This window comes from Aspergillus caelatus (genome assembly GCF_009193585.1).
Source record: "Aspergillus caelatus strain CBS 763.97 unplaced genomic scaffold BDV27scaffold_23, whole genome shotgun sequence".
Classification (NCBI taxonomy): Eukaryota; Fungi; Ascomycota; class Eurotiomycetes; order Eurotiales; family Aspergillaceae; genus Aspergillus; species Aspergillus caelatus.
Genome location: NW_022475286.1, coordinates 110929 through 179060, shown reverse-complemented (window position 1 = coordinate 179060; position 68132 = coordinate 110929). Strand labels below are relative to the sequence as shown.

At 51.3% G+C, this 68132-nt stretch overlaps 15 protein-coding genes across 15 annotated transcripts in view; 10 read left to right on the top strand and 5 right to left on the bottom strand.

The window, feature by feature from the left end:
* BDV27DRAFT_168129 (ankyrin repeat domain-containing protein) overlaps positions 1-359 on the top strand; it is a gene marked incomplete at both ends in the record, with an annotated part of 602 nt that extends 243 nt beyond the window's left edge. The window contains one exon of the mRNA XM_032074689.1: positions 1-359. This exon is cut by the window's left edge and continues 70 nt beyond it. Coding sequence (XP_031931464.1) covers positions 1-359 — 359 coding nt within the window.
* Positions 360-3754: 3395 nt separating this feature from the next.
* Positions 3755-24644, top strand: BDV27DRAFT_154089 (uncharacterized protein; the record flags this gene model as incomplete). Its single annotated transcript, XM_032071906.1, has 5 exons — positions 3755-4273; positions 4335-5415; positions 5473-7691; positions 7759-15585; positions 15645-24644. 5 exons carry the CDS (start codon positions 3755-3757, stop codon positions 24642-24644), a joined length of 20646 nt encoding a protein of 6881 aa, XP_031931463.1.
* Positions 24645-28616: 3972 nt separating this feature from the next.
* BDV27DRAFT_122444 (RTA1 domain-containing protein) lies at positions 28617-30452 on the bottom strand. The gene is made up of 4 exons (XM_032065631.1): positions 30254-30452; positions 29634-30012; positions 29324-29567; positions 28617-29260 (listed from the first exon to the last, which is right to left on the bottom strand). Exons 1-4 carry the CDS (start codon positions 30273-30275, stop codon positions 28841-28843), a joined length of 1065 nt encoding a protein of 354 aa, XP_031931462.1. The 5' UTR covers positions 30276-30452; the 3' UTR covers positions 28617-28840.
* Positions 30453-31925: 1473 nt separating this feature from the next.
* BDV27DRAFT_122441 (acyl transferase domain-containing protein) lies at positions 31926-37534 on the top strand. The gene is made up of 5 exons (XM_032065630.1): positions 31926-36119; positions 36194-36682; positions 36749-36864; positions 36917-37315; positions 37374-37534. Exons 1-5 carry the CDS (start codon positions 31934-31936, stop codon positions 37452-37454), a joined length of 5271 nt encoding a protein of 1756 aa, XP_031931461.1. The 5' UTR covers positions 31926-31933; the 3' UTR covers positions 37455-37534.
* A 442-nt stretch (positions 37535-37976) lies between these two features.
* Positions 37977-44602, top strand: BDV27DRAFT_168126 (uncharacterized protein; the record flags this gene model as incomplete). Its single annotated transcript, XM_032074688.1, has 12 exons — positions 37977-38603; positions 39416-39947; positions 40018-40247; positions 40305-40584; positions 40636-41684; positions 41762-41924; positions 42583-42706; positions 42901-42951; positions 43014-43697; positions 43762-43845; positions 43917-44297; positions 44359-44602. The coding sequence occupies 12 exons, from the start codon at positions 37977-37979 to the stop codon at positions 44600-44602; spliced, it is 4449 nt and encodes a 1482-aa protein (XP_031931460.1).
* Positions 44603-45951: 1349 nt separating this feature from the next.
* On the top strand, positions 45952-48084 carry BDV27DRAFT_168125 (extracellular metalloproteinase; the record flags this gene model as incomplete). The annotated part of the gene is made up of 5 exons (XM_032074687.1): positions 45952-46308; positions 46359-46753; positions 46811-47361; positions 47421-47835; positions 47898-48084. 5 exons carry the CDS (start codon positions 45952-45954, stop codon positions 48082-48084), a joined length of 1905 nt encoding a protein of 634 aa, XP_031931459.1.
* A 456-nt stretch (positions 48085-48540) lies between these two features.
* Positions 48541-52537, top strand: BDV27DRAFT_168123 (FAD/NAD(P)-binding domain-containing protein; the record flags this gene model as incomplete). Its single annotated transcript, XM_032074686.1, has 10 exons — positions 48541-48724; positions 48791-48931; positions 49027-49143; positions 49199-49292; positions 49362-49620; positions 49686-49822; positions 49871-50370; positions 50420-50929; positions 50978-51739; positions 51788-52537. 10 exons carry the CDS (start codon positions 48541-48543, stop codon positions 52456-52458), a joined length of 3375 nt encoding a protein of 1124 aa, XP_031931458.1. The 3' UTR covers positions 52459-52537.
* A 992-nt stretch (positions 52538-53529) lies between these two features.
* BDV27DRAFT_154082 (amino acid permease/ SLC12A domain-containing protein) lies at positions 53530-55241 on the bottom strand (the record flags this gene model as incomplete). The annotated part of the gene is made up of 2 exons (XM_032071905.1): positions 53530-53555; positions 53621-55241. 2 exons carry the CDS (start codon positions 55239-55241, stop codon positions 53530-53532), a joined length of 1647 nt encoding a protein of 548 aa, XP_031931457.1.
* A 1334-nt stretch (positions 55242-56575) lies between these two features.
* On the top strand, positions 56576-58023 carry BDV27DRAFT_168120 (uncharacterized protein; the record flags this gene model as incomplete). Its single annotated transcript, XM_032074685.1, has 1 exon — positions 56576-58023. One exon carries the CDS (start codon positions 56576-56578, stop codon positions 57935-57937), a length of 1362 nt encoding a protein of 453 aa, XP_031931456.1. The 3' UTR covers positions 57938-58023.
* Positions 58024-58563: 540 nt separating this feature from the next.
* Positions 58564-58893, top strand: BDV27DRAFT_154080 (uncharacterized protein; the record flags this gene model as incomplete). Its single annotated transcript, XM_032071904.1, has 2 exons — positions 58564-58739; positions 58791-58893. 2 exons carry the CDS (start codon positions 58564-58566, stop codon positions 58891-58893), a joined length of 279 nt encoding a protein of 92 aa, XP_031931455.1.
* Positions 58894-59016: 123 nt separating this feature from the next.
* BDV27DRAFT_142046 (uncharacterized protein) lies at positions 59017-60126 on the top strand (the record flags this gene model as incomplete). The annotated part of the gene is made up of 1 exon (XM_032069903.1): positions 59017-60126. The coding sequence occupies one exon, from the start codon at positions 59017-59019 to the stop codon at positions 60124-60126; it is 1110 nt and encodes a 369-aa protein (XP_031931454.1).
* A 472-nt stretch (positions 60127-60598) lies between these two features.
* On the top strand, positions 60599-62419 carry BDV27DRAFT_45307 (uncharacterized protein). Its single transcript, XM_032076677.1, has one exon. The coding sequence runs from the start codon at positions 60727-60729 to the stop codon at positions 62230-62232; it is 1506 nt and encodes a 501-aa protein (XP_031931453.1). The 5' UTR covers positions 60599-60726; the 3' UTR covers positions 62233-62419.
* A 186-nt stretch (positions 62420-62605) lies between these two features.
* Positions 62606-63998, bottom strand: BDV27DRAFT_142044 (CorA family magnesium transporter; the record flags this gene model as incomplete). The annotated part of the gene is made up of 2 exons (XM_032069902.1): positions 62606-63725; positions 63976-63998. The coding sequence occupies 2 exons, from the start codon at positions 63996-63998 to the stop codon at positions 62606-62608; spliced, it is 1143 nt and encodes a 380-aa protein (XP_031931452.1).
* Positions 63999-65012: 1014 nt separating this feature from the next.
* On the bottom strand, positions 65013-66163 carry BDV27DRAFT_154076 (uncharacterized protein; the record flags this gene model as incomplete). Its single annotated transcript, XM_032071903.1, has 4 exons — positions 65013-65182; positions 65239-65401; positions 65577-65853; positions 65931-66163. 4 exons carry the CDS (start codon positions 66161-66163, stop codon positions 65013-65015), a joined length of 843 nt encoding a protein of 280 aa, XP_031931451.1.
* A 33-nt stretch (positions 66164-66196) lies between these two features.
* On the bottom strand, positions 66197-67358 carry BDV27DRAFT_45297 (uncharacterized protein). The gene is made up of 2 exons (XM_032076676.1): positions 66583-67358; positions 66197-66436 (listed from the first exon to the last, which is right to left on the bottom strand). The coding sequence occupies exon 1, from the start codon at positions 67311-67313 to the stop codon at positions 66675-66677; it is 639 nt and encodes a 212-aa protein (XP_031931450.1). The 5' UTR covers positions 67314-67358; the 3' UTR covers positions 66197-66436; positions 66583-66674.
* Between the last annotated feature and the right edge of the window lie 774 nt (positions 67359-68132).

The following is a 68132-nucleotide window of genomic DNA, read 5'->3' as shown; positions in this document are numbered from 1 at the left end:
ACCAACCCCGTGATGGCATTCCCACGCCGCCTCCCTCGCAGCCTCAGTCGAATCCGAGAACTCCTCAAGAACCCAGTCACGGCACCGAGCGTGTGGTCTCCTTGCTGCTCCTGCAACGCGGAGTCAATGTGAACGTCCAGGACTCACGCGGTCAAACACCACTACACATTGCCGCTCAGTGCGGGCACCTGGGCGTGGTGCGCTTGCTACTTACAACCGAACAAATCGATGTCAATGCTCGCGACCACCATGGGTCGACACCACTGCATGTCGCAAGCGAAAAAGGGCATGTTGAAGTGGTGCAGTTGCTAGTGGCTCACGGGGCGCGCTTAGATGCCCGGTCGGGTCGCACCGGATAAACGGAAACCTGGTCGAATCCTGGTCTATATCTGCATCTACTGCATATCCCGGTGTTTTTTTTTTTTTTTTTTTTTTTTTCCCTTTTTTTTTTTTTTTTGGTGTTATGGGGTGGTATCGATAATTTCGGAGAAGCGATTTCCTATCAGTCGTTCCTTACCTTTTCCTTTGTCAGATTTTCTTTGTCATCTTTTCTTATTATTTTTTATTCGGTCTTTCCTCCTTATATATCCTGTGGCGTTGTTCTTCTTTTGCATGACTTGACGACTCTTCTGGAAGAGGGAAAAGTCGACTCGGGGAAAACCCGGTGTTTGTTTCGCGATACGCGTCTTGTCACGCGGTTTCCAGGCGTTGGTATTGTTTTTAACAGCGCAAGCATACCTATATCCAGTCCGATAGACATTTAAATTGTTTAATTCTCACTCTTTTCCTTTTTCTGTCTTGTTTTTTTTTATTTTATTTTTTTGTTCTTTTTTCCACCGTGATATAGATGCTGGTGTGGGCACCGTATGGCCTTTAGTACCGCGTAGCTTTACGCCGTATGTATGTACATACAGTGCGGCATGACGTGCACTGGATAGAGTCGAGGAAAAACTTTTTGAAGACAAAGTAAAATACACCAGAAAATGAGCAGTAAAAATGTCTGATAAGTGAAGTAATGTGCCCTACCTTCCGTCTACTCAGTATCCACCCTACAGAGTACATTGGTGTGGTAATTGAATTGGTGACGCGCCGCGTCGTAGAGGCTCCCATCCCTAGTATACAACTTTGCAACTCTTTGTATGAGCTTCTCTTTAATTCTCAATTTCTACCTGGTCATTTGCAGAGATGTATTCAGATTATCAGATTATCAGCTCTGGTTGTCCCTTTAATGCCTTGGGTTCTTGCGTCGTGATGACACTGACTTGGACAGTATTGTGATGTGCTAGTAGAGATATATATATATGCCAAGGGAGGCACAGCGTGAACTTTGGCTTCGGCGGTAAACAGCCTAATTCTTGAAAGCAATTGCCATTTGCTCCCATTTTCAATATTTTACCAAGACCGCCAAGTCCCTTTGCTCTCGCCTTAAAGGTCAAAACCGTCGTCTTTACAGAGTAAACAGCCTCCCTCTCTGCTCGTTCTGGGAAACATGTTGCAGTGAGATTATTGATTTCTATTGGTCAAAATATTCATACTCTATACCACTATAGGTTAGAGGCGGCCATAACCGAGGGCGGTGACACGTTTAACCAATTAAAGGACTATATAGAACAAGCATTTGCCTCAAGCGATTTAGCGGATCATCAGAAAACGCCAAGCGGGGTTTAACCTGGGGTTCAACCCTGTCAAGAGAGCTCATCACCCAGAACCATAGCGGTGAATTGATTGAAAGCGGTCAGCTATTATGCCAGGCAGTATCTGTATCATTGACGGACCTCCTGGCACAACCCACTGCCATAACATGGGACGACATAATGATTCGGACTATGCAAACTAGACACAGTTACTCTATACAAATGACAGGCCTTCTTTTAGCTGACTTGCCACAGACACCCCTAGCGAGAACCAACTATGATGGTTGTCGGAATTATACAGCGCCCACGGTCGCATGGTCCTCGTTCATTTACATCGATAACCTTATCCTAAATCCTAAACACGTGAACCTCTACGGATATGGCCTGAATCTGCTTCGACGGTTAGGTTAAAGGAAAGGATGTGTCAGGGAGGACAATCGTGTGGTTCTTGACAACGCGTATGATGCGCATTGCGACCCAGCGATCGGAAATGGGGGAAGATGGCATGGCTCAAACAAGTTCGGGGTGAAAAATGACGCTTCGCAGTGACTTTGGCAGACGGCCAGATGCTCGATCGCGTGGTTGACACCGGCGACGAGAGGGACGTTTTAGAGCTAGTATCACCGTCGGCAGGAAGTCCGTGCGAAAGGCGAATTCAATAGCATTCAACGCAGTTTCAAGGTCCACACATGACCCAGCGAGACGACGGAGGACCCATCGTAAATGATCGGCCTCTTGTCGTCTATATATAACCATTCTACTCCATAATACTGCATTGAATTATACTCGACTGGGGTCCCGCCCCTCCTTCGGCATTTAGCTACTTTTTAGATCACCTTACACCAACCATTGGCAGAAGTCCGACCTGTCTCAAAATAGCAATCATGGAATCAAACTTCGAACAGGCGTGGATTTTATTGGGCGACCGTGTCCTCGCCCCCAATTTCAACATAGTAAGATGGTATTCATGAGTCGCGCTAAACTGATGAAGGAAATGTTGGTTCTGAAGCGTCAAAGCTAATGCAACGAAGGTGCTCAGCCGCGACATTCCCTCTTGAAAGTTGAAACTCTAGCGGCGGAGAAATGGGGGCGGTGACTGCGGGTCCTTCTGCAGGCATCGTTATCATAACTCCGTACTTATCGGGTAAGAACGACTCCTAAGGTGTCTTTTGGACCACCATTCCCGACTCGCGCATAGATCTTGCATATGTCACGAGAGATGGAACCTTGTTATTGGATTGCCTTTCTTTTTCTTATCTGGAGCTTATTCTACATATTTCCTCCTGGGCGGAGGACGTGGTTTAGGATGACTTGCTAATTACCGGAACTTGACCTGCCAGAATCGGATAATTCTCACCTCATAGCGTCGAGGCTCTGGGATTAATTCGGGCTAAGTCCCCTCCTTGATGTCATCGTGGTTCGTTCATGTTTCTATATACGGTCAATTTGTGCAGTAAGCCCGGATGGATCCACGCTACCGCGACGCTACTGCAAGATAAGATGCGTGTAAGAACACAAGCAGCCTCAGGCAACTCTGGCCCCCAGGCTGACCGCACGAATCCTTTTGGGGGCTATCACCACCTGCGCCGCACCTTCAAGACTGGTTACAAGGTTGCGACATGTTACAGACTGCTCAAAAAAACGTGGCTAACACGAGGTCGGCAGGGGGGCCGTCAGCCCTAATGGGGAGAGCCGCCCCCACGCACCAAGGCGGATGGCAGGGCACCCAGTCTGACATCCATTGCTCATGGAATGTACGACTGCAGCTCGATGTCGGATGAGAAGCGTGTTGATTGGTGGACGCATCTGGAGTTCCTCAATAGCATGGTGCAGTCGCCGTCACCCGTCGAGGATTAATATCTACCCAGATCTTCCCATCTTCTGGCCGATGTACTTACTGTAACTACTAAACGTGCCTGGTCTATACAAAAGCTCAGCTCTGATCTTCCGTGAAGCAATCAGACTTTATCATTCTTTCTCTCCTTCCACTACGTCCGTCATTGTTTTGCCAACTTCTCCCTCACCTGTTGTCTCTTCCTCTACCCTTTTAATTGCAACCCCATCAACTTCCACTTACCTTTTAGCCCTTTATACTCGATCACCAAAGAACACTAATCACAATGGGTGACGCCGGAGACTACACCGCATTCCAGGCCATCACGGCCCAAATCCCTATGGGATCCAAGGGGAGTTCCTTCTTTTTCCCCACCCTTACTGACGGAGTTATCTTAGATAAAGAGCAGACCGACCAGGCGCAAATCCCCCTGGACCTGGGCACCGTCTCCCAGGGAAAGGCCCTCGCTGCATTCTGCGAACGACATGGACTGTCGGTCCTGAGCGTGCTGAATGTCGCTTGGGCCATGGTTCTCTCCGCGTATGCCGACACCGAGATGGTCGGATTTCTCTTTGCTCGATTCGTCGCCGGTGTGCCCCATGTGGGCGTCTACCAGGCGGAGATCGACGGGGGCAAGTCCGTGCTGAAGACGCTCGTCGACGCGGAAGAGAACCTGCAGGCCAGTGTTTCGTCATCCGCCCTGATGACACCGGCCGAATTCCAGGAATTGTCCGCCCGAGCGGGTGGTCCAGCTTTCAACAGCGTTGTGATGCTGTATGATGAAGAATCCCCGGAGCGGGAACAGGTACGGACTCCTGGCGCGATTATTTTGCTCGATCGTGATGTCACTGACAAGGAGCACCAAGCCGGGCAATTACCTTGCCATTCACGCCCGGTACCTACAGGATCGGTTTGTCGTCGACCTGCAATGTCCGACTTCCTTGATCCCTGCCTCGCAGGCAAAGCACTGCGCGGCGACTCTCAGCCACGTACTCGGTGAGATCATCAAAGCCCCCCGAACCCCCCTCTCCGAGGTAAGTTTAATGAGCCAGGATGGAATGCACCAAATCTGGGAATGGAACAAGCGGATGCCCGAGGTGGTCTCTCGCTGCCTGCATCACCTCATCGACGAGCGGGCCTGCAAAGAGCCCGAGGCACTGGCTATCCAAGGCCCAGATGGGTGCATGACATACGGCGAGCTGCAGGCGCTCACAGATCGCCTGGCCCACTATCTGGTAGATCGGGGTGTGGGCCCTGAAGTGGCCGTGCCCCTGTTCTTCGAGAAGTCCAAATGGGCCATTGTCACCATGATCGCCGTCGTTAAAGCGGGCGGCGCCATTGTGAATCTGGACGCCAAACAGCCTCGGTCCCGTTTGATGGAAATCATGGAGCAGTTGCAGGCTCCCTTGATCCTCACCTCCCAGCAATATGCACCGCTCTGGCAGGACAACTGCAATGTCTTCTCTGTTCACCAGGAAAGTGTAATGGCACTTCCGGCACAGAAAGCATCCCCAGCGGTCGCTGTCACACCCAGAAACATCCTGTACATTATTTTTACCTCCGGTAGTACCGGAACCCCTAAGGGCTGTGTGGTGGAACACGAGTCCTTCCTGACGGCTGCAATCCAGCACGTCACCGCGGGCGAGATCGACCCGACCAGCAGAATCCTACAGATGACACCGTACACGTTTGATGTTAGCATGCTCGAAATCTTCACCACTCTCACTACCGGTGCTTGTGTCTGCTTCCCCAGCGATGAGCTGGCACAGCATGGCATCGCTCATATCATCAACGCGCTGCGCATCACATGGACCTTCATGACTCCTTCGGTGGTGCGCTTGGTCGATCCCGCTGATGTGCCTACTCTGAAGACTCTGGCTCTTGGAGGTGAAGCGTTGAGCCAGGTCGATGTCACGACCTGGGCGGGCAAGTTGCATCTAATCAATGGTAGGTCCCCATGCTTTGCTAACCTGGGCCGAATCAATTGCTAACCAATGTCATTAGGATATGGCCCCAGTGAATGTTCCGTCGCAGCAACGATCAACCCCCACCTCACTCCGGACGCTGACCCGGCAAACATCGGGCGCGGCTATGGCGCGGTGTGCTGGGTCGTTCACCCGGATGACCACAACCGTCTTGTCCCGATCGGGGCAGTGGGTGAGCTGCTCATCCAAGGTCCGATTGTTGCAAGAGGCTACCTTAACGAGCCCGCGAAGACCGAGGCTGTATTCCTGGACGAGGCGCCTGTGTTCCTGCAAAACATGACCTCCAAGCCAGCCCCGTTCCGACTGTACAAGACCGGCGACCTCGTCAGAAACAACAGCGATGGCACGATCAGCTTTATTGGACGGAAGGACCGCCAGGTGAAACTTCGAGGCCAACGTTTGGAATTGGGCGAGATCGAGCAACGTCTCTCCGTGGACTCCATGGTGCGCCATGCTCGCGTCGTACTTCCCAAGGCAGGACCTTGCAAGGGAAACCTGGTGGCCGTCCTCTCGCTCCATGCCTTCCCCTATGAGGGGCCACGAGACGCCGACGTACATGAGCTTCTGATCGACCAAAGAAAGCAAGCACGCAGATTCATTCCTGAGATTTCCACTCGTCTCGCCGCCCAGGTTCCTGGTTATATGGTACCCACCTTCTGGGTGGTGGTGGCCGCCCTTCCATTTACGACATCCGGGAAGGTCAATGGTGTTGCCTTGAATCAATGGGTTCGTGATATGGACGAAGATACTTACAACGAAGTTGCCGGTATCATGGAAGAAGAAGAGGAAGCCAACGAGACAGTGCAATTATCCGACACGGAGCTTCTTCTGCAAGAAATATGGGCGGAGGAGCTGGGCCTTCCACTGCCGAAGCTGAAGCATAACCGGTCCTTCATTGCTTTGGGTGGTGATTCTATTACGGCCATGAAAGTGGTGGCGCGGTGCCGCCGGGAGCAGTTGAAGGTCTCGGTGCTAGATGTGGTTCGGGCCAAGAGCCTGATTGATTTGGCTTCTAAGACCGTCCGCTCATCCCAGGTGTCTGTGGAGGAGGGTACCGTTAATACCCCGGCTTCCACACCCGCCGAGCGAACTGCCGCCGTCGACGACGCGCTTCTATCCAAAGCTGGACTCTCCAGCAAGGACGACGTGGAAGATATCTATGGCTGTTCCCCTGTCCAGGATGGAATCCTTCTGAGCCAGGTCAAATTCCCCGGCACATATGAAATTCGACGTGTCCTTAAGGTACTATCCATTATGGATGCGACTACCACGATTTTGGGTCTTCAGCGTGCCTGGCAGGGCGTTGTTGATCGCCACCAATCTCTTAGAAGCATCTTCGTCGACGCCGGTGGTATCTTCCAGCAGATCGTACTCAAGAACGTCACTGCCAGTGTTCATTGCTGCGAGTACATGTGCTCGGATGACGAAGTGGAAGTAACAAATTTCCTGAAGTCTCTGCCCTCGCCAATCTACAACCCCTCAGAACCCCAGCACCATCTCACCATCTGTCGTACCCGCGGCGACAACGTCTACATGATGGTGGAGCTCAACCATGCGATCGTGGATGGTGGGTCTACTGAGGTAGTCTTGCAGGAGATGTCACTGGCGTTTGACGGCAAATCATTCACAGAGCCTGCCTCGTTGTACAGTGACTACATCCACTACATCTCTTCTCCGGAGCACTCTCAAGGCGAGTCCATGAGCCACTGGACCAGCTACCTTGCAGGAGTTCAGCCAACCATTGTCCCCATGTATCCTCGTGATGGAAGCTCCAAGCAGATCCAGTCTGTGAAAGTTCCCTTCGCCGGAATGAAGGATCTGGTGAAGTTTTCCGTAGCCCATGGAGTCACTATTGCTAATGTGATACAAACCGCATGGGCTTTGGTTCTCCGCGCGTACACGGGATCTGACGATGTCTGCTTTGGCTATGTGGCCTCTGGCCGTGATGTACCTGTGAAAGGCATAGAAAACGCCGTGGGAGCCTTCATTAACATGCTGGTTTGCCGGGTGCGGTTGGATCAGCATCAGGCTGCTCTGGACGCGGTCGACACCATGCAGAACGACTATTTTACCGCTTTGGCCCACCAGCATTGTTCCCTGGCACAAATTCAGCATGGTCTGGACCTGTCCGGTATGCCTTTGTTCAACAGCATCATCTCACTCCAGAAAGGTGTTCCGGACCAGCAATTTGGAGATGCGCTTTCTTTCCGGGCAGTTAAAGAAGATGACCCGACAGATGTGAGTGAAACGCTGCAGCCTACTCCGAACCCCAGAGCAAGGCACTAACAGATGTTTCTCTTGATAGTTCGATCTCGCCGTTGCTATTGACATAACTACTGACGATGTTGAGATTTCTATCGGCTACTGGTCCTCTTTGCTGACACAGGGCGATGCCATGAATCTTGCCAATACATTTAGCGCCGCGATCTACGGAATTGTAGCCCAGGCCGGAACCAAGCCCACCGATATTGACCTATTTAATGAACAGGACCGAGCCCAGATCTTTGAGTGGAATAAGGTTGAGCCAATTGCGGAGTCGGGTTGTGTGCATGAATACTTCTACGATCAAGTCAAGAAGCAACCCGATGCGCAGGCAGTTTGCGCTTGGGATGGCGAGTACACCTATTCCCAGCTCGACCTGCTATCTGAAAAGCTAGCCCATCACTTAGCAAAGCTGGGGGCTGGACCGGAGGTGCTGATTCCCCATTGCTTTGAGAAGTCCAAATTGGCAACGGTGACTATGGTGGCGATCATGAAGTCTGGGAGTGCTGGTGTTGGTCTGAGTTCTGCGCATCCACTATCCCGCATTCAAGATATTCTAGATGGATGTCAGGCTCGTGTTGCAGTTGTTTCAGCGCAGCACGCTAAACTGCTTGAAGGCCTCGTGGAACATATTGTTGTCGTGGACGAAAGCTTCCTCGACGAACTCCCTGCTCCCACCGACAACTGCACACTCCCTCAGGCGCAACCATCTAACCCAGCCTTCGTGTCGTTCACGTCCGGCAGCACAGGAAAGCCCAAGGGTATCGTCCTCGAGCATCGCTCCCTCATCACTAGCATTCAAGCTCACGGGTCCGAATGGGGTGTCGGACCTGGCTCGCGTGTCCTGCAGTTTTCTGCCTACGCGTTCGATGCCAGTGTCTCTGACACGTTCACTACGCTGACTCGTGGTGGTACGGTCTGTATTCCATGTGAGAAAGACCGCGTCGACGATTTGGCCGGCGCAATCAACAAACTCGGGGTCAACTGGGCTTTCCTGACACCCCGGGTTCTCGGCCTGCTCACCCCAGAAACCGTTCCTACGCTGAAGACAGTCGTCCTGGGAGGTGAAGCGATCTCACGCGAAGATATTTCCCCGTGGACCGATGCTCTGGAGCTGCGCATTGTCTATGGGCCTACAGAATGTACCATTTACAGCATGGGAACGGACCCCCTCACCGCGGACAGCGACCCTGCCGGACTAGGACATGCCGTTGGAACCCGCCTCTGGGTGACAGATCCCGAGAACACTAACAAGCTCCTCCCTGTTGGTTGCATTGGTGAACTGGTCATTGAGGGCCCTCTTGTCACTCGGGGATACCTGAATGAGCCCGAAAAGACAAAGGCAGCTTTCTTCGAAGATCCCGCCTGGTTGCCTAAGCCCGAGAATGGACAACCACGCCGGTTCTACAAAACCAGTGATCTGGTCCGCTACTACCCGGATGGCCAGCTTCGTTTCATTGGCCGGAAGGATACCCAGATCAAGGTCCGAGGCCAGCGTGTTGAGCTGGGCGAGATAGAGCATGCCATCCTGGAGAATCTGCCGGGTGCCGCGCATGTCACCGTGGACTCGGTCGTTCTGCCTCCTCAAACATTGGTAGCTTTCCTCAAGATGGAGAACGCACTCCCTACGGAAAATGAACTCTTTGTCCCACTATCACCCGAGTTCACGGCGGAACTGCGGGCCCTTGAGAAGGTCCTGTCAGAGACACTGCCCGTGTACATGCTTCCCAGCCTGTTCATCCCGATCTCTCACATCCCAATGACCATTTCGGGCAAGGTTGATCGGATCGCGCTCCGCCGCGCCATCCCCGGCCTTTCCCATGAGCAGATGGAGATGTACGCCTTAGCCAACCAGGACAAGGCCGCCCCCCAGACCAAGGAAGAGGAGCAGCTGCAGACTTTGTGGGCGGCTGTTTTAGGAAAAGACCCTAGCCTTGTGGGCCGCAACGATAACTTTTTCCGACTTGGGGGCGACTCAATTGGTGCCATGAAACTGGTCGTCGCAACACGGGAAGCAAACCTCCTGCTCACTGTCGCTGACATATTCCGGTATCCAGAGTTGTCTCAGATGGCCCAACGCGTTGAATTAGCCAAGGCTGACGCACAAGAGAATTTTTATGAACCATTCTCGATGTTAAAGAATGTCACCAATACTGACGAGTTGCTGGATGAAGCTGCAGGCCATTGCTCTATTGCACGCAGCGACATCCAGGATGTATATCCTTGTACCCCTCTCCAGGAGGGTGTGTTCTCAATGTCAAACACCCATACTGGTGCCTATGTCGCGCAGTCTGCATTCCGGTTGCCAGCTGGCTTTGATATCCAGCGATTCAAAGATGCGTGGCAAACATTGGCTGATGCCCACTCCATCCTACGCACCCGGATTGTCACTATCGGCTCTACATCGTATCAGGTTGTGTTAACGGAAGACGCTGCTAAACTCAAATGGCAGCAAGACTCTTCCTTGGAGAAGTATCTCCAGCGCGACCATGCCATTTCCGTGACCAACGGTTCCCCATTAACTCGCTATGCGATCGTTGAAGGTAGCGAGTCTTCTATCTTCGTTTGGACTGCTCACCACGCCATGTATGACGGATGGACTGTTCCACTCTTGTTTGAACAGCTGGAACAGGCCTATACAGGAGGTGTCGCTCCCTCTACAGCGCCGTCATATGCCCAATTCGTGGAATACATTCAAGAAACCGACCACGAGGCATCACAGGAATTCTGGCGCTCGATGGCTCCTCAAGAGCCACCCTCCTCTTTCCCTCGGTTACCATATGCGACCTACCAACCCAGAGCGAAGAAAACCTGCCACCGTGATGTTGAGGTTGCCTTAGAGCCTGGATCTAGCCTGACCATGGCTATCCTCTTGCGAGCAGCCTGGGCAATTGTTATGGCACGGTACACAGACTCTGAGGACATTCTTTACGGATTGACCCTTTCGGGACGTGACGCCCTCGTCCCCCACATCGAGAGCATTGTTGGTCCCACCATCACAACCGTTCCAATGAATGTCCACCTGGACTCCGAGGCCTCCCTTCAAAGCTTCCTTGAGAGCCAACACGAGCAGAATGTCGAGATGATGAACTTCCAGCATGTTGGATTGCGAAACATTCGCCAGATCAGCCCCCAGGTTTTGGCAGCAACTGACTTCACCAACCTCTTCGTCGTGCAGCCTAAGGCAGACGGGAGACGGGCGTTTGCTGAGCTCGAAACTGTGCCTACAGATATGACGGAATTCGATCCTTATGCTTTGGTCGTTGAATGTAACCTCGGGGATGGCAGCGTTCACTTGGAAGCCCGCGTTGATGATGATGTTCTGTCGGTGGATCTGACGGAGAAGCTTCTGGGTCATTTTGAACATGTCTTGCGACAGATCATTCGCCCATCTGCCGATGTCAAGCTAGGGGATATCGATCTCTTCAGCAAAGAGGATGAGCAGCAGATCTGGGAATGGAACGCTGCGGCACCGACCGCGGTCAATGAGTGTGTCCACGAGAAAATCTCCCAGCAAGCCACTCTTAACCCCGAAAATATGGCCATTGAGGCGTGGGACGGAAATCTGACTTACCATGAGCTCGATGAGCTGTCCTCAAGATTGGCTTATCATCTGTCTACCAAATACTCTGTCAAGCCCGAGACCCTGCTGCCCCTGTGCTTCGACAAGTCCGTCTGGACAGTGGTGACCATGGTCGCCGTTGTTAAGGCAGGAGGAGCCTGCGTCATGTTAAACCCTGACCACCCAGTAACCCGTCTTCAGACCCTAATTGAAGACACAGGCTCTCACCTTGTCCTTACCTCGCCACAACACCAGGGCCTCTTCGGGTCCGTCTCGGCTTCTGTTGTCCCGATCACAAAGACCCTAATCCAAGAGTTGGCACCTGTCTCGATATCCCAGCTCGGGTCGCTTCAGGTCCAGCCTACCAATCCAGTTTTCATGATCTTCACGTCTGGAAGTACTGGAAAACCAAAAGGGATCATCGTTCAGCACAATTCTGTTTGCACCGTGGCCACCCAGCACGGTGAAGGTCTAGGCTTTGGTGGACCAGGTTCGCGGGTGCTGCAGTTTGCTTCGTACACCTTCGATGTTAGCATGGGCGAAACGTTTTTCACACTGATGAAGGGAGGTACACTCTGCATTCCCACTGAGCACGATCGAATCAACAATCTTGCCGGGGTGATCAACTCCATGCAAATCACATGGACGTTCATGACCCCGACAGTCGCTGCCCTGTTGGACCCCAAAGAGGTTCCCCATCTGAAGACACTCGTTCTAGGTGGTGAAGCCGTATCGCAAAGCCTGGTCGATCGCTGGGCAAGCCAAGTAAACATGATCGACTCTTACGGACCAGCAGAATGTACCATTTGGGCATCCCATGCAAACCCGAGTGCTACTGTCTCGCCTGCAAACATCGGCAGTGGTACCGCCTGCCGGTACTGGGTCGTGGAGACTTCTGACTATAATCGCCTTGCCCCTGTCGGCTGTGTGGGTGAGCTGCTCATTGAAGGGCCGAATGTCGCGCGAGGCTATCTGAACGAGCCGGAAAAGACGAGAGATGCATTCGTTGAGAGCCCAGCATGGATGCACGGAAAGGAGGCACCTCAGTACAAGTTCTATCGCACTGGTGATCTCGTTCGTTACAACCCCGATGGAACTCTGAACATTGCCGGCCGCAAAGACAGCCAGGTCAAGTTCCACGGCCAGCGTATCGAGTTGGGTGAGATTGAGTTCCACCTCCGTGCTCAAAGAGCGGTCGAGGCCGGAATGGTGACTCTTCCCAAGACCGGCCCTTGCAAAGGCAAGCTCGTTGCGGTGGTGGCGCTTTCGGATCTTCAACCATTGGCCCTTGAAGGTGATTGCGTCGAGCTCGTTTCCGATGATGCGAAGTCCACTGCTCAGCCACTTATCCTAGAGATTGAGGAGGAACTTTCGAGCGTACTGCCTAGCTACATGGTTCCATCTGTCTGGATTGTCTTGGACTCCATCCCCTTGACTGCATCGCGGAAGATAAACCGCGTACCCATCACACGTTGGGTCACCGGTATAACAGAAGACACCTACCGCAGGATTGTCAATATCTCCTCCGCCAGTGTCAATCTGCCAACAACCGCCTTAGAGAAGCAGCTGGCACAGGTGTGGAGTCAAGTCTTAAACATCCCTGAGAAGTCTATTGGCTTAAACCGATCATTCATGAGCTTGGGCGGAGATTCAATCACTGCTATGCAGGTTGTCTCTCGCTGCAGAGCCACTGGAATCAAGCTTACCGTTCAAGATATTCTGCTTCCGAAGTCGTTGGCGGCAGTGGTCAGTCGTGCAAGCTCAATCGGCGACCGCGCTGTAACTAGACAAGAAACGTACGATGTGCCCTTCAGCCTATCGCCCATCCAGAACGTGTATTTCAACGATGTTGTGCGCCAGGCGAGCCAGCATCATTACAACCAGAGCGTTTTGTTGCGCTTGACCCGCCCATTCCCGACGGCCGCAGTTTCATCTGCCATCGAACAAATTGTGGCCAGGAACTCCATGTTGCGTGCGAAGTTTATCAGAAGCGACAACGGGGAGTGGTCACAGATGGTGCAGAGCCAATCCAATGGCTCCTTCAAGATTGGTTACCATTCTGCAGCCAACCGCCAGCAGATGCTCGACGTGATTAACGCCTCCCAACGCAACGTCGACATCGAGAAGGGGCCGATCTTTGTTGTGGATCACTTTAATCTCTGTGACGAGGAGAAAGGAGAGGCACAACTCCTCTCTCTCATCGCACACCATCTGGTCGTTGATGCTGTCTCATGGCATGTCATTGTTGCTCAGCTGGAAGCCTCCCTGTTGTCGCAGAGTAGCAGCCCTCATGATCCGATGCCATTCCACAACTGGGCACAAGAGCAATGCCACTTCGGAGAGCAATTGGTTCCAAAGTCGGTATTGCCAAACGACATCCCCCCCGCCAACCTCCTATACTGGGGGATGCAAGAATTACCCACATGGAAGAATGTCGAGGAAGCTCGTTTCACCATTGATGACAACACCACCTCACTCCTGCTTGGAGCGGCAAACACAGCACTGCGAACCGAACCCATCGACATCCTCCTGGCGGCCATCCAGCAATCCTTCAACCAGACCTTCACAGACCGTGCAGTGCCTGCGATCTTCAGCGAAGGCCATGGCAGAGAACCATGGGATACCTCTATCGACCTGTCGGAAACGGTCGGATGGTTTACCACCTTCTATCCAGTTCACAGGCGTATGAGGAAGGATGAAAGTATCAAGGATAGCATCAAGCGAACAAAGGATGTTCGTCGTTCCTTCACCGATAACGGATTCTCATACTTCAGCTGCCGCCATTACAGCGCCGAAGGTCGCAAGGCTTTCAATGATCACAGGGCCATGGAGATTTGCTTCAACTATCTAGGACAAGCACAACAACTGGAGCGAAGTGATGCCCTGTTGAAAGAAGAGCCTCTTCGTGCGGACGAGGAGATTCAGAACATTGGTGAGGGTATGGGTCGTTTGGCGGTCTTTGATATCTCTGCCGCTATTGCCTTCGGTCAGCTGGGTGTCTCGTTCTTCTTCAATCGCGATATGGGCCGTCAGGAACAGATTCGTGATTGGGTTAACCGATGCGAGAAGGTCATTCAATCTGCCGTTCAAGATCTAGTGGCCAGCTCGATGGAGCATACTCTCAGTGACTTCCCCCTCATGAGGATTAGTTACCCTGCCTTGTCTAATTTCACAAACACTGTCCTGCCGACACTGGGAATTTCTCCTGACAACGTGGAAGATTTGTACCCATGTTCGCCAATCCAGGAGGGCATCCTTCTTAGTCAGACCCGACAGCCTGGCACGTATGAGGTTCGTCAGCTTTTTGAAGTTGTACCTAGATCGGATGTTGGTGCTGTGGACCTCCCACGCCTGCTAAAAGCATGGCAGCAAACCGTGGACCGTCATTCCATCCTGCGAACGGTCTTCATCGGTTCGTTGTCTGGAGATGGAGTCTATGACCAGCTTGTACTGCGATCATACCAAGCAACGGTTCACCACCTCACTTTCTCCGGAGTGGACGTTGTCTCGCTTTTCCAAGACCAACAATCCCCGGATTACACCAAGCCTGTGCCTGGTCATCGCCTGACCATCTGCGAAAGCCCCGAATCGATCTATTGCCAAATCGAACTGAGCCACACCCTGGTCGATGGCACATCGCTGGCACTCCTAGTCCGTGATTTTGTCTCTGCGTATGAGAATACGCTGCCCGCTGGGCCTGGTCCCCTCTACAGCGAATACATTCGCTACCTAGACAGTCTGTCCAAATCTGCATCCCTCAAGTACTGGACCGACCGTTTGGCTGGGGCTCAGCCTTGCCATTTCCCCAACATGCGCATCGGCAACGGAGACAGCGCGTCTGAGACCAAGACTTTCAAAGATATGCTCATTCATATTGATGAAGATGGAAAACTGCAAAAGTTCTGCGAGTCACAAAGTATTACTATGAGTAATCTTGTTCAGGCTGCTTGGGGAATGGTCCTCCGGGCCTACACATCGAAGGAAGATGTCATGTTTGGTTACATGGCTTCGGGCCGTGACGTGCCCCTTGATGGGATATACGATGCAGTGGGCCCATTCATCAACCTTCTTGTCTGCAGACTGCACCTCGTCGATGACTTGTCAGTCTACAAGTTGCTGAAGGATATTCAACTGAGCTACATGAACAACCTTCCTCATCAACAGACTTCACTCGCGGCGATCCAGCATGGGCTGGGCAACAAGGATGTCGCCTTATTCAATACCGTCCTGTCATTGCAAAGACAGCCCAGCCGAGGCCCAGCTCCTCAGGTTGATTTCCATATCGTGGACCAAGCCGATCCCACAGAGGTATTTTTATTAATCCCAGAACTGAAACTCATCTCGGATCTTACTAACTTGCACGATAGTATGACATCAGTCTGTGTATCACCACACACGATGTGCCTGGTGTCGAGATCCATATGACATATCTCACCGCCATTCTCAGCGAGTCTCAAGCAGGCGAACTGATGCAAGCTTTCACTAATGTACTCGCGACTCTTGCCGATACCCCTGAAATGAGTTTGTCGAGCGTGGATGTCATCTCACATTCGCGCGGCGAAGAACTTCAGAGATTGAAGGATGTCAGCCGGACCTTGAACGGTCGTACATTCGACCTAGCATCCATTCAAAATCGACTTACGATGGCCTTGCCAGACACGGAGGAGGCTGTTGTTGAGGTGATAAGCTTGGATCAGCTGGGCGGACGCCAATTCATGGCCGTCTTCCACGCTGAGGCCAATAACGCTGAGGCACAGGTGTCTCTGATGTCTGTCACCGACGGACATTGGGCTAAATTTACAGATCTGAAAGAAACACTTGGACGCGACCTGCCTGAGGAGTTGATTCCAACGCTTTACCTTCCTGTCAACGGTCTCCCATTGGAACGGGCTGCCCTGCAGAAGCTTGTTGACGGCCTGAATGAACAGCACCTGAAGCAGTATCAACTCGTGACAGTCGAGGAATGTGCAGCGTTGACCGCAAATGAGAGAATCATGCTTGCTCTCTGGGTTGAGGTTCTTGAGCTCTCGGATAGCAGCATAGTTAACCCCTCTGCCAGCTTCTTCCGGCTCGGTGGTGACTCTATCGGAGCTATGAGACTTGTGGCCGCCGCTCGAAACCAGGGTTTGGCTCTCACCATCAATTCAGTCTTCCAGAAGCCTACCTTGTCTGCAATGGCCAAGGAACTTAGCCTGCTTGACCAAAGTGAGGAGCACCAGCTAGAGCCATTCTCCCTGCTACCACCGCAGCTTGATCCGGAGCAGCTCGCTACTGAGGCTGCCTCGCTGTGTGGTATTTCACGCACCGCTATAGAAGATATTTACCCTTGCACACCCCTCCAGGAAGGTCTCATGGTTTTGAACCGCCAGAATGCAGCGTCATACACTGCTCAATCAATCTTTACCCTTCCAGACACATTGGATCTCTCGCGATTCAAGGAAGCCTGGGAAAAGGTCGCAGAGCGAAGCACCATCTTGCGTACTCGCATGGTTAACGCGTCTGATGGCTTGTTCCAAGTTGTCCTGAAGCAGACCATGACCTGGGAGTCTGCTGATGATTTGGATGCATACCTGAAGAATGATTCCTCGAACCCAATAGATTATGGCCAGCCAATGGCACGCTATGCAATCGTATCTGCCCCAACGCAGAAATACTTTGTCTGGACTGCCCACCACTCAATCTATGATGGAATGACCATCCCTATCATTACAAAGCAGGTCTCTGCTGAATACAACAACGAAATGGCTCTGCCAGAGGTTCCCTATAACCGGTTTATCCAATACATCAAGGAAATCACTCCTGAATCTGCCACTGAGTTCTGGACTTCTCAGTTCGCCGAGCCCTCTGTGACATATCCTATCCTGCAGGATCGTACCTACCAACCATACCCGAACCAGGCCATGACCGGCTCAGTGCATTTGTCAAGGGAGCCGTCTGACATTACCTTCACCACCATTCTGAAAGCAGCTTGGGCCTTTGTTCTTGCTGGCTTGACGGAAACCGAGAAGGTGACTTTCGGGCTCACGGTCTCTGGTCGCAATGCGTCTCTCCCGGGTATCAACCAGGTTGTTGGTCCGACCATTGCGACAGTTCCCGTGAGCATCGCGGTAGATGGTAGCCAAACCCCGCTTGACTTCCTCCAAAGTATCCAACAGAACTTTCTGGATATGGTGCCCTTTGAGCATACCGGCCTTCAGAACATTCGTCTTATGAGTGAACAGGCCAAAGAAGCCGTTGAATTCCAGAATCTTCTCGTCATTCAACCAAAGGCGGCACCTGTTGAAGCCTCTGATTTCTTGGGACTCACTCGTGTGCCAACCGGCCACCGCGATGACCAAGACCCTTATGCGCTGATCATAGAGTGCAACCTTCTCGACGATGGTGTGGACATCAAAGCTCAGTTTGACGATAATGTCATTTCTAGTGAGGAAATTAAGCGGATAATCAGTCGCTATAGCCGTGCCATTGAGCGTCTCAGCTCTATTCAAGAAGCAGGTGGCGACGATAATATCAGCACGCTCCAGGAGATTGGAACCATCAGTGAGGAAGATCTACAGCAGATTCTTGAATGGAACAAGGAACGCCCGGAAACTATCCAATCCTGTGTTCACTACCAATTCGAGGAACAGGTTCGCAGGCAACCCGACGCCCCCGCCATCTCCTCGTATGATGCCGAGCTTACCTACAGTCAACTTAACCTGTTGGCTGAGAAGTTGGCTCACGAGCTTATTTCGCGTGGAGTCAAACAAGAGATGATTATCCCTCTCTGTTTCAACAAATGCTCATGGACCATTATCGCAATGTTGGCGGTTATGAAGGCTGGCGGTGTTTGCTGCATGTTCAACCCTGAGCATCCCAGGGACCGAATCCAGCTTTTGCTTGACGATCTCGATGCTTCCCTGGTCGTGTGTGACCAGGCATCATCGGCAATGCTCTCTTCATTACTCCCTCCATCGGGAGTGCTCCCAATTGGCCCCGACTATCTGGACAGCCTCCCCTGCCCGAACGAGCCTGTTGGTGCCATTGCCCAGCCTTCCAATGCCGTGTTTATTGTATACACCTCTGGCAGTACCGGAAAACCGAAGGGAAGTATTTTGGAACATCGCTCCCTTGTAACCGGTCTGATTGCGCATCTCAGCGAAATGTCAGTCGGTCCTGGTACCCGCGCTTTCCAGTTTGCCTCCTACACCTTCGATGTCTCCTTTGACGAAATTATTGGGTCGTTGATGCTCGGAGGGTGTGTGTGTGTTCCCTCAGAGTATGAGAGGATGAATGCCCTTACGGATGCCATGGCCAAGTACCGTGTTACCTGGACGGAACTTACCACTACTGTTGCCAGCCTCTTGGTACCTAGTCGTATTCCCACCCTCAATACCCTGGTTCTCAGTGGGGAACCACTCACTAAAGAGGTCGTCAATTTATGGTCTGATCATGTTCAGATAATCAACAGCTACGGACCCAGTGAATGCTGTGTCTGCACCACCTGCAATTCCCAGACCAGTACCATCAAGGACCCTACTAACATTGGCCGAGGATTGGGATGCACTCTGTGGGTCGTAGACCCAGATAATATTGACCGGCTCTTGCCTATTGGCTCCACTGGAGAGCTCCTCATTGAGGGCCCAATCGTTGCCAGAGGATATCTGAACGAGCCCGAGAAGACGGCAGCCGCATTTATCGACCCCCCCAAATGGTGGATTCCTCACGACAAAGGCAACGGTCGCATGTACCGCTCGGGTGATCTGGTCAGATACAACCGCGACGGCAGCTTCAAATTCATCGGCCGCAAAGACACCCAGGTGAAGCTTCACGGGCAGCGCATTGAGATGGGCGAAATCGAACATCGTATTCGAACTGTATACGACAACAGCTCATACCAAGTGGCGGTTGAAGTTCTGACACCGAAGTCTCGTGGCAGTCTTAAGATCCTCACTGCGTTTATCTGTGTACCTGAGGCTGCATCTGCGGATGTCGACTCGCTGCTCGTTCCCCTCTCTGGCCCTCTTCGACGAAGCTTCCAGGCCTTGCAAGCCCGCCTGCGGGAGGTTCTACCCAAGCACATGGTGCCACAGCTCTTTATCCCCGTCTCACACATGCCCTTATCGCCATCTCGCAAGCTGGATCGAAAGGTATTGAGGACGGTTGGCAACGGTCTTTCGCCAGAGACACTAGCCTCCTATGCCCTTTCCCAGGCGGAGAAAAAAGCGCCCTCAACAGAAACAGAGAAGGCTCTCGCACAGCTCTGGGCTCGTGTCCTCGGCACCGACAGCATCGGTGTAGACGACCACTTCTTCCACCTCGGCGGAGACTCTATTGCTGCGATGAAGCTTGTCGCCGCGGGCAGCAAGGCAGGGCTTTCCATCAGTGTCGCTGACGTGACTAATTATCCTAAATTGAAGAAGATGGCAGAGAATCTCGACCGCTCCTCAAGGAAGGAGATGAACGATGCGCCACCAGAGCCTTTCAGTCTGTTGCCCGGCGACCAAGTCAAAGATATTCTGACCCAAGCGACCACTCAATGTGCGGTGGATGCCAGTGTGATCGAGGATATCTACCCTTGCAACCCTTCGCAGGAAGCATTAATGGCGCTGACCGCCAAAGATGAGACCGCTTATGTCTCGCGACAGGTCTTCCGTCTTCCTATTGATATCGACCTAGAGAAATACCAACAAGCCTGGGAGTCTTTGGCCCAGCTCCAGCCGATCATGCGTACTCGGATCATCTACACAGCTGATTCCAAGTCCTTCCAGGTTGTTATCTCTGAGCCGCTTGTTTGGCGATGTGAGGACTCTGTGGAAGAGTACGTGAGGGCCGATAAGCTCTCGCCTATGGTCCATGGCCAACCCTTGATGCGCAACGCTGTTGTTCCTGGTGACCAGAACGACCCACGCCCGTTCCTGATTCATACCTCTCATCATGCTACCTACGATGGTTGGAGCCAGGGATCCATGTTCGAGCAAGTCGGGATCATCTACCGGGAAGGCTTGTCCGCTCTTCCGCCGGTCGTTCCATACAGTAAATTTATCCAGCATCTCACTACCAGCGACCGTGAGGCTGCCGAGGACTTCTGGCGCTCCCAGATTGAGGGAAATCTCCCTGCTCAATTCCCGAACTCCTCCCACTCTGCTAAATCTCTCCGACCCAACCAGACGCGGTCCCTGCAAATTCGCCTTCCGCAGAGGGACAACCTTACTTTCACTACACCCACCGTGTTGAAATCGGCCTGGTCTCTTCTCCTCAGCCGTTACACTACGTCTGATGATGTCGTGTTCGGCCATGTTCTCTCCGGCCGTAGTACTTCGCTTCATGGTGCTGCGGACATAATGGGCCCGATGATCGCAACAGTACCTATCCGAGTCCGCTTAGATGGAGCCCAGACAATTGAGGAGCTCATGGGCGGCATTCAACAGCAGGCTCTCGATATGACACCCTTCGAACAGTTCGGCTTGCAGAATATCCGCCGAATCCAGCCCAATGGCTCGGCCATTGCCGATTTCGGTCATCTGTTTGTTATCCAACCTATTCTGGAGGATTCAGAGAACGATCTGGACCTGGAACTAGTCTCCTCGGTGCAGTTTGAGTTCGACACTTATCCACTAATTGTGGAGTGCCACCTTGGTGACTCAGAACTCGATGTTCGTGTCAGATACGACGATATGCTAATTCCTGAACAACAAATGGGATGGTTGCTGCAGCATTATGAGAGGCTGATCCTCCAGCTCTTCCGCCTGCCTCAGAACACCCTCATGATGGATATCACTATGGCTGGTCAAGCTGACGTGGACCAGCTTCTCGACTGGATGGGTGCCCCTATTGAACCCGTTAATGCTCGTGTGCATGAGCTATTCAGTGTCCAGTCACGGTTCCACCCGCAGCGCCAAGCAGTAGATGCCTGGGATGGCAGTCTGACCTACCAAGAACTGGATCATCTATCGTCTCGATTTAGCGATGTATTAGTGAAGCTTGGGGTGACGGCAGGGTGCCCTGTAGGCTGGTGCTTTGATAAATCCAAGTGGGCCATTGTCTCACAGCTCGCCGTCCTGAAGGCTGGCGGAGCATGCGTGAATCTGAATCCAGTGGACTCTGTCTCCCGTCTGTCGGAAATTGTCCATGACACTGGCATTGACCATGTAATTGCGGCACCACAATATGCTGACCTGGCTGCCGCTATCGGATCCAGCCATGTTGTTATCGCCGATGCAACCACCGCTTCTGAGCTCGCAGCTACCAGTGCTGACGTGCCACGAGCTCGGACAGCCGTTGAACCCTCATCGCCCGCATACCTTGCCTTTACCTCTGACAGTACTGCTAAGCCCAAGGTCATGGCGATCGACCACAGGGCCATCTGCACCAGTATCCGAAACCATGGCCCCGCAGTGAAGATTACATCCAAATCCCGCGTTTTGCAATCCGCCGCCTACACATCCGATGTCAGCTACGCGGAGATCTTCACAACCCTTCTCAGTGGTGGCACAGTGTGTGTTATCTCTGAACATGATCAGACTAAGGACCTGGCTTCTGCTATTAACCGGGTAGGAGCAAACTGGGCCTGTCTGACCCCGACCGTCGCCAACAGCCTGCGCCCGACTGACGTTCCCAAGCTGAAGACGTTAGTTCTGAGTGGAGAGTGCCCAACTCAGGGTAGCCTTAAGGTCTGGGCGGGCAAGGTCGATACCCTTCTCAACGCTTATGGCTCAAGCGAAACATCAGTCTGGTGCTCCGTATCACAATTCACCCATCCTAAGGACTCATTTGCCAACATCGGATTCCCGGTTGGTTGTCGGTTGTGGGTTACTGAGCCGGAAGATGTCAACAAGCTCGCACCTTTGGGCTGCTTGGGTGAACTGGTCATTGAAGGACCCATCCTGTCGGAGGGTTACTTGGGCCATCCTCAAGCCAGTGAGGCGGCATTCATCGATCGTCCCGACTGGATGCAACACACATATCCTGCTGATGGCTTTACTCGTGTCTACCGGACCGGCGACATGGTCAAGTTCAATGTCAATGGTAGCATCGAGTACCTGGGACGCAAAGACACTCAACTGAAGATGTACGGCCAGCGTATCGACCCCCGTGCGATCGAGCACACAATCAAGTCTCACATTCCTTCTACATACGATGTTTTGGTAGACACTACATTGGTCTCATCTCGCAACAGGAATATGCTGGTTGCATATCTCTACGATGAGTCCATACAGTCTCCAGATGTCGAAATCGACAGCCTGACTGATACCATGACTACCAACTTGCAGCAGGAGCTCACCACAGTCCAGTCTGCACTTCAAACCTCCGTTCCCCACTACTTGTTGCCCATCCTCTTCATTCCCCTTAAGACCATGCCCACCGACTCCTTTGGCAAAGCGGACCGGAATATGCTTAGTCGCATGGTCGATTCTCTCTCCGACGTCCAATTGCAGACCTACTCGCTGGCCACCGCCGGTAAGAGGCCCCCCAAGACGGAGATGGAACTCAAACTGGCCAGTCTCTGGGCGGAAGTGCTTATGATCGATCGTGAGTCGATCGGGGCAGACGACAGCTTCTTCGCTCTGGGCGGTGATTCTATCGTCGCCATGAAACTGGTCAGCCTCGCTCGTGCCTCCAAGGTCTTCCTGAGTGTTGCTGATATCTTCAATCATCCTTCTCTTGTTGACATCGCCGCTCTGGCTACAGCCAATGCACCTGCCACCCCTGGGGATGGTACTCCTGTCTTGTCTCCGTGCAAAGGATCATCAACCTGCGATTCCAGCCTCCTGGACACAATTGCTGCGAAGGCTGGAGTCGAAGAGGGCCACATTGAAGAGATTTGCCCCACTACCAGCATGCAGGAAATCGCGCTGATCGGTGCTATGACGCGTCCTCGATGGATGCTCAACTACTTCTACTTCGAGAGCTCCGACCCAGTGGATGTGGACCGTCTCCGACAAGGCTGCTTCGAGCTGGTACGGCAGTTCAGTATTCTTCGTACCGTTTTCACAGAACATGATTCCCGATTCTGGCAGGTCGTCCTCCGGCGACTTGATCCGGTCTTCCTGGTTATTCCCACCGATGACCTCGAAGAAACAACCCAGAGAGTGTACGAGGAAGGAAAGGCCGGCGATCTTCAAATCGAGAAGCCCTTTGTTCAATTCGTTCTGGCGCAGCAGCGACGCGGCCACGCACATCGCCTTATCATGCGCATTTCACACGCACAATACGATGGTGTCTCACTTCCTACCATTTGGGAGGCCTTGCAGAATGCTTATGCCGGCCAACCCCTATCCCCCAGCCCGTCCTTCTCGACCTTCACCTCGTTCTGTCCCACATCTGATGACTCTGCTGCCATTGAACACTGGAAGTCCCTCCTAGCGGGATCGACGATGACAAACTTTGTGGAGCGCCACAAGCCGGGCCTTCGAGACGTCTCTGATGAGGTTATCACCGTTCGACGCCGGGTACCGAATACGAAACTCACGAGTGAGGGCATCACCTTTGCAACCGTGGCAAAGTCCGCCTGGGCCCTAGTCCTGGCTCGCATGGCAGCTCGGCCGGACGTTGTATTCGGCCACACTATCTCGGGCCGCAACTTGGCAATAGACAACATCGACCAGATTGTCGGTCCGTGTCTTAATGTGGTCCCCGTCCGCGCTCAGTTCCAGGACCACTGGACTGTAATGGACCTTCTTCGCACTATCCAGAACCAGCAGGTGGCCAACATGCCATTTGAGTCGCTCGGATTCCGCCCAATTGTCGAGCAATGCACTGATTGGCCGCGGTGGATGCGCTTCAGTAGTGTCATCCAGCACCAGAATATTGAACCGGATCGGGCTATGATGATGGGTGATGGCTCCTATGAGCCTGGCTTCATCGGCTCGGAACTAGACCTTATGGATGTATCGATCCTATCAACCCCCGCAGGTGATCACGTTGACATCGACCTCATTACAGCGACATCAGTCATGTCCGCAATCCAGGCGGAGGACTTGCTTGACCAACTCTGCTTGACAATCCGATCCTTCTCGTCAAGCCCCTCCACTACCTTCTTGCCATCGGTGGAGGAACTTCAAGCCGGTCGGCCTTTGATTCCCATGGTTAAGGAATCCTCCGTACCAGATGTCATCATTGCCGCGCCGCCTGCGGACTATTCCGAGCCCAAGGTGACTGCTTTACGAGAGGCCGTGCACCAAGCGTGGACAGACACTCTGCCATCGACAAATAACTCAGTTGTGTCTCCAACAGAATGTTATTTTGCAGTGGGCGGTGAACTTATGGGTTTGTCACAAGTGCTGCTGCGATTGCAAGAGCACGCACCTCAGCTTCGCCTGGAGGACCTCCTTCATCATTCCTCGATGGAACAGATGGTGAATCTCCTATACACTCACGCTCTTTGAACGATGTAATGGTTGCTTTCCTTGTTTCCCTGTGGCTCTAAAAGCTTTCATCTCTGTCTGATTTTGTCTCTTCTTTTGTAATTATCTCATTTGTCTCTATGTTTGTGTTCTGTCTCGTGTACTTTTCTCTATCTACTTTGTGATTCCCATGACCTTCTGGAAAGGCTAGACAATAGATTTCTTTTCATTTCAACTCGTGCAGTGCTCCATGAACGTAGTACCATTTCTCTCCATGTACATGTATTGAGCTGGTATTCGTAGGTTATTCTATTGTTACCGGTGTATCTGGTGCTAAGATGTAGTATACTAATCACCTGACATGGCCTTGGTTATTTATTATTTATTTATTTTATTTATTTTTGAATGCTCTTTTTAGCAAAATTGAGGTTTAATTTCAATAGGGCTACGCTACGCTACTGTTGGATTCATGCCACCAGTCTACCAATTCCATCGAGTAACGATGCCCTACTTCCAGGAAGGGTAAACGTGGTTGGGGTCTAAGGTTAGTCCATTGCTTAGACCGTATGTTTGCTAAGTGGACAGAGTTTAAAATATATATTAAGACATGAAACGCCCACTACAGTCTATACATATCACGAGAGAAAAGCAGGGGTCTTATTTAAAGCTTACTACTCCGTACATACTAGACCTTGAATCTATATTTATTCATCCTCGTAGAGTGTTCTTGTTAAGAAAAACGACCGGTGTGGTATGGTATATAAAATTGCTCGGTTCTCTCTACTACACCGTATATTTGTGGGATTTATTAGCCGGGCGGTACAATTTCTGAACTAATTAATAGTTCTCTACCAGGGTCGTGCTCTTTACGGTTTCCACCGCGAGAGGAAAAGCTCGAGGACGAGGCGAATCGAGCAGGGAATTGTCTTTAGTGAGAGGCCCGTGCCCGGTGGGACCCTAAGATCAGGTATCGTTCCCGTTTCTGCCTTGTTTCTGCCTCGTTTCTGCCTCGTGAAGCGGGAAGAACTTTGGTGGACGGTCAATCATGGGCGGCGGAGTTGGTACGTTGGGGGTCCTATCAGATCGGATTTAGCGAGCACCGAGTGGGATTCATGCTGACAGTAAGAAGGGATGATCTCGTGTATGTGTCCTGTTCCTAATCCGCTGGGTGAGTACTCGTCGTGCTTAACCCTAATCCAGGTATAAACCTATGTTTTCGCATGGGAAAGACTTGCGACAGCCAGCTTCTAGTCCAGTCGTGTTGGAATGATGGCCTTATGAGTCAGGCAGCTGGGGAAAACGAGGGTGATATCATGCAATCCTGATCTCGGAAGATCCACTAGACAAGAATGCCAAGCCACCAACTATAGTGCTTCTGTTAAGAGGGGCTTGGTTATGGATCCCGATCCTTAGCTCGGTACCTGGACCCTTAGTGCTTACTGTTCGGGAATTTCTACTTGAGTGACTCTATTTTTGGGTGTGCTCAACAAGGAAACAGGACTGGTCGGGCACTTCGGCCGCTGCATGGGCCATAAGGTCTCCTTGCTCGATTGGCTCGTAGGGATGCGGAGTATGCATCTTGGTACTGGGCATTGCTACTGCTAACCCAGAACAGCAGGTTCCTTGTTTCATATCCAAACTACGGTCAAGCCCCAGTGCCCGAGTCACCTTGATACGGCCAGTAACCATCGCACATCCCCTTCCCACCGTGTCACAAGGCCTTTTCTTGCGACGCCTTGACAGGTTATTTTCTTACTCTAATTTCTCGGGTTATATCTGAAACAAACGGACCGACTATTTCGTACGTCATGGTTCGCTGTACCGTATTTTGACACTGTTTTACTACTGCATCGTTCCATCCTTGGGATTCCATGACTGCTGACTTCTCTAACTCTATGCCGTTCTTTTTTTAGAGCTTCATATGCTAGTTCCGATCTTCAGTGGCGTTTGTTCTTTACAATTCCATAGTGCTTTTATGTACCCCATGTTCTTGTTTGTGATAGAGTCCGGGGTTTTGTTTGGCCTCTTGTCACAGGCAGGCATTTCGCTGTGTAAACCAACATACATACTTCTCGTATATGATCAACCCCAGTCTCTGGTTCTATCTACCAGAAGAGAGGCAAAAGATTGAGAAAAAAAAAAAAAAAACAAAAATAAAAGTGCAAATCCAAATGCCCTCGGATGATCTCATCGAATAATATTACCAACACAACTCCACCGTAAGCCAACGGCCCCTTCCTAAACGAGGCAGTTCAGACTCACAGGATTCGGGAATTCGACTGCGACCTAGCCAAATATTGTCCTATTGGTGTCCTTCGGCTTAGTCCGTCTCTGCTATACTTTGCTACATCGGCTCCTTTAGTGAAAGTAGGAAATGATCTTCCTTATTATGGACCTCCCCATGTGGCGACCATGTGGCCGGTGCCCTATATTGACTTTCCTCAGTAATTTCTTTCGTAAGATGAACATACGCTAGGATACTAATCCAACGAGTCTGAGCAATGTTGGGGGCAGAGATCTGTACTGCATGTAGTGAATATGACGGCGTGATGTCTTTTCCGTACATATATGTAGAGGGCCCAGGGACGGGCGATGGCCCCTGGTGGTGAGAACGGATCGCTCATCTCCTCCTGTATCGCGATGAGAATGTCAGTTGACCCTAATTGCGCGATGATCACGTACGTATGCTCTTTTCAGACCCCTTTTCTCTCTCTTCCTTTACTGATCAGCTGTGGTTGGTGATAGTTCCGTGCAGGTCGTCGGCGAGAACTGGGCGAATATCGATGATCGGGTGGAGCGGCGAAGGGCTCAAAATCGGATTGCCCAGAGGGGATATCGTAAGAGTAAGTTACTGGACGAAGCAGGTGATACCTTGACGCCGTTAACCATGCCATATAGGATTGAAGAAGGAAAAGCTGGAAAGCGCCAAAGAAGCAGCAGCCAACGCTCCTAAGGAGGAGGAAAAGCAGCAACAGAAGCAACAGCAACAGCAACAGCAGCAACAAGCCTTACCCCCATTCCAGACCCCGGTGAAAGTCCAAACGCCTCCGGACTTTCAGCTCTTCTCTCCTCCTCTGGACGGGCTGTCCTTCTCCGAGTCGTGGACTCCGCCGTCCATCGATGGTTCCCAGCGACCGACGATGGCCGGCCGGGGCCCTTCTTACAACCCCATCGAGGAAGCCTACGCGCTGGCAAACACCAGCAATGGTCATCTCTCAAATTCCCACGGCTCTGCCGTCCCCGTCTCTGCAGGCACGGTTAAAGCCTCCCAGCCAATTCACGCCCCCACTCCTAGTATAACACCGAATCCCAGCCCTCCAACGGTTGTTGAATCCGTCCCATCACATTCCACACCCACGGGAGAGTCTTCACTCGCCAACACCGCCCTTCACCGGGCGGCTCTGTATGGGCACGAGTCTGTCCTGGGAGTGTTGATCAGTGCAGGCGCGGATGCTTCGATCGCCGATAGCGCGGGGCTGACACCTTTACATCTCGCGGCGATGGAGGGACATGCCCGCCTGGTGACGCTACTGTTGGATTCGCCGACCGGCAGTGGCGTAAATATTAATGTGACGACACGGGAGGGTGAAACGGCGCTACACCTGGCTGTGAAGCACCACCGGCCAGAGGTGGTGCAAGTGTTGCTCTGTCCGACGCGTCGCCACGCTCTTCAGGTGGACGCGCAGGACTGGCTGGGCCGCACAGCCTTGCATCTTGCCTGTCAGCGACATCGGCGTGACCTGGTTGAAATGCTGGTGCAAGCCGGGGCCCAGTTGGAGATCCGCGATCTCGAGGGGCAGACGCCCTTGCATACTGCATGTCTCGGCAAGAACATGTAATCTCTCTCTTCTTCTCCAGTGATATCCCCTTGATTGATTAGTTTGGCTTATGTCGTTCTTTCTTTCTTCTATTTTTACTTTTTACTTTTTTTTTTTTTCTTTTTCTGCCTTATTTATATCCTATTTGCTGGCGCCGGAGGCAAGTGGTTCTGAGGAATTCTATCCGGAGTTGTTCTTGATCTTTATAGAAGCATCACATTCGTTATCCATCCTGTATATAAGTAACCCAGATATATGTTGATATCCGTCAACTAGAGCACAACATAATAAAAATTGAAGTTCTAAAGACAAAGAAAAGGAACAATAAAAATATAGAAAAAGCAAAAACACATGAAAACAGACAGCCAGGTCCAGCCTTTTTCCTTATTCCACGCAGCCTCACATCGATCCAACCCATCCTCAACGAACATATCCATACTCACGACCACCATAACCTCCTCCTCGTCCCGACTCCACCTCGTTCAGGGGCCAGCGTCCACCGCCGTAGCCAGCCTCATGCTCCTCATGACTGGGGCGTGTGAGAGTGTATTCCGAGTCGTTGACAGCGGTATACTTCTGACTAAAGCCCACTCGTTTCTCCTGCTTCTTCGCCTCTTTCGCCTCCCGCTTCATCTGCTTCTTCTCTGAGCGCGAAAGCTTGGGGAACTCGCTATCGGGACCCGGCATCATCCGGCCCGGGTGCAAGACATTCCAGAGCATCATGCCAATGAAGATGGGGACACATTCAAGGATGTAAAACGGGGCCTCCTTGGTGCTCAGCACGGTCTTACCCGCCTGGTTCGGGTTGGCAAACTCGATAAGACGATAGATGATACGGGTCTACGTCGTCGCTTTTGTCAGCATCATGGTGATGAAGGGGTCAGGAACAAAAGGAGCACGTACCGTCAAGCATAGCAATGTCACATACATGCCATACACCATCAGTTTCCATCCATTTCCGCGCTCGATATTACGGTATCCCGACAGCATGCGCTTATGGAACACGATCAACAGAGCGCAGAAACAGAGGATGAAGAATTCCTGGATGGCGATACCGGCCGTGTAAATGTTCATCCCGGTCCGATTCAACTTCTCGCCGAAGCCGTCGGAGTCCAGAATACCACCGGTACCTTGGATGATAAAGGCGCTAGACCATGGTCAGTGTTCCCGGAATCGACAGGATCTCGCGGAGAAACGTGGAAAGGGCGCTCACGTTATATCGAGCCAGATGAAGATCTTGGCCATGCTCTCGGCTTTGATGCCTTTGATCTTCTTGTTTGGGGTGTAATAGTAGACCATCCGGCCGAAAACCATGTAGACAAACGCGTTAATCCACAGCGGGGCAAGCAAGACGAGCAGTTGTGCAGCAGCGAGGGTAGACGACTTGGTTTGGTCCAGCGTCGAGTAGGCGCGCATGATCAAACCCAGACATTCCCAACCACTGCCGACGATGATCACCCAGCAGAATTTCTTACGGTAGAGAATGGCCAGCGCAAAGTGGCCCACGAATGTCACTCCAAAGAGGACGGAGAAGATAATGGCGGCGGGGGGACTAGCACAGTAGGGATACTGAGCATTCTCATTGGTGAGATCTGCGTTAATTCGTCAGTTCTGCGTTGCTCATGATAATGGCAAAATTTAATTATAATAATGTTAAAAAATAGCAATCGTAGGGTGGGAATAAATATGGTAGTGTCAATAGAGATGTGGGATCGGGGAATTAAGAACGTGGGAAGCGGAGAATTGTGATTAACACGGAAAATAGACCAGAGAGAAAAAAAAAAAAAAGAAAAGACGCCAAAAATTGCACTAGAGAAATTAGAACGAACATACCGCACTTCGGTGATAAACCCATGTTGCTAATTGACAACCAGTGTCTGGCAGCAAAGGTTCTCCAGCGTAATCAAACTGAGAGGAATGTGAGTGAGAGGAAGAAAAAAAGATGAAGAGGGGAGGAGAGAAGAAGTTGATGAGATGCAAGGAAAGAAAAATAGCGATTACATGCTGCCATACTTAAACTAGGACGCTCACCCATGATCGACAGAATGACGGTGCCTAAACCAATTAGCCCATCATATTTTTAGAGAGCCAACACACGTCAGATTCTAGTTTGGGGAGGAAACTAGACGGGGATGTGAGGCTCGAGGGCTGCAGGCTGAGCCCACGCTGCATGTTAGCGCGTATGCGAAGTAAGACGCTTAGGGCTGACTTCCCGATTCGGGTTCGAAAGCGCGACCCGTTTCGATTAAATATCTTGCGAATATCTTCAAAAACAAAGAGAAGCGGAAATTAGCCTTGCAGACACAAAGAAGATCAGATCCATACTAAACAAAGAAACAAAAACACGAAGACCCAACGACTTAATCCACTATACTACGTTTTACCGCCACAATGTTCTCTACGATTAACGCCTCGTCCGCTTCCCGTTCCCCTTCCTTGGCCAGCGCTGGTTCCGCGGGCTCTTTTGCACTTGGCTCTGGATGGGCCACTCCTGAACTTCTCTCCACCTCCTCCACTTCTTCCCATGCGTGTCAGACCCTTACCATCACCTATCATGCCTTTGAGCATTCTCTCACCGTCGCTAGCGGCTCTTACCCCACGGCTTTGCAGCTGCGCGACGACTTCCTCCATGACCTGAGCAAGACTCCGGGTGATGAGGAATTGTCCTCGCTGGTCGAGCTTTGGGCTCGATTCCTCAGCTTTACTGTGCGCCGCCTGGAGCGGGAGCGCCGTGGGTTGAAAGAGGATGACTTGCGGGTGCTTCTCGCCACGGCGATGGACACCTTCGAGAGAGACATCCTGTGGAATCGGGAAGTGCATGGAGTGGTGAAGGAGCTGGACGCAAGCACCGAAGTGAAATCGACCATTTTAGCGGCCTATGTTCAGGCGCGTCATGCGTTGCGAAAGATTAGTCGGCCATCCCACCCGCCGTCGGCGCTTATGACGGCTGCGTTGGACCGAAAAGCGCACTTGTACACCGTGTTTGGTGGCCAGGGTAACGATGAGAATTATTTCGACGAGCTGCGCATGGTGTACAATACCTACCGGCCGCTAGTGCGTGACTTGGTCGTCTCCGCATCCAGCATGCTGCAGCGCCAGTCCCTCGACGACCGGTTCAGCCGCTTTTATCACCAGGGTCTGGATATTATCACTTGGCTGGAGCATTCCGAGCGGGCCCCAGACTCAGCCTACCTGATCTCCGCCCCACTTAGTATGCCGCTTATCGGCCTTCTCCAACTGGCTTGGTATCGCGTGATTGGGCGTGTTCTGGGGTCCACTCCAGCACAGATCCAGGCTGCACTCGCTGGTACTACTGGCCACTCGCAGGGCATCGTGACCGCAACGGTTACAGCCGTGGCCCAGTCATGGACCCAGTTTGACAACCTTGCCCTGGATGCCTTGCGCCTCCTGTTGGCCATTGGAGCCTACAGCCAAGACCACTTTGCAGTAGCCGAGCTGCCACCAGTCATTGTGGCCGATGCAGAGGCTCATGGCGAGGGCTTTCCCGGACCCATGCTAAGCGTGACGGACTGCCCTCTTGAACAACTTCAAAAATACGTCGACGCCGTCAATGCACACCTTTCGGAGGACGCCCGCATTGCCATCGCGCTGATCAATGGTCCACAGAGCGCCGTGCTGGCAGGTCCACCCTTGTCTCTGCATGGCTTCAACGTCTGGCTGCGTGGTGTCAAAGCGCCTGCGAAGGGCACCCAGCACCGCATTCCTTTCAGCAAGCGGAAACCTGAGATCAGTAACCGATTCCTCCCCATCACCGCCGCCTTCCATAGCAGCTACCTGGCCGATGTCTCCGACGCGGTTCTCGCCAGTGTCCCCGACTTGACCATCATGGGCGACGACCTTCGCATTCCCGTGTTCTGTACGCGCACGGGTAGTGACCTGCGGGCCTTCGGGAGCCAGAATATTGTTCCCGACCTCGTGGCAATGATCACTTCCCAGGAACTTGTCTGGACCGAAGCCACCAAGTTGCCTGGCGCCACGCATATCATCGACTTTGGCCCGGGAGGCGTATCCGGTATTGGGGCATTGACCAATCGACTCAAGGATGGTACAGGAGTTCGGACCATCCTGGCCACGGTCGCGGAGGGCACCAACACAGATCTGGGCTATCGCAGCGAGATCTTCGACTGGAGCCCTTCCCCCGGTCTGGCGTACGGTCAGATTTGGAGCGAGCAGTACCAGCCACGGCTGGTTCAGGTGTCTGGTAGCCGCCCAATGGTCGACACCAAGCTGAGTCGCCTGCTAGGACTCCCACCGGTTATTGTGGCGGGTATGACCCCAACCACAGCGGCCTGGGACTTCTGTGCAGCGGTAATGAAGGCTGGATATCATGTCGAACTGGCGTTGGGAGGTTATCATCGCCCGGACCAGCTTGAAACGGCCATTCAGCGTCTATTGCGAGAAATTCCTCCCGGTCGCGGAATTACCGTCAACATGATTTATGCTGCCCCCAAGGCAGTGCGCTGGCAGGTTCCGTTGCTCACACGTCTCCGGGCGTCGGGAGTACCGATCGAGGGTCTTACGGTAGGCGCTGGCGTTCCCTCACTGGAAGTCGCCACAAGCTACATCCGTGATCTTGGATTGCGCCATATCAGCTTCAAACCAGGTTCGCTCCCGGCGATTCACCAGGTCATTGCCATCGCGCGTGCCCATCCCAACTTCCCGGTCATCCTCCAATGGACTGGCGGTCGCGGGGGTGGACACCACTCTTTCGAAGACTTCCACCAGCCAATCCTTCAGGCTTATGGTGCAGTACGCAGCTGCTCGAACCTGATCCTGGTGGCAGGCAGTGGCTTCGGAGGCGTTGATGACACCTTCCCCTACCTCACCGGTGAGTGGGCGCAACGCTACAATCGGCCACTCATGCCCTTCGACGGCATTCTACTGGGTAGCCGCTTGATGACCGCCAAGGAGGCCCATACCAGCCCAGCGGTGAAGCAAGCGATTGTTGCGGCACCTGGTGTGGTTGACGAGGCCGACTGGGAGCAGACCTACACACAACCGGCAGGAGGAATTATGACGGTGACCTCCGAGATGGGAGAGCCTATCCACAAATTGGCGACGCGTGGTGTGCGTCTCTGGGCGGAATTGGACCGGACAATCTTCAAACTCGATCGCGCACAGCGTCTCACTCAGCTGCAGAAGCAGCGCGACTACATAATCCGCCGACTGAACGCCGACTCACACAAAGTCTGGTTTGGGCGCGACGAACTAGGGAACGTGGTGGATCTGGAGGAGATGACCTATGCGGAGGTCATCTCGCGGCTGGTTGAGTTGACATACGTTGAACTCGAAGGCCGTTGGATTGACCCTTCATTCCAGCAGTTTTTGTTCGATTTCCTCTTGCGCGTAGAAGCACGAATCGGTCATCAGAGAGAGGAGGAACAGGAGGGTGACGACATGGAGATTACCTCTTCTGTGGTCGCCAGCGTGGACGACCTTCGTGATCCCCAACCAGCTATTGACAAGTTCCTCGAGCAGAATCCCTACGCCGCTGACCAGCTCATGGGTACACAGGATGCCCAGTATTTCCTGCATTTGTGCCGACGACGCGGGCAGAAGCCGGTCCCCTTCGTGCCCGTGCTGGACGAAAACTTCGAGGAGTACTTCAAGAAGGACTCGCTGTGGCAGTCGGAGGATCTCAACGCCGTTGTCGATGGTGATGTTGAGCGTGTGTGTATTCTGCACGGACCAGTCGCAGCGCGTCACTCAAATGCAGTCGATGAGCCAGCGCGCAAAATCCTGGATACCATCCATGAGGGGCATATTGAGCGTTTGGAGATGCGGGACCCCGACTATTTTGAGGATGGGATCCCCATTGTTCATTGCTTTGGACCCTACCCCGTTGTCAGTGAGTGGAGCATGGCGCAGGCAGGTATCCACTGCGTCCCCGTTGGTAACACTGGTTCGCTTCTATACGAGGTATCTCCTGAGATGAATACCCCGATGCCATCGCTGGACCAGTGGTTAGCTGCGCTAGGTGGGACGCAGGGTGGCTGGCGCCAGGCATTTTTCAATGCCCCTACGATTGTGCAGGGCCGGGCGATTTCTGAGAACCCACTCCGCCGACTCTTCCAGCCGACGCGCGATTCCTATGTGATGGTCCAGACTGGTCACCGGTCCGACACGACTGTTTCGTTGTTCGAATACCGCCCACACTCTGAGCCAGTCAAGGTTGTCGATATCCGGGCTGACGAATCTGGGTCCATCACGCTGGAGATTATCAACTACCGTAACGCTGGTGGTGCGGCGATCGGCCTGCGGCTGATGTACCAGTACCGGCGCGACGCGGTGTACGCGCCCATCCATGAGATCATGGAGGGTCGCAATGAGCGGGTCAAGGAGTTCTACTACCGTGTGTGGTTCACCAGCTCGCAGCCGAAGAAGTGGACATCCGTGCACGATACATTCTGCGAGAATGGCCTAGAAGTCACAGCGGATTCGATTGCAGAGTTTGCGCACTGTGTGCAGAACGCGAGTGATGCATCCAGCAAGCGTCGTGGAAAGACCCTGTACGCACCGCTTGACTTCGGCGTTGTCGTAGGCTGGGAGGCACTGATGAAGCCACTCTTCTCGCACGAGCTGGATGTAGATCTCTTGACTTTGGTGCATCTCACTAACGGGTTCCGCATCCCGCCAGACGCGCAGCCGATCCAGGAGGGCGCTGTCCTTGAGACCAAGTCTCGCATTCAGGCTATCACCATTGAAGATGCTGGTAAGCTTGTGGAAGTGCGCGGTGACGTCTACCAGGAAGGGAAGGTCGTCCTCGAGTTGACCAGCCAATTCCTGTACCGCGGCACGCACACGGACTGGGAAAACACCTTCCGTAAGGTCGATGAAGAAGAAATGGAATTGTGCCTCAGCGGACCCATGGAGGTGGCCCTGCTGAAGTCCAAACCGTGGTTCAAGCCACGGGATGCTGACCTAGATCTGCAGGACCAGACGCTAATCTTCGTACTGCAGTCGACCTATCAATACGCCAGCAGGGACACGTTCAAGGCCGTTACCACCGTTGGTGATGTGCGTCTGAAGTCCTCACTGCCTGGTCGGTCTAGCTCTGTTGCCACAGTAGCCTTCTATGCCGCCACCTGTCGTGGCAACCCAGTCATGGACTACTTACAGCGCCATGGCAGCCCAGTCAAGAAACGGCACATGTTTAACAACCCTATGCCACTCACCGGCGATGGGTCGTCACTCATGATGAGAATGCCGGACTCGAATGAGGCCTACGCCCATGTCTCCTGGGATTTCAATCCCATCCACGTCTCGTCCTCCTTATCTCGGTATGCTGATCTACCGGGGCTCATCACGCACGGCATGTACACATCGGCACGTGTCCGTGGTCTTGTCGAGCATTATACTTGCGCGTCGGCCATTGGTGCGTTCCGTAGCTTCAACTGCTCGTTCACCAGTATGGTGCTCCCCGGGGATGAAATTGAGGTTATCTTCCAGCACGTGGGTATGCTGGCGGGCCGCAAGATCATTTCCGTCGAGGCGAAGCATGTCCAGCGCGGAGAGACCGTGCTGCGTGGGGAGGCCGAAGTGGAACCGGAGGAGACAGCGCTGTTGTTCACGGGCCAGGGAAGTCAGCAGAAGGGGATGGGAATGCAGCTGTATACCCAGAGCGAGGCTGCACGGCAAGTGTGGGATTACGCTGATACCTACTTCTCCGATAACTACGGTGGGTTTCAATTTATCATCTTCCCTGTCTTAAGAGCTTTTGGTTGGCTAGGGCTTTTACTAAACGATACTTAGGTTTCCGCATAACTGATATTGTCCGCAATGACCCAAAGGAGCTCACCGTGTACTTCGGAGGCCCGCAAGGTCGGCACATCCGCGAGAAATACATGAGCATGAAGCGAGAATCCGCGGGCACCGATGGAAACGTCCAACTTCTTCCGTTGTTCCCCGAGATCGATGAGGACACTGAGTTCTACACGTACCATGCACCCCAGGGGCTGCTGTCGGCTACGCAGTTCACCCAGCCAGCTTTGACGCTGATGGAATTGGCGATCTTTGCGGATCTCCAGGCGAGAGGATTAATCTCGGAGCGGAGCTCGTACGCTGGTCACTCGCTAGGCGAGTATGCAGCCCTCGGTGCGGTCGGGAAGATCTTCAGTGTGGAGAGCCTGGTGCAAGTGGTATTCTATCGTGGATTGTTAATGCAGTTCGCCGTGGAGCGCGACGACCGGGGGCAATCCGACTTCCGGATGTGCGCGGTTGATCCAAGCCGGGTCTGTGCGGGTAGGTGTAGTCGTCCTGACGCATCTGGCAGGTTGGATTCAGTCAGTACTCACATGGACTCTCTAGGCTTCGATCAAGCAGCACTGCAGCTGGTGGTGGAAACCATTGCAGCCGAGACGGGACAGTTGCTGCAGATTGTCAACTTCAACGTTGCAGGGTTGCAATATGTGTGCGCTGGACAGGCAAGCTTCAGTTCCTCTTCTTCTCTCCTGCTCACTCGCTAACTCTCCTCAGACGCAACCCCTCCAGTGTCTCAAATCGGTCCTCGATCACATCAATGCGACCGCTGCCTCTCTTCTCCCTTCGAACGTCCTGTCTCCCGACCAGCTAACCTCGCTAGTAAAATCACAAGTTGCTACTACCCAAACCAGTACAGCCCTCACGCGAGGCTGTGCGACAATCCCTCTCAAGGGTATCGACATTCCATTCCATTCCTCGCATCTCCTGCCCGGTGTGCCTGGCTTCCGACGCTGCTTGCTGGACTTGATCGACCGTCATGCGCTGGACCCGAAGCGATTGGTCGGAAAGTACGTTCCTAATCTGACGGCGCGGCCGTTCCAATTAACGAAAGAGTATTTCGAGATGGTCAGAGATTTGACTGGGTCTGCTGCTCTGATGGGAGTTTTGAACGAGGTGAGTTACCATTCCATATCGCTCGAGGTTGTTAGAGCAATGCTAATGTAGTCAATAGTGGGAAACCTATATGAGCACTGCTGGAACTTGTGGAATGGAAAAGATTGAGTCTGTTATTCAGTCGATGAAAGTGTTTTGATATTTTTTTTTTTTTTTTTGTGTACCCATGATTTGTTGATTTGTTGCTTTGTACCGATAGACCTACATCCTTCAATATACCCTCTACCGCACTGAACTGTCTAAAACAACACCAGCGTAGCATCAGATCGTATCATGGTAAACATCGGACGTCTAATATAGTGCTAAAATTGGTAAGGATGGGGCTGTTTACTTCTTACTCTCCGAGGCCTTCAGCTCAATCGTGGGGGCTTTTATTTATATCGCCGGTGGCCCCCATCATTTTCTTTTTATCTTTTGCCACAATTCCTCTCTCTCTAGCATTTCCCAATATACAATTATTGCCATGTCTGCCTACTCCTTTCTCTCCGCGTTGGGCGGCATTCTGCTTCTCTTTTTCGTCTATGACTCCAAAGCTATTCCTGGATTATGGCATGTTAGTGATAGACTCTGCATTTCCCGCCGTGTTTGACCTCAAATGAAGCATTGGGTTAACTATGACGGCATGATCACAAATTAATAGGCCCGAATTATCGCAATCCTCATGAACCACCTCGTTTGGAAGCGCTATCAATCCTCCTCAGGCGATGGTTCATCCGCCCTCTTTCGGCCCCTGCGGACCCGATCCTATTGCTCTCTGGCGGAAGTCGATTTCAACCTCCACAAGTCCAACAGCACATTCTACGCCGATCTCGATATTAGCCGGATCGAGTTACTACTGCTACTCTTCAAGGATGTTATTACACCATTATCTCCCCCATCGAGAAAGCCCCACAGTGAAAGAGCCCACAAAAGCGACGAGAAACAAACCGGAACCTTGAAACATCTCACTCCTGCTCTTGGCGGCGTGTCGTGTATCTTCCGAAGGGAGATCAAGCCCTGGCAGCGGTATGATGTCGAGTCACGAATTCTGTGCTGGGATGACAAATGGTTGTACATTGTTAGCCATTTCCTGAAGCCCGGTATGGCGAGCTCGGAGGAAAATATTCTTGCGTCGGCTATCTCGAAGTATGTTTTCAAGAAGGGTCGACGGACGATAGCACCAAAGGAGGTTCTCCAGTTCCTACAATTGTTGAAAGATGGCGATGATGCTGATGCTGATGCTGATGTCAACTCCAATGCTGACGCTCACGCTGATGCTGGCATTGGACGGTCGGAAATGGGGCCGAAGGTGAGAGGCCAAGACGATCAGCAGGAACACATAGAGATGAAACGACAATGTGGTCTAGCACTAGCAGCACATCTCGCCGCATTAGATGGTCTTCATCGCGTGGCATAATTGTTTCAGAGGGGCCTGAAGTAGTAGTCTTTCGTCAGAGGTTGGTGGGGGGTGGTGGGGCGCAGATCTGGCAGAACCTAAGGGGAACTGGTAGAGATTTGATGAGCCTGCATGTCATGTACGCCTAGACAATGAGTTTATAATATGATATTGGGAGTGGGATCTCAGTGGAGTGCCATTAATAGAAGAGGCGTCGTAAACCCTAAGTTGGGCGGCTCACCGTGCATATGAACTACCGTCATTTCGGGCCCACGAGCACCGCCACGAGTCAAACCCTCAAGTTTCAATTGCTGATGAACAAAAGATGATCACCCATGATCTACTTTCTATCTCATAATGTGGAGGATACGACCATAGATGAAAAAAAAAATAATCAAACGTTACTAGTTCACCGTCTCAATGTCTTCGTTCTGGCTCCATCCCAGAGCGGCGGCAGCATGCCCTATTGCTGTCGAAGATGCCTTTGGGCCTGTTGTCAGCCATGAGTGCAAAGATGGATTTGATTTCACATTATACTTCGAAGAGACCGTCCTCACACTGCCCGTGACACTCTTCTTTCTCTTCTGGGCCTTGCCACGCATTCACCACCTGAGACAACAGACGATAAAGGTGCAGGGAGGATATCGGTATTTCGTAAAGCTAGTATGATGCGCCCGAAGCGAAAGAGCTCATGAGGAAAGTATGAAAACTGACCTACTTACTAGGGTGGATATGCTCTGTTGGCCGTCCTCCAGCTAACCCTCGTCGGCCTCTGGGCGGCGCCGTCGGGAAAAACCACTCGAGCTACCGTCGCAACGGCAGTCGTGTCCTGGCTGGCTTCCATCATCTTCGGTATTCTTTCGCACTATGAGCATATCTGTACTATTCGACCTGCTACCATCAACTGTGGCTATCTGTTTCTTTCCTCGATCATGTCCTTGGCCGAGACCCGCACATTGTTCTTCCTGGAGAAGAACCGATCGATTGCGGTTCTCTATACGGTGACCTTGTGCATAAAGGTGGTGTTGTTGATTACCGAAACCATGTCAAAGAGGTCCCTTTTAAGACGAAACTACAAAGATTCACCTCCGGAATCGACCGTGGGGATTCTGGGAGAATGTCTCTTCTGCTGGCTCAACCCGCTCTTAATGCTCGGCAATCGCATGGATCTGACGGTTGAGCTGCTTCCCCCAATCGAGGACTCACTTCGGTCTACAGGGCATGGTGAAAGCGGGTTGCATGCGCTCTGGAGAAAGAGTAAGTTTGTTTGTTCTACTTCTGCGTTCTGCGCAATGACTCGGGGCTGATGACAGCGTTATAATTCTAGGGCCGAACCGGAATTCCCCTCACAGTTTGCTTTGGGCATGCTGTCGATACTACTTGGTTCCAATCCTGTTAGGCGTCTTTCCTCGAGCACTACAGGTGGCCTTCACGTTCGCACAGCCCTTTCTGGTCGAAGCAACCACGACCTGGGTGGCATCGAACGAGCTTACTCACCCCAAGGCACAGGGATACGCACTGATCGGTGCCTTTGGGATAGTTTACACAGGTATCGCGGTGGGTGTTCAATTTCCAAAATGCAGGAAGATGTAGATCTGATACTGACTATTTCAGGTTTCTACGGCCTTCGCCCATCATCAGGCATATCGAGTGGTCTCCATGATACGGGCCGATCTGGTCGACATGCTCTACAGTCACGTCATGGTCATGCGTGACATTGACGTCGAAACCAGCGCCCCCGTTACTCTAATGAGTGCCGATATGGAACGTATTTCAGGCGGTCTACACTACATTCACGATGCCTGGGCTTGTATTGTGGAGATTCCTATTGCGCTATATTTGCTATGGCGTCAGCTGGGGGTCGCCAGTATCGCCCCGATCATCGTGGTGTTTAGTATGTGATGCCCCTCCTTTTACTACCTCACACATCGCTAACGTGAAGTAGTTTGTATGGCCTTGTCATTGCTCATCTCTGGACTGGCCGGCCCTCGCCAACAGGTCTGGCTCGAGGCCATTGAGAAACGTGTTGATATTACTGCAAAGGTTTTGGGATCTGTAAAAGGGGTCCGCACGGCTGGATTGACCGACAAGCTGTTCAACCTCGTCCAGACGATGCGCGTTGAAGAAGTCGTCAAGTCCGAAAAATTCCGTCGACTGCTGATCCTGGTAGTTGGTGTGGCATACAGCAACGTCACACTCTCCCCGCTGGCCTCATTCACCATCTACGCCCTCATAGCACGACATAAAGGCAATGAAACCCTGACGGCTGCCAAGGCGTTCACATCGCTCACCTTATTCACTCTTCTTGCCACTCCAATCTCTAACCTGGTTGAAGCTGCAACGGGTGTCGCCACCGCAATCGGCTCCATTAAACGAGTGAACGAGTTTTTGCAGTCAGACCCACGAAGGGACGACGCACATGAACCCCGAGGGACTCGGAGCAACATCAGCATCCCCGCCAGCGTTTTATCTAGCGCACTGACGGAGATTGGAGTCGTCTACGACGGAAAGGGTATGTCGGTTGTGGAAGGAGTGCCCAGTATCTCCAGTCGTGAGAAGTTACCCTTGTACTACGAAGTCACTGGTCCAGTCTTTGTGGCAGAGGGCCGCAGCGCTGGCTGGGAAGAGGGCAAGCCAGCTGTCGTACATGATTTGACCTTTGAGATCCATCGAGGCACGGTGACGTTTGTCGTTGGGCCCGTCGGGTCTGGGAAGTCCACGTTTGTGCGTGCGTTGCTGCGGGAGACGCCCATTTTTTCGGGAGGGTTGAAGGCTGATCCCGACTCGATTGCGTACTGCTCGCAGACACCATGGTTAACAAACAATACCATCCAGGAAAATATCTTGGGAGAGTCACTTTTCGACCTGCGCTGGTATAATACTGTGATCGAGGCGTGTGCCCTACATGACGATATCCGCAAACAACCCAATAGGGATAAGACCATGTTAGGGACTCAGGGCGCAATTCTTAGTGGAGGCCAGAAGCAACGCGTGGTATGCCTCCTTTTATTTACTTTGATCTACAGCACCTTTCATGCATAGTCCTATACTGACCCAGCACATTACAAAAGGCCCTGGCTCGGGCTGTCTACTCCAGAACAGAGACTATTATCCTAGACGACGTCTTCAGCGGACTGGACCGCACCACGGAGGATGCGGTCTTCAATGCGCTGTTAGCCCCAGGGGGGCTTTTACGGAAGCTGGGTACGACGGTGATCATGACGACAAACAGTCGTACGTATTGCCCCGATATGCTTTGTACTCTTCACGCTATTCTAACAAAGTGCCAGCCTCTCGCCTCTCTGCTGCGGACCATATCATCGCCCTGGGCCCATCAGGCAACATCATGGAACAAGGAACATACAAAGACCTCCATTCCAGAGCCGACAGTTACATTCGTAGTCTGGCAGCCCTACCGAAACGGAAGGCCACGGTCCATCTGGAGGCCCCCGAGATCCCGATCCCAAGGGCTAGGGCCCGGAATCGACTGTCCCAGAACAGGTTCTCGCAGCGGTTCTCGCAGAGGTTCTCTCAGCAATTCTCCCACCAATTTTCTCAGCGTTTTTCCCAGCGGTTTTCTCAACAGTTCTCACAAGATCAGTTTTCCCAGATTCAGTTTGGCCAAAGTCAGTTCGTGCCAAACCGCCTCTCCCAAAATCGGCTCTCTCAACATCGCCTCTCATTGGCGAGTCCAGAGGTTCAATTAGAACCGACACCGCAGGAGGATGGGCGACGGACGGGTGATATGTCCATTTATTGGTACTATGCCCAAGTCCTGGGAGTGTTCCGGTCAGCAGTGTTTGTTCTTTTGATTATGGCCTATGTGGTTACCATTACATATCCTTGTGAGTGTCGTCGAAATGGTGAAAAGAGCGCTTACTGACGAACCTAGCCATCTGGGTGGAGAAATGGGCAAGTTCAAATGTTGATCATCCCAACGAGAGACTGGGATATTGGCTCGGGATTTATGCGTTTATCGCCGTTATGGCCACTTCTACACTTGTCACTTCCTGCTGGTGAGTTCTCAGATCCGGAACTGATGTCTAATATTTAGCATTTCCCTCGTGCTGATCCCAACTAGGCACCTGATGGCGAATCTGGTAGCTCGTGGTGCCCGAAATATGCATGCTGAGCTCCTGAAAAGTGTCTTAGAGTACGCCCCCCCCCCCTCTTATTGTCCTGTCTTTCGCTTCCTCAGCTAACCATTCAGTGCCCCGATGTCATTTTTCCAGACCACCGATCTAGGCAACACGACGAACCGGTGAGTACCAGCCAAAGCAGCTTCACATAGTGAACGGGAATGGTTGCTGACATTTCTCCCAGATTCAGCCAGGACCTGCAGCTGATCGACATGGAGCTCCCCCTCTCTGTCCTGAATACGATCCTTACCTTCTTCACCTGTGTTGCCCAAATGGTAGTCATTTGCACCGCCACGGGCTACATCGCCGCCACCATCCCAGCGTGTATAATCGCCTTTTATTTTACCCAACGGTTTTACCTTCGCACCTCACGACAAATCCGATATTTAGATATCGAAGCCAAAGCCCCGCTGGTCTCCCACTTCCTCGAAAGTCTGAGTGGCCTGTCCACCATCCGGAGCTACAAGTGGGAACACCATTACCGTCGACGCAACAGTAAATTGCTCAACGATTCCCAAAAGCCTTTCTACCTGCTTTTCGCCATTCAACGCTGGCTCGAACTGGTCATTGCCCTGATGGTGGCCGGGTTTGCCGTCGTCCTCGTATCCATAGCCGTCGCCACGCGTGGGAAGGTTAGCGCGAGCTTCATTGGATTGGCACTGCTGAATATTGTCACCTTTACCGAAAACTTGCAGGGTCTAATCAAACAATGGACAGTTTTGGAGACATCCATCGGGGCAGTGGCACGAATTCGTAACTTCAAGTCTACTATTGAGTCGGAGCACCTGGAAGACGAGACAGCGGTGCCTCCGCCAGATTGGCCAGCCCAGGGAGCAATCGAGTTCAGCAATGTGGTGGCTTCCTACAAGTATGACTCTATGTCTTCTCGTCCCTTTTAGTTTGTTCCCCCCGCTAACATACGGCGGTAATAGAAACTCCTGGACCCGTGCACTTGATAATATCTCTCTATCGATTAAGCCAGGCACCAAGGTTGGGATCTGTGGTCGCTCCGGAAGGTTTGTTCTCATCCTTTGCTCCCCCCTTATAGAACCTCTTTTGTTTGTTCCAGGCTAATAATAAATCACAGTGGAAAGTCTTCACTAGTATCTTCACTCTTCCGCCTCATTGAACTGACCAGCGGGACGATCAATATTGACGGGCTAGACATATCTCTGCTGGGCCGCAACCACCTGCGCGCTCAGCTGAATTGTATCCCCCAGGAGCCATTCATCTTGCCCGGCTGTTCGGTTCGCCTCAATGTGGATCCTGGCATTTCAATCCATGACGACATCATCATTGATGCCTTAAAGAAGGTTCAACTATGGGATGCCGTTCGAGGGCTCGGTGGCCTAGATGCTACAATTTCGCCTGATACTTTCTCCCCGGGCCAAAAGCAACTTCTTTGCTTCGCCCGCGCGATGGTACGACCGGAGGGGAAGATTCTAGTCCTCGATGAGGCGACAAGCAGGTCAGTGATCCCGCAGTGTGATTTTCCTTCTGATACGATAGTTAACCTGACCGTCCATTAGCATCGACACCAAAACGGATGACCTCATCCAGTCGCTCATCAGGAGTGAATTTGCTGATCATACTGTCATCGCCATTGCACATCGACTGGAAACCATTGTTGATTTCGATGAGATTATTGTCGTTGATGCCGGGCGCGTCGAAGAGCAAGGTCCGCCGGCGGTTCTGCTCGAGCGCGGAGGAGCATTTGCGGAGTTATATTGGGATAAGGATCGGAGTTCGGATAGGACTCCTTTAAGGCTTTAGACCTGGTGGTTGTTTTCGATCGTCCTTTGTCTTTATTCCATGTTCAGACCTTGCCTTCCCTGTTACTTTTTCTTTTTTTCCATGTTGGTGTACATATACATGATTACGATAGATAGCATGCGCTAGCACCTTTTATACTATACCTCTAGTTGAAGGGCAGAATCAAATGTCATATTCTTCAAATATCATTGTTGATCTTGAGGCTACTGCTCATGACGGGTGTATCGAGCTCACGTCAGAATGGATCTTGCTTGGCCTACCTCGACTTGTGAGAATGCCCAATATCTGTTAGTATTAAGCCCATGCCGGGCAGAATCCGGCCTTCGCCGTGAATTGACATGCATAATGTGTAGCCCCTGACTGGGATCCACTTCTTGTATGGCATGTTTTCCTAGTACATTCAGTATACTTCGGCAATTCCCCCTCCTCAGGAATTACCATTTTAGGCAACTTAGCAAGGAAATTCCTCACGTGCACATACTTCGTGATAGGCGACCTTTGTATACATTTGTGGCCCTAGGTCATGCCGGGGTTTGTACAGTACATGGTTAGCGCTCGATATCGGGCTTGGCATGATGTCTGAAACTTGCGGCACAGAATCTCCTGACCATTATTGGGGTTAGATGACAAGGATAGTTCATGGAAAGTGTGAATAGTGGGGTAAAAATGCTGTGGCCCTGTTCTGTGTTCTGGGGACTAACAATTTGGACGTTGATAAGCGCCGCCGAGGTTTGTACCTGCATGTAACCCAAGAGAATGCCAAGATGATTCTGAGGAATCACCGTCTTTCCCCCATTGGACACTTGCATAAAAGTCTCGGCATTCATTTCCCGCATCACAGAATTGGCGCTAAAGTGGTATTAAGAGCAATCTAATGTCTTAGCAACCTGCCCCATTTGGGAAGACCCTGAATAAATGTATCGGAGAGCCGACGGAGTGGTTTCTTCAATGCAATGTCGCAATTGCTTTGAGGAGATACCTATTATTCAATGGCCCTGGACATTCTTCTCAAGCTCTTCACGGAGTGGTCTACCCCCGGGTGATTGCTCCACCCTGAGGTGCATGAAGGTAACCCCGAGCAGCTATAGATGAAGTTTGTCGGATATTGCAGGAGTCTGAATGTGCAGGTGATTGCTGTATTAACCATCATGATGGATGGTACACAATATGTCTAGCTCCGGGGTTGTCTCGGGCCAAGAAGAAATGCTTCTTTGCGTTGGACTCAGCGTGTCGAGATCTCCAATTGACCTGGTATAAATAATACCTGCGCGTCGCAGCATTCAAGGCAGAATCATTCCACAGATCATCTTCTATCATTTGCATTAAATCCAACGTCCTCGTAGTCCACGATGCGAGGTCTTCTACTGGCTGGAGCCCTTGGCCTACCTTTGGCCGTCCTTGCGCATCCTACTCATCATGCACATGGGCTTCAACGTCGCACAGTTGACTTGAATTCTTTCCGTTTGCATCAGGTGGCAAGGTATATCAACGCGATTGAGTCTTCAAGTGATGTTTCATCCTCGTTCTCTTCATTCGTCGAGCAAAGCTACGTGGAGACGGCCACTCAGCTCGTGAAGAATATCCTGCCAGACGCCACCTTTCGTCTCGTCAAGGATCATTACATTGGCAGCAATGGGGTCGCTCACGTCAATTTTCGTCAAACAGCCCATGGCCTTGATATTGACAATGCGGACTTCAATGTCAATGTATGTTACCGCCCACCTATACTCTGTTCCATGCTAACCGCATCATTAAGGTTGGGAAAAATGGCAAGATCTTTTCTTATGGCCACTCCTTCTATGAAGGCAAGATTCCTGATGCCAACCCTTTGACCAAGCGGGATTATACCGATCCTGTGGTGGCTCTCAGGGGAACCTCCGAAGCTCTGCAGCTTTCTATCACTCTGGATCAAGTGTCCACTGAGGCTGCCGAGGACAAAGAGTCCTTCAATTTCAAGGGAGTATCCGGCACCGTGTCGGATCCCAAGGCTCAGCTAGTCTATTTGATGAAGGAAGATGGTAGCCTTGCTTTGACCTGGAGGGTGGAGACCGATGTTGACAGCAACTGGCTGTTGACGTACATTGATGCTAATACCGGCAAAGATGTTCATGGTGTGGTGGACTACGTAGCTGAAGCGGACTACCAAGTATAGTGAGTATTCGAAGGGTGTTCATGGGATTTGACAATTAGACTGACACATACGCATAGTGCATGGGGCCTGAATGATCCAACCGAGGGCTCTCGCACCGTCATCAGCGATCCATGGGATTCGTCCGCATCTGCATTTACCTGGATCAGCGACGGTGAGAACAACTATACCACCACTCGCGGTAACAACGGGATCGCGCAGTCGAACCCTACTGGTGGATCGCAATACCTAAAGAACTATCGGCCTGATAGTCCCGATTTGAAATTCCAGTACCCATATGCGCTCAACGCGACACCCCCAGAGTCCTATATCGATGCGTCAATTACTCAGCTTTTCTACACTGCCAACACGTACCACGACCTGCTCTACACTCTGGGCTTCAATGAGGAGGCTGGTAACTTCCAGTACGACAACAACGGAAAAGGAGGCGCTGGAGGAGACTATGTGATCCTGAATGCCCAGGATGGCTCTGGCACAAATAACGCCAACTTCGCTACGCCACCCGATGGACAGCCCGGTCGCATGCGCATGTACATTTGGACTGAGTCCCAGCCTTATCGCGATGGCTCCTTTGAGGCGGGTATCGTGATTCATGAGTACACTCACGGTCGTATGTATCCTCTTTGAACCCCAGGATAAGACAGTCTCGACTAACACCACGGTACGCAGTCTCTAACCGCCTTACCGGAGGACCAGCCAACTCCCGCTGCTTGAATGCCCTTGAATCCGGTGGAATGGGTGAAGGCTGGGGAGACTTCATGGCCACGGCAATTCGGCTGAAGTCCGGCGATACTCACTCGACCGATTATACTATGGGTGAATGGGCTGCAAACAAGAAGGGGGGCATCCGTGCTTACCCATTCTCAACCTCCTTGGAGACCAATCCTCTTACCTACACTAGTCTCAATGAATTGGACGAAGTGCATGCTATCGGCACCGTGTGGGCTACTGTGTTGTACGAGCTGCTGTGGAACTTGATCGATAAACACGGCAAGAACGACGGCCCTAAGCCCGAGTTCAAGGATGGAGTTCCGACTGACGGCAAGTATCTTGCCATGAAGCTGGTGGTTGATGGCATGGCATTGTAAGTGACAACCCCGTCCTCTCTCTCTTCTACCTAATCCACGAACTAATCTTGGCATTTAGGCAACCCTGCAACCCCAACTGCGTTCAGGCTCGCGATGCCATCCTTGATGCCGATAAGGCTCTTACCGATGGTGCTAACAAGTGCGAGATTTGGAAAGCGTTTGCTAAGCGTGGTTTGGGTGAAGGCGCTGAATATCATGCATCTCGTCGGGTGGGCAGCGATAAGGTGCCCTCCGATGCTTGCTAGAGTTTGTATATTAAAGTTATTATTGGCGGATTCATGGAGGCCGTCAATTGTTTGATAAATATAACAACCTTTTTTAATTCTTCATCTCCCTTAACCTGACCTGCTGAACTGCATGGATGGGATGTGGTATACTACCTTTCGATATGAAAACGTAGAAACCTAACTCAACTAATGTATTCGAGACCACAGATAGCCAGCATAACCCTGGGGTGATTGGATAAGCGGCGCATCGTTGTCACTCGGGCATTGGATGCATGCATGCAGTCTCACCTCAGCCGGCTTGGATGCCCGAGCAAATGAGCAACGTTCATTTCCTCCATTTAGGTTACGGCACTATGTGGCTGAAAGCATCTGGTGAGCTTTCACTCCTCCAACTTATAATGATTCAATCACCCCCGTTGCTCTCCATTGCTGTCCCGCCCAGCATCTGCCCACATATCAGCGCCACAGACTACAATGGCCGACTCCAACAACACAAGGCCCGATGATTACCCTAGGTTGAGTCGTTCTTTTCAGTCCATGAAGGCAGCCTACGACGTTGTAGTCGTTGGCTCTGGTTATGGAGCGGGAGTTGCGGCGAGTCGAATGGCACGATCTGGAAAGAGCGTCGCAGTGCTTGAGCTGGGTTGGGAGTGGCGACGTGAGTACAATCCGAGTTGTATTCTCTAGAGTTGCATCCTGATGTGATGACCAAACTGTCTCATAGCTGGCGCATACCCATACACTTCAGCGCAGTGCCTGAAAGAGCTGAACATTTCCGGAAGTTCAAGCTGGCTGTTTGCAGGCAAACCCACTCAATTATTTCAGTTAATCCTTGGCGACGGACAACACGCTTTCGTCGCTCATGGTACGTTGGCATTGTATGGTTCCTAGTTTGTAGCAAAGTCTTGTCAACCCTCAGCGTGGAAGTTCAATGTTGACTGTTAATATCACGACCTGCAGCGCTTGGCGGTTGCTCGCTTGTAAATGCTGGAGTCTTTCTTGAAGCAGATCAAGGAACATTGCAGCGGGGACCATGGCCACCAGAGATCAAGAATGACCCCTCCGGGCTTCAGATGTGTATGTGACCCTTGTATCCTATCAAGGGGCCGCTCCTTGACACTGAGCGCACTAGACTACTCGCGTGCAGCAGATATGCTGCAGCCATCGACCTATCCGGCTAATCATCCACCCCTTGCAAAATTAGAGCATCTACGCAAGCAAGCTACGTACCCAGGAAAGGAAAGGAACTTCTACTGAGTACCGCTGACAACATCCTTTAAGCGTGGTCGCAATAGCGCAGGTGCCACGATACAGCCAAATAGTGGATCAGGAAATGAATGCACTGGTCAAAACGATGGATCTAAACACTCGGTCGCCACCACGTACCTGACAGCTGCTTGGTACTGGGGCGCTGAGATCTTCTGCGGCTGCGAGGTACGGTATATTGAACAAGCGCCTGATGGCCACGGATACTTGGTCTACTTTGCCTGGCATGGACGCGGGAGATCTGCGTTTGAGGAGGATTTCAAGACTCAGCTGTTCTGGGTAAAGGCTGTAGGTCCTACCGCGATCTGGGGCTTTATCATTTCAATGGTTAATCTTTTCTATCTCGGATATAGAACGACCTATGCTTTCTTGGCGCTGGATCTTTGGGGACCACAGAGATCCTGCTTCGCTCAAAGAAATATGGCTTGTCAACTTCTCCAATGATTGGCAGGAACATGTCCAGCAATGGAGATATGTTGGCCTTTGGTGAGTTGAATTGACCTACAGCTGTAATTGTTTGCTGATACGATGGACTAAGGTGCAACGGTAACGATGAGATCAATGGAATCTCAGGAAATCTGACGGGTCTTAGCAATGGCTCTGGTCCATTGATCACTGGAGTAATTGATAACCGAGAAGCTAGTTCGTCGAAGGAGACTTTAGCAGGCTATGTCATTGAAGATGACTGTATTCCGGTGCCATTTTTGCCAATCACCCAAATCATGCTTATGCTGCAAAGTCTCAGAGATTATACTTCCCCTGGGTTTCACGGTCCTATGCAACACTTTTGTAAGGCTTTTGCAGGTATCAATTCCCTTATCCTGGGGCCCAGAGTGCCAGGGGGCGCAATCCAACGCACGGCAACATATCTAGTTATGTCTCACGACAGCAATGAATTGACGTTGACCTTGACGAATGACAAGCCATGCTTTCGAGGGCCTGCGGAAGGTCGTTCTGAGAATCGTGCTCGGATATTGAAGATATTGCGCACCATGGTAAGTCGCACAGGGGCAACACTAGGGTATTCATACTTCTATGGTAAGGTTGTGTTGCAGGGATCTTAAGCCCCAGCTAAGATATGAAGTAGGTCTTTATGAGGATGAAGTTACAGTTCATCCTCTAGGAGGCGCTAATATGAGCAGAGATGGCACAGGCCGTGAGGGTGTCACAAACCACATCGGCCAAGTGTTCACAGGTCATGGAAGTGCAGTCCATGATGGACTTGTGTGCTGCGACGCATCGGTTATTCCGACTTCTTTGGGTATTAACCCTCTTGCAACGATATCTGCACTCGCCGAACGATCGCTTGAGAAGATTTCTCAAGAGTATAAATATCCTAACAATATGTCGAGTACGAAGGGTGGTCTGGATACCAGCTCCGAACCAAGCGTATCGACCCATGACCTGCCTGACCCTCAGGATCACACAGACGTATATGAACAAACCAGATCTATTGGGTGGCAGTTTACAGAGGCTTTAGTTGGATACGTCAGCACGCAGCGAAAGAATGTGGATTTTGTGGTGTCTGAGGCTTTAGGGAAAAGCGCGTCATCTGAGATGCGTATGTTCCTTACCATAGAGATTTATCGGAAACGAGGTAGGCCCACCACGATATCTAGTATCTCTAACAGGCTTACCATGATAGGCCCTGACAAGCGTGGATATGAGGGTATTTTTACCGGTACCGTGTCTTGCCGTCCGCTATCAGCCGAAACGATGAGGGTTACCGAAGGCAAAGTGCGGTTTTTCGACCAAGCAGAGACAGAAGCAGAGACAACAACTATGGTATATTCATTACAGTTACTTTCAGTGGAAGGTAAAGTCTTCCAAGCTGAGGGTCACAAAGCCATTGACTCAACCGCATCGTTCTCACCGAGTGAGATGTGGAAGGCTACAACTAAGGTCAATGTTCGCATCGCACGAGAAGACTCGGCGAAGGTAGAAACAGGAGTCCTTCACATATCCTGGCCCTCATTCCGACAGCAGATAAAGACTTTTCGCGCTACAGAGCCGTTAGAACTAAGCGCTCTTTTCGCATTGCTCGTCTTTTTAGTATACTTTGCCCTCCGGCTAAGCATGTTTTTCTTTCGCCCCTTTGTTTCAATGCGACAACCTGTGAATTACCTCCGTAATACCTTAGCAGCGAAACGGGGACCCTCTACCCAACTTGACGTGAGGGCTAAAGATGGTACCACGGTGCTTCTTCAGGTATATGAGCCATTAGCAGTCACCGATGAGGGATACATAAACGAGAACCTTGGTGATCCTCCAATCCTGTTTTTACCCGGAGTCACCGGTGTTGGTGCGAGACATAGCATCTTTGCTCTTCCTTTCCAGCGTCGCAATATGGTGGAATATTTCACAGCGCGCGGCTACCAGTGCTACGTATTAACACCACGATGGGGCTGTGACAACAACATAGCAGCGGAATATACTGTGTATTAATGCCGCTTAGATGTTGCAGCAGCATTGCAATACATTTCAAGTCGAGAGGAGCAAAAGCCTTACGTGGTGGCTCACTGTCAAGGGTCTGTAGCCCTCGCGATGGGGCTGTTGGATGGTACCATTGATGGCACGCAATTGCTCGGTGTCACGGCGAACTCGGTTCTCATTAACCAAAGGTTCGCTTACTGGAACTCAGTCAAAGCTGCCACGCCTCTCTTGATTCATCTTTACGAGTCCCTCGCGGGAAGTTTCTTTCCAATTGGTACGAGTCACGACAACCGTCTTATCCAGAGAGTGCTCGATGTCGTCCTACGCTCGTATCCTGTCCGTCGACGTCGAGATATATGTACATCGACTGACTGTCACAGAACATCATTTGCATTCGGGTTATGCTGGAATAATGATAACCTCGATGCTCACATCCATGAAAATATTGGCCAGTTTTTCGCAGGTACTCACACAAAGATTCTCGAGCATATTACCCGCATGGGTACTCGTGGCGGATGTTTGGATAACCAATTGAACCCACTTATCACCCCAGAAAATCTACGACGTCTACATGGCTTGCCAGTGCTGTTTATCACTGGAACTGCGAATGAGGTATTCGATCCGGAATCAACCCTGCAAGACTATGAGATGCTCCGACGACGATTTGGAGAGCATCTCTATCGCAGATTCTAGGCTGAGGGATACGGACATTTGGACACGATTGTCGGCAAGTCGACCGCCGATGATGTCTACTGGAGGATTACTGATCATCTGAGATCGTGCGTTCGGGACCATGCTCCAAACCTGTCCCGCGGATCGAAGGCCAAGAATACAATCCATGTTAGGGACCAGTATGTGCATCAGAGTGTCGAAGCGGCCAGTGAAAGCTATTCCCAGAGCACTCTCGAGAGACTTTGGCTGAGCTGATCTTCCATCAATGGAAACGTACCCACAGTTCAGGGCGGCGGAGATATGAGAGATATCACGGGGACAGGTACATACCCGGCATGATATCACAGCGGAGAACACATGTCCCAGAAGCACCAACATAAAGGATATACTTTATATTCACGTAAGGACGTCGATTGTACAGTCAATGCTCATGTGCTCAGTCTTCCTACATAGTTGTAGACTTGGTCAGACGCATTCTCTTTACTCTCTTCACTCGATTCTTGGTTATAGATTGCGTCGTACGACAAAAACTTCGTTGTTTTTCCTTTCACAATTTTAATCGATTAAGAAGTGGTAGAACTCTGGGGCCAACTACCCATCGTTTTCTTTCTTACTCACGAGCGTGCAACCGGTGAACCCTTACGGAGTACTCTGTACTATTTGTTCTCATCCAAGTGACAAGGATTGTTGAAATGACCTCTGATCTTCATTCAAATAGATGGATGCAGTACTGGTAATTCCCACTATAGACGAAAATCTGAATCCACACCCAGTCGAGTCTGTAATTGGTTTATAAACCAATTTCTTCGGTAGCATACAGGTCCAAACACGTAAAAGACTAGTTATCACCAATACGTCCAAGGTGGCTGGGTGAGGCCTATCAAACTTTTGCAATATTGAAACATGTGTGGCATGGCAGTGATGAAACTATCAAGAGAGATTGGAGATGCTCAAATGAGTAGGACAGAGGATGTTGAGGTTGAGTGGTCCCAGTTGCTATTAAAGCAAAGATAGCCAAATTGCGATCCATAACAGCTCACGGCAAGACCACATAGGAAGGACAAATAGAACGTGCAGAGGAGCTGCGTCGCATCATGCGATCCAGAACCAGATTCTTTCTACGTCATGTTAGCCGAAGTCAGTCATATACACTTTTGAGGTATTGGCCATAAATTGGACATACCTAGGAAATTGCGAGGCTCCGGTTGCTCCCAGGTGGCCTCCAGCCGGTCGGCCTCCTCCTTCCCTGACCACAGATCGATTTCCTCTATCTTGACGATTGAGGTACCTTTAGCGAACTTGTAGCTGAGATACAGGATTCCAAAGATGGGGATAGCGATGTAGGGCGGAATGAAGGTTTTTGCACTAAAGCGGCCAGGGAAAAAGGCGTCGAATCCGTTCAAAAGTGCCATCAGAGAGGATACTATGACAGCAAAGTATGCCAGATACGGTTGCAATGGCGATTTAAAAGGAAGACTCGACCGAGGAACACCATGATATTTCAACGCCTGGTGAAATCGGAGGTATGTAATCCCAATAGCAGTCCACACAACTAACGTACGGACGGAACTTAGGTTACTGATCCAAAAGAAGACCTCGGCGGAGCTCGAGGACGCATTGAGGTAAACGAGGAGACTCAGTGCGGTGGTGATCGCCACACAGGCATATGGGACGCCGAACTTCTCATATCGAAGGAACCGCGGTGCCTTGCCATCGAGAGCCGTCGAGTAAAGGACCCGCGTCGATGCATAAAAAAAGGAATTGCCGGCTGACACAGCCGAGGAGAGAATGACCGCATTAATGATGGACGGCAGTGCTCGAATCCCGCCGTTTTGAATTGCGATCACGAAAGGGCTGGCTCCTGCGCCCTTCGCACCGGATTTGATAGCATTCAGCAAGCGGCTGTCGCGTGCAGAGACACACATACTAACGAGAAAAATACTCCCAACGTAGAATATTGTGATGCGCCAGAACACGCGACGTACAGCCTTAGGGATATTCCGTCGCGGATTTTCTGTTTCCCCTGCGGCCACCACGACGATCTCGCTTCCACCGTAGCTGAAAATCGCTTGGACAAACACCTTGAGGAAGGCGAGGAAGCGCCCCAGCGCACCGGTCTTGAGATACTCCTCCATGGGGTGGCTCCAATACCGAAATCCGATCCGATCGTGGTTGGGTGCGCCACCGAGGGTGATGATTAACATGAGCAACATCAAGCCTACAATCGTCGTCAGCTTGATCGCCCCCAGGACGAACTCTACCTCGCCGTAGGTCCGGACGGGCAGGCTATTGACCACGACCATGGGGACAAAAAGAATCGTGATCCAGACCGCAGGCGACACGGAATTAGGCCAGTATTCAATAACCATCGCCGCAGCGCTGACTTCAATGGGCACGCCAATGGCGAACTGATACCAATAATTCCAGCCGAGTGCAAAGCCGAGGGCTTCATCCACGAACCTTGCCCCGTAGACAGGGACAGCACCCGGCAGAGGCAGCCAAGTCGCCATCTCTCCCATGCTGTTAATCACGGCATAGAGATCTAAGCCGCTAATGGCAAATGCCAGAGTCATCGACAGTGGTCCTGACAGCGACAGCACCTGGCCCGTGCCGACAAAGAGACCTGTTCCAATAGCCCCTGACAGCGCTAGAAACTGAACATGGCGAGATTTCAGGCGGCGTTGCAAGGTTCCGACATTCTTCTGTTCCGGAGTGGGCTTTGCTGACTCCAGTATGTCCCCATCTTGTTTTTCAACCTGAACAACCGCCTCAATCTCGGGATCGCCTTTGTTCGGTGGAAGCATTGCATATGATCTCGAAATACGAACACTTCAAGTACAACCAGTGACTTGCACTTTTGCAAGGGCAGGTGGAGTGACAATCGACAGGCATCATCCACTGATCGGATTGGATCTGAAGTGCATGCAAGTCCAGGAAATTGCGGGGTAAAAGACAAGGATAACTCCAAGTCATGCATTGCATAAGACCGAGTAACAAAGACTATTAGTAGCATAAATATGCACTGCACCCCTTACATCGGGCAGTGATTATCTCGGCTCGTATCGCATTGCTTCGGTTAGGGCTCATTTCTTTGATTGCCCTTCACAACGCCTCATGTTTGTTAGTCATTCAACTCCCAGTGTCCAGAGAACCTAGTCAACAATCCTGCTCAGTTCATTCCTGAGAGCCGTCCCTGTTAGACTTTTAGAGTAGTAACAAGCGTTAGCTCACGGGTCAAATTACGGGAACTTCTCAGAGAACAAGACTGTTCAGCATGTCCGTGCCTGGCTGGGGAGCCTTCACTTCCGACTTCCGCAAGGTGCATTTTCCGAGCGATCAGGTATAGTATCGATCGCTAGATTGATCCAAGCATAGCTTGGACAATGTCTGCTCAGGTGCTGGGCAATGGTACAAATCTTGGCTTTATTGATAGGGTTGAGCTATGAGCAAGCAACAGTAATACCGAAGATGCTCCGAGCAAGATAAATCTGAAACCAGGGGAGACGGAAAAGATTTCAAATTGAGACAGAGGATGATCTCCACAATTTCCCCCTTTTTCTGTTTCATGTCTGTTGATTGGAGCCTGCTTACTCTCTCGAAGCTCAATCCATCGGTACTAAGGTTCTCCTATGCTATGTCCCGTTGCCCCGAAAGTTCCTTTGAGCCTGGCCAAAACTCGTGGTTTAGGTTCAGATCCGCAACGAGGCTTTTACACTCGATCCCTAAGCAGACTTACATGACTGGAAGAGGCAGTGTAGTGGACCCAGTCATGGCTTCAGAGAGCAATAGACATCACATCACATCACCGGGGCTATTTCACTCCCACTCGATTACCGTGACCCTGATGCCTTAGCTCAGACGCCGTTCGATTATTGCTCCTCCTTGGCCAAGACGCTTGAACAGATAGATCCGGCCTCGGGTACTGCGGTTGAGGAGCACGGTAGGACATGCTGTCTTGAAATGTCTCAAACTAATGTTGGTCCCTGAAGCAGGTGATCGACCACCGCCATTGCTGCTTCAAGTGATTCTTGGCACTCTAAGGATCCTGCGTTTCGAACTACCGGGATAAGTATAAATAAATGGGGACCTGGCGCCTACACGAAGGCAATAAGCCATTATCTCCTTCTATTCGAACACCATGGCGTCCAAGAAACAGATCATTCCGATACTTCTTTTGTCGGCAATTCAGGCTTCTGCAGCCCCGGCCCCGCAAGCGAGTTCTGGTGCTCAGCCAACATCATTCACGGCTAATCCCAATGTTGGCCCCGGAGGAACTAGCTACAAGGACTCCGATCATTTCCGGCTCTACTCGTCGGATCAGAGCAATGCAGACGCGGTTTTAACCATTCTTGAAGCTGCCTATAGCTGCTATGTCGGTGACCTCGGGTGGACGACTTCGGGAATCCCATATAACGCGGAACCCAACACCGTGACAACACTGTGGAAGGAAAATGTTTACGAAGTGAATGATCTGGGCGGTGCCGCAGGCGTGCAGAAGTCTGACCCTAACACCGGTCTCAGCTGGCTGGAGGTGATTCCATCTTCACTCACGGATCCGAGAGTCACCGTCCATGAGTATGGTCATGCCCTCACCTATCACAGTCGGAACTGGGTGGACCAGACCGCGACAGGTGCATGGTGGGAAACAGTCGCCAATTGGGTAGCCGATACATTTAACACCTCTCCACTATGTGCCAAGGCAAGGTCCAACTACAACCAACCGACGGGCGAGAGTATGATCGAGCTCAACAAAGTGATCGGAGACTCATTTCAGGTCATTGTGGATGGCTCGACGGGGAGTGGCAACTACTACCAGGCGTGGCCATTCTTGACCTATTTGACCAACAACCCGGACAACTATGCGGGTCTGGGCAGCGATGCTGTTCGCCAGCTGTTCGAACAATATGAGAAGGGCAGCAATGAAACTCCTCTCCATACCCTTGCACGCGTTTCGACGGCCGCATCTGTCCAGGAAATCGTCGGTCGCTACTGGGCTCGCATGGCCTATGTGGATATCGGCCACGCAATTGCTCAGAACGCATTCCTCAACCAGAGGAGCGGCCTCAACTATGCGAATGTGGACTCCCAAGGCGACGGTGCCTATGTGGTCAAGTCTTCTCGCAAGCCACAGTACATGGGTGCCAACATCATCCCCCTCAGCAACACTGGAGCCGGCAACGTTCAAGTTATTATTACATCTAACGGAGTATTCTCTGCAACGCTTGCTATCCGCAACACCAACACGGGCACTGTTCGGTATGTCTCGCTCGAGAATGGGTCAGGCTCGGCTACCATTACGAGCAATGAAGAAGCCAGTGTCGTGATTGCCAATACCCCCAAGACACTCTACCAGTATAATGCCTTCAAGCTCACTGAGGAGGTTCAGCTAGGGCTGGACTACACCATCAAGATCTCCGGAGCCACTGTGCAAGGCACCTCGGAATCCTCATCGACAAGAGGGTCAACAGGATACCAAGGCTTGCCTTCCTTCTTCGGTTAATCTTACTTGTACTCATATCCACAAATTTGGGCGTCCGATGGCAGTGTCCATGTTCGCGGCTGCCTCCTTTAATGAACCATTTGTATTCCACAGAATATGGAAGGTACAATCCATCTACGAAGGCCCTATATTAAATACAATTCGTTTAAGGCATCGTAGTCACTATGCTTCCCAGCTTTCTCCCTTTACGTGCAAAAGATTACATCATAACGCTCGTAAGTTGTATGCCCATGGAATACTCAATTGAAAGAATTAACCCAAAATAGCAACGCAAATTCGAAATCAAACTAGCTATGTAAGTCGGACAAACCCCATCGTCTCTGCATGTTGTCTTATATATCGGAGGTGTTTCTATCTGAGGGAAGAGTACTCTTGCGGGTGCTCGGTACGAGGCCCGTTTATTCAATGTCGACGAAGACGGGACGAACAGCAAATGCGCTCACCTTGGTGCGCCGCAACCCCGGGCCGTGGGCAACTATTGCCCCAACCACCTAGTTGGACGGGTGGCCACAGTGACCTATGATCACGAGGATGGCTGCCCGTGGCAGCCAGTTAGAGCCCTCGGTGGAGGGGGAGGAGGGGCCAATATACAGCCGCAAGAGGGGCAGCAGGGACAGGAATAGGGGATGGAGCAGGAGCAAGAAGAGGAGGAAGAGCAGGAGGAAGAAGAGGAGGAAGAAGAGGAGGAAGAAGAGGAGGAAGAAGAGGAGGAAGAAGAGGAGGAAGAAGAGGGGGAAGAAGAGGGGGAGGGGGGAAACGATGCGGGGGATGAGGATGATGAGAGTGATGATGAGTTAAGATAGTAATTATTAAGTACAAATCACTGTCCAGGAATTTGACACAAGGGTCAAAGTGCCCCATTTTTAATAGACAGCTTGTCCTTTACCATAATCCCCCTTTCATTCAACCAAGGAACCACCTCCTACCGGCCACCGTCCCAGGATCGTGCCTTGTAGACGTATTTGTGATGCTAACACTGGAGAGAGGAGCCGGGACAACTTCAGGAGAGAGGGAGGACAGTATTTTGTTTATTTTATCATGCATCTGGTTCATGATATCAAATCCACTCGAATACCAACATGGCTTCAGGCAGAGCATTTCGGTGCCAGAGGCCGTACAGAGAAACCCTTGATTTCCAGCTCAGTTCAGATGTGAGATTATACAACGCTCCGCCGGACAAGAAATCAAGAATCAATTGGAAGTATACACCTCTGATTGATCAGCTTCCACTCGAAATCCTCCACTTGATCTTTCTCAATCTTGATCTACCCAGTCTAGGGATGTTACGTCGGGTGAGTAGGAGAGGAAGGCGTTTAGTCGAATCGCTTCCTGCCTACTCCTTATTGAGGGCTTTGGCCTCCGATACGCTACGGGTCATGGATATTATCAAGTGCTCTTCATATTTCCCAATCGGTTGGCTTTTTACTGAGTTCTGCTATCCCTGGTGCCGGACATGTACTGATTTCGGGCCTCTTCTTTATTTCCCAACACTGACCCGTTCCTGTTATAAATGCAATTTTCTCCGACCCGACTACCAAGTCGAACCCATGCGTGATGTCTGTTTCCGGTTTGGAGTAACTCAAAAAGATCTTCGTCAATCATCGCTCCCAATTATTCACCCCATTGAACGGCATCGACCCCGCTTAGTGGATGTTACTCAGGCAAAGGCCTTGGGTATAGAGCTCCATGGGGGTGAAAAGGAAATGGAGCGGGCATACCAGACTCGTCTGAAGGAGCGTGAAAGAGATTATCAGCGTCGGGTCCAGCAATGGGAAAAACACAGGCGTCAAGGAACCCACACTGGTGGGCGTCCCCGGCGCCGGTTGAGGCCTACATCACTGGACGAGGACGAGGCCAGTGAGGAGCCTTCATGGAGAATCCAGGCGACAGCGACATTTCCATACTGGGACGTCCGGACCCAAATCTTGGAGCCAGGCACCTACTGCAGGGCTTGCACATATCACTGGGAGGAGGGAAATGCGAGTGACTGGAGACGCATGGAAACCATTTGGCATCCACATCCTCCTAGCAGAGAGGCCTATTACCGAGCATTCTTAGAGGCTGATTTACCTCGGCATTTTCTCAACTGTGTAGCAGTGAAGGAGAATTATAACTTTCGAGTCAGACCTCCGAGCGATATTTTTTTTAGGAGGTATGGGACTGACTTTATTGTTGGACCCAAAAAATAATACTGATGTCTAATAGCAATTACGGATTTTGAAGTGTTTGCGTGGGAGACCTTAGGGTCCCATCATAGTATTAGTCTAGTCACTGAATGAAGCATCATATTGATGAGAAAAAAGATAGATAGGGGGTTGTGAAAGGGCAGCTGAATGGAATAATGTGCGTAGAAGTGCAGTCTAACGTACTAGATGCTTGTCGTTGATCACTGTGATACCATTAGAATCATCATATACATACATACTAGAAGGAAGCGCAACTCAGAACCTCCTCCATATAGCCTACTCCGACCTATCTTCATTCCCTCTTGGGATCAAAGCAGTCGGAAATTTCCCAGAGACCTTTCAGTGACACGCAGTGATTTCCTCTCCATCGGTTTAGACCTTCTACCTTCGCTTCCCACTTCATGAGATCGACTCAGACTGACATTAACCAGACGGCTCTCTTGGCATTAAATATGACCCACAGCGGGACTTCCTAGTCGTCAGTTCGCTGAACAACCTTTCACTACCAGGATGTGACCAGCGGCCTGCATCTCGTAAGAGTACGTGGCCTGATTGCTGGCTTCTAGAGCCCTTGGTACATTAACCAAAGATTCACCCACCACTATGACAGCCACTCCTCAAAGTTACGCGACCTTCTCTATAGAATCAGGATGTTTATGCTTCGGCGAACTACACAACATATGGTCCGGTAGCTTGGTGCCTATCCAAGAGTTTCCTACCACTCAGCCTGACCGGTCTGGGACCGTGACAGCACATCATCTGGAATTTAACATTCCTGCGCGAAACGGACGGTGGCAAGCCTTCCATCTGATTGACATTGAGACCAAAATGGTTTCGGGTTGGTTTCTATCTCACTCTGACGTTGACCCCGACCGGGAGATTGCGCGGATCCTTCGCGTTTCGGGTTCTCCTTACGAACCCGACTGTGGCAGTACCATGAACAATGAAAAGACCAACGCGGCGGGTGTGCTAGTGATCAATCGGTATGACTGGGGCTACTACGATGCTCGCGGTCAGGATGAGGTCAATGAACAGTCGGACGGGCCATATCTAGAGTGTAGAAGTGTGGACGTCGAGGCCTCTGAAGCAGTCGGTGTTGTGGACTACGCCAAAGCGAAGAGCCAAGTTGCAGCTTGGAAGGTACAATCGCCGGATGGACGGCGCGGATGCGAAGCTGGAGTGTGGATGCGAATTCCAATGGCCGAGTACAAGTTCGGCCGATTTGGTTTCAACGACGACCGCGTTGCTCATTCCTTTCTTTTCTTCTCCGGTAGCACCGATTTCACTCAAACATCGTTTGTCGGGCACAGTCGCGCTCTACGGAAGCCAGAGACAGATGTAGAACGGTTTGAGCGGCGGCTTCGGGAGGGCTTTGACTTCTCGGGGTTACAGTTATTGCAGATGCATTCCGCGCCTCCGGACAACGCCGACATGATTTCTCTTTGCCCGCCACCCCCACCAGAGTCCGCTTGCCTTGGACCATATCCCCCGGGAGCGCACATCTTTCGGGCGCAGGAACTTGACGCGTTACGACTTCACCCATTTATGCCACATGTGCCTCCAGAGATAGCGACCAGTCAAGGCGTCTGTATCGAGACCAGCGCGAATCAAACCCGGCAACTTGCAGTTTTTGTCGACCCTTGGAAGGATCGCGTGGTTGACCTGATCAATGAGCTTATCCTCAGCTATCTGGAGCGACTTGTCTTTCCCTCTGTATCGTTCAGGACGCCTTCGCTGATCGCCGATGCTCTGTTCGGAAAGCCCACAGCGGGAAAGTTACTGAATATCTATTGCCACTGCTGCTTAACACAATCGGGTGCAGAGCCAATTCCTAACTTCGATGCGGACTATATGAGTCGCAAGGTCAAGCATTTCCTAGAGTCTCGTGTCGCCGGTCAGTTTGTGACCATTGAAGAGGAATCTGTCAGGGGCATTGCTCGAGTCGTCGCGTTCCTGGTTTCGGAGGTCCTCGAGATGTCTAGTAATGCCGCACTTTGTAGCCAGCGTTATGGCATCGTACCCGCTGACATCCGCATCACTGTCTACAGCGACCCAGAGCTGTATGATGTCTTCCAATATTCCACTGTCCTGTGGAAGGGGCGCGAGTGAAATCCCTCTCATTCTGTCCAGACATGACTATTAGATTATTGTTGCCTACAACCTTTGTGGATAGTCTAGAAGTTAAACCGTTAACACTTTGACCTCGGAGGTTGAGGGATGACACAACAAACCCTCCCACTTCATGATTAGTGCGGTGATCCAGAATCCTCTCGAATAGTCTAAAGGAAGCTCAAGACGTAACTTGAACCTGCGATGTGTAGATTGTGCCCAAGCAGTATGCCGCTCAATATACACCTTGAGACCCCAAAATCATTGGCGTATTGAAGTTGTTTCTCTCAAACGCCCATTTTTCCGGCATGCTGTCCTTGTCCTTGGAAACCCCGAGTTGTGTATGGCACGGTGGCGGCCAAAGATCGTCGCTCTATAGATGCATCTTCTGAATCCTCCGCAGCTGCCGGAAGCCATATCGCGAAAGGAAGGCGATGGCGACCAGACAGGATGAAACCAGCACGGCAAAGGCCGTGCCGCTCTCTTCGAAGTAGTTGACGACATTCATGCCATACCAGCCCGCTACAAGCGTTGCCGCGGCCATTCCTAACATCAGGATCTCGATTTTGGCTTCCAGCACCATGATCTGGTTGCGTCGCACATCCAGGATCGACTGTATACTTTCTTCCGTCTGTTGAATCGTTCCCATCAGGCTCGCCGCTTCCTGGACGACCGCATCGCTCGCCTTGTAGTACGCTTCCAGCAAGTATTCCACATCCTGATGGTCCTCCATATGGTGAGGCTTCCCGGCTTGTTTGTCGCTAAGGTACATCGCAGCCATATCCTCATCAGTATTCAATACGTCTTGAACCGCACTGCGGACCTGCCGCGCGCGCTTTTCGGTCGCCGCGAGTTTTCGCACCAGCTCTAATAATGTTCGTAAATTGGAATGAATCTCGCATTCCTCCTTGTCCACCATGCGTAGGGTCTGCATGACTTGATCCTTGGTTAGCACATACTCCGCTTCGAGAGTGGAGGTGACCGCCGCCAGCGCCGCCTCGAGAACGCGCAGTTCGTAGGGCAAGCCCACCGACACTCCCAAGCCGGGGTCGCCGCGTAGTTTCGACTCCAGATCACGGAGGAAGACGCGTGAGATCGTATCGGACTCTTGAGGAGATGTTTCGTCCAGGTGAAAGACCAGCATCTGGTCGGCTTGCACCAGCAGCCGCAGATTGAACATATGGATCAGCAGGGTGGATTCCCGGATAAGGATATGTGGGAATCCATCGGATGGCACATCAAGCGTGCGCAGATCGCGTGCGCTTAGACCATATTTGTTAACAATGTCGAGCTTCGTCAGCTTGCTGAAGGGCATCGCCACGCCATGGCCATTGTAGCGCGTGTATCGCATGTTCGTATTGCCGCTCAGCGGTGTTCGCGAGAAGCTGAGGGATAAATCAAACAATCGTTGAGTTGGAGGTACATTTTTGTGGTTTGAATCGGACTCAGTGTGGATGAGTCGGAACGGGTGGATTGTCCGGAAGCTTAGATTCCTATGGTCGTGTGGACTTGGGCGGGGACTGGGTTGGTGCCATACTCGGGCTGGGCTCCGAGTCTCTGGTACTATGGATAATTGAAAGACTTTCGTGACTACTCTTCTGATCGGAGAAGAACAACTGGAAGAAATCAGCATCGCGTAGGTATCCTGTGCGTGAACGGGACCTTAATCCGTGGTTAAAGTGAGAGTGGGAGTGAGAAATTGTTATAGTCCGAGTCAAAAGTAAAAGTAAACAACATATTCACGTGACACCGGTTGACACCGGCATCACGAGGATCCAATCATATCTGCGGACCTACGGTTGTTTATTTAAATTCCGGAGAATTTACCCCAAAAAAAAAAAAAAAAAAAAAGTAAAAGTAATAATTAATTAATTAATTTAGGTCTCTATAGACAAAGGAAACTTTTTCATAATTATGAAGACGAACGTTGCTACAAAGTTCGCGCTATTTCCCTGGACTTAAGTTTTGTTCCAACTTCAAGGATTTCGAGATATATATTTTACAACATCCAAGTGTCTTCACGTGAGGTATGGTCATGGTTAAGGCCCCACCCTAGCATTCTAAATTGTTCGATATGATTAACAGTGGAATAATACGATAGGGAGAGGACAATAGCAAAGAAAGGACTATTACTAACACGTCGACAGTAATTACTTGACCTCTCAATACCCGAATATCTAGGTCAACTATATTATAGACTAGCCACCGAGATAGATCTCGGCCCAGTCATCTTTCACCTCCATCGGAAAATTCTGCCGCAACCGGCTCGGAAAGATATTTGTATAGATCGTAGATACAATATCATTCTCTGTTGTACTACTAAGACTTGTAAAAAGACCGAGGATAGAGAGTATTATAGATATACTGTTATGATTGGCGATACTTAGTACTGCTATATCTTGTCTAATCACTAGTATACTACCGGTAAAGGTAATAAAAATCTGATATATTACAGAATAACCGTTATGGTCGTGCTTACTCCGGAAGTAAATTATTAGTTCGGAACCGAGAAGTATCAAGAAGAGTTCAAAGAAAAGATATATATTATTAAAGTATTTCCTTTGGTAAATATAGATTCTGAACAAGGATATTCAGAAGTAAGATTCTATATTATAAATCTAATTTATATATCCTCTGTTTAAGACGCTGAGATTATACACCATCATACAAAAGTTAAGAAAATAGAGGTCCTATACAGTATAGCCCAGATTGAGGACTGCAGAGAGGATATATGTACCGAGTACAATTCGCTGTTTTAGTAGATCATACCGGATAAATTGCTAAGAGATAAAGAATTGTTCCCAGGCAATAAAAACAAAGGAGAGATAAAAATCGATAATCAGTATAGCAATAAATGTCGCAGACTTATATTGGGCCTGTCTGTAGACCGTGAGGCTGAAGGGAAGTAGAAGAAGGATAAATATGGCCATTAAGAGAAGTGCACCAACGACTATAACCAGATAAACAGTTAATATAACAGGAGCGGCGGGAAAAGACATTACATACCGTCGAACTCGTGGATATAATATTGAATCGAATGAGTCCAGGTACAACCAGGGCTATTCGGTGTATAGAGGCCCAGTTTTCTCGCTTTGAGTTTATAAAGCTTGAAAGCGATCGCAAGGGGCAGAAAGATAACAGGGAAGATAATAGCGAACACGCCATATGCCTACCGCTATATAGTTATATTTAAGAAGGATTGGGCGGCCAACAGACCGGTGAACACAGTATAGATAAAAGATACACTCGAGAAAGCAAAGGCAAATACCCGATTACAGAGCCCGGACATGTCGGCGATAAAAATATCAAGAATCAGATAGATAGCATTGTAACCAATCTAGTACAGTCCACACCCGGCGGCATAACCACAAGGCCCGTGGCAGGACACCAAGATAATAATCCCCAGCAGGAACAAGCCCGTAAAGACCAGCATACCCTCTACTCAGCCCCAGATATTTCAGGATCTTGGCAATAGATAGCTTCCCCACTCCCCCGACCACTGTCGCTAAGATAGCCGCAGTCGAAGTTTCCGGAGCAGTCTTGAAATTTGCATATGCGTTCACGAGTACATTGGTGCCGATCGAAGAATGAAACACCAACATGAAAAAGGATACCCAGATCCTAGGAGACATCCCGGGCCGTTAGCTATTAACTTTTCATGCAGCCCCAATGATCATGAGAAGAGGGAGATAGTGTACCAGGCATAGATCGCCCACAGAGCATTTTTACTCCAGACAAGAGCTGCAGCTTCGCCCTTCTCGACTCCAGCCGCTCCATTCTTCTCAATCTTATTGATCCTTTGTGGAACTTCTTTTTCATGTGACGCTGAACGACTGGGCTTTTCAGGATCTGGTACAGTTGTCGTGTGCACTTGCTCCAGTACTGGATCGACAGCTAGTCGAGTAGAATTGAGCGAAGTAGCACCCACCATGGCACAATTCTGAAGCTCGACCTTTATAATTTCCCTGACTCGCACGTGAGACAGGGTCCCACTACATATTAGACGACACTAGCTATTATGAACCACCGAATTTGGCGCCATACGGTACTAGCCCATGTAAGGTGCCCTGCCAGACACCCATGGCATCAGTGACTCGTCCCACATAGGAAAACCACGATTTGGAATACTTCGATCGAATCCTGCGCTTTTCAGTCTTTCGATGGCGGTAGTGTGGTAGTCGTCTTGCACCATAACCATGGGGCCCTATAGGCATAGGAACATGGTTAGCAGGAACATTGGAAAGTCAGCCCGCACTCCGCTATCAGTATTGCCTGGCTATAACCAAATCAACCAAGATCATATCATTACACGGATGGATGCATATCTGTCCGCCAGCAGAGTGTACGTACCTTATGAGCGGATGGACATCCCTTTGGCTCGAATTCATTGCTTCTTTAGCCGAAAGGAAGGATGTATAGCACTAATTTGGCGAGAGATTCCCTCACTCAGGGCGGCCGCTACCATATACAAGAAACCGTTCATTGTTATGGGCCCTGGTCGCATTTTCACTCAGGATCATCATCTCAGGATAATTGGCTGGTAAAGGATGCCGAAGACGTTGCAACTCTGCTTTTTTCCGGCTTTTCTCTCGAGCCCTTTCTAGCTTCCTCATCTCTTTGTCGTCCTTTTTCTGCTCTTTGGTGGCTTCTTTGAGCGCACGACTGTAGCGGTCCGGATACCGCTGCGCGGCCACTTGCAAGGTCTCCAGGTATAGCTTCTTGCCAGAAAAGCTTTGGCGATGAAGTTTAAGAAGCGGTTCAAAGTCGCCGTGGCAGTCAGCGATCATTTTGCCATACTTTGCACCATCGCTTGTATTCCATACGGCGGCATGTAGCAATGCGAGGGTGGGGGGTGCGACGCTCATGGCTATCTCCACCATACGACTGTTGCCCTCTTTACCACTCACGGCCGTGATCTCACCGTCCAATTCCACATAGGATCGCCGCGTGATCATTGCCCGCGTGTACTCCGACACGAACGTCTTTAGATTCGGGATCCGCCTGAGGTATGGGATACACTTTTGCACGTAGCAGCGCGCGGCGGCGTTGGATTGGACATCTGCTTCCAAGCGCGCAATCATTACTGGCGAAGAATCTGCGATTGGCGGTATTTCGCTGGCGCTGACATTGATAATATCCTTTATTCTGGGTTCGTATTCGCTTTCCTCATCGGCCTGTCTGACATGACCGTGGGCGCGCAATAGATCGGCGATGCGTCGGTGCTCCGCCGCTTCCAATTCACTGCAAGGCGCACTAGGCTGATTCGCGAGCGATCCATGACCTAGCTCCCATAAGGCGATAAACTTCATCCAACGAGCGCGGCGGTCAAACACCAGGGGATAGGTTGCTAGGACATCGTAGGCGTCTTGGTACTGCCCTAAACCAACATGGCACTCAGCCAGTTTACCGCCGTCTTCTATGGAAAACGCCAGGCATTGCAGGTCCTTCAGCGCACTGAAATGCTTTCGCGCCGTGGCGTAGTCTCCCACGGCGAAATAGGCGTGGGCCGCCATTGCCTGAAGCTCAGCACTGTCCTTCCAGGCGCGTGCATAGAGTGACGCAAGAATACCTGCATCGATGGGCAAGCCCGCATCCATCCACGCCTGTCCCACGTCCAGGGCTTTTTGCTCATCTGGGTGGCGTGCTCGCGGGGCCGCACCAGGCATTCCGAGTTCCACGAGCAGGGCGGGATTTGCACCCAAGTCCATCGCGGCCGCGAGACAGTCTCGCATTGCGCTGTAATCTCGGTAGTAGGCACTGATTCGCGCGCCGGCTACAAGGTGCTCCGCGCAGCCTGCGTCGTCGGGGACCGGCGTCGTCAAGGTGCGAAATTGTGCCAACATGGCTCCATGGGAATCCAACGTCTTTAAAAGATCCTCGAGACGCTCGCGGCGCACCTC

Excerpts from the sequence above, each read along its gene's own strand:
- BDV27DRAFT_122444 (XM_032065631.1), bottom strand. The coding sequence starts at position 30,275 with ATGGGTTTATCACCGAAGTGCG. Across the intron at positions 30,013-30,253 it reads GGGTTTATCACCGAAGTGCG|ATCTCACCAATGAGAATGCT; the intron begins GTATGTTCGTTC and ends GAATTAACGCAG. Across the intron at positions 29,568-29,633 it reads TTCATCTGGCTCGATATAAC|CGCCTTTATCATCCAAGGTA; the intron begins GTGAGCGCCCTT and ends ACCATGGTCTAG.
- BDV27DRAFT_122441 (XM_032065630.1), top strand. The coding sequence starts at position 31,934 with ATGCTAAGCGTGACGGACTGCCCTCTTGAACAACTTCAAAAATACGTC. Across the intron at positions 36,865-36,916 it reads AATATGTGTGCGCTGGACAG|ACGCAACCCCTCCAGTGTCT; the intron begins GCAAGCTTCAGT and ends AACTCTCCTCAG. Across the intron at positions 37,316-37,373 it reads TGATGGGAGTTTTGAACGAG|TGGGAAACCTATATGAGCAC; the intron begins GTGAGTTACCAT and ends TGTAGTCAATAG.
- BDV27DRAFT_45307 (XM_032076677.1), top strand. The coding sequence starts at position 60,727 with ATGACAGCCACTCCTCAAAGTTACGCGACCTTCTCTATAGAATCAGGA.
- BDV27DRAFT_45297 (XM_032076676.1), bottom strand. The coding sequence starts at position 67,313 with ATGATTGCGCGCTTGGAAGCAGATGTCCAATCCAACGCCGCCGCGCGC.